This window comes from Canis lupus, chromosome 11 (genome assembly GCF_011100685.1).
Source record: "Canis lupus familiaris isolate Mischka breed German Shepherd chromosome 11, alternate assembly UU_Cfam_GSD_1.0, whole genome shotgun sequence".
Taxonomy (NCBI): Eukaryota; Metazoa; Chordata; class Mammalia; order Carnivora; family Canidae; genus Canis; species Canis lupus.
In genome coordinates this window covers 22,551,753-22,613,427 of record NC_049232.1, presented here as the reverse complement: position 1 = coordinate 22,613,427, position 61,675 = coordinate 22,551,753, and the positions used below count along the sequence as shown (strand labels likewise).

Sequence of the window (61,675 nt, the reverse complement as noted above, 5' to 3'; positions counted from 1 at the left end):
CTGGAGGGCCCCAAGCCTTGCACACCCTGTTTTCCTGTCGGAATCATATCCTAGCCTGCGGCATCCCCTGTTCAAAGCCCTGTATCGTAGACCTCCTGGCTGTCATGGAAAACCTTTGTCCAGTGGTTCTGAGCCCCAAATGGGTCCCCTGCCTTTAGCTAGAAGAGCCTCCTCCTTGTCTTCTCACCTCCATTCCCAGTGAACTCTTCATCTTCCCTTGGAAACAAATCGCTCCCAACTTCAAAGCATCATTATCCCCCCCAAAGAGCAATCTTGAGAATGTCAAGGGGAAATTATTGAATTATCCTGGTTGGCAGAAAAATCTAATTTATAGCAAAGCGTTTCTCCTGAAGTTTTAATAGATTTTTTTTCCTCCGATGGATTTTAATGCGCAATTGTTTCCCGGGCTTGGAAATGCAGTTTGAAGCACTGACATTCTTGATTTATTGCCAGCTCTCTGCTCTTGAGCCTGATAGCAAACCTAACATTCTATTTTTCCTTAAACTGGGGGACTGTGCTCTCTGGTTAGCCTGCTGGACTAGACATCTGATGGCACTGCCATCTCCTTAAAAGTGCGAGGGGGCCTGGCAACCTGGCTGAATCTTCCATGCCCTCCATACCTGACAAGTCCCCTCCTTGAGGATTTTGTTAGATTGAACCTCAGCACTATGTCTATGAGGATACCCTTGTGTGTGACTGAGGGCAGGGGCATGGCTAATCTTCCTCTCTGCCCAATCCCTGACTCTCAGTCTCTGAATGTGCTGGCACAAAATAAGGGCTCAGCCAATAGGTGTCGGTTCAAAGAGGGTGGGGAAAGAGGGTGGCTTGGCTGAGTGTCAAAGTCCTGTTTGGGCCAATGACAGCTTAGGCCCCATTAGCAATCTTGTGTTGACATCTTTGCCCAAGCTCCAGTCCATTGGATTGGGATCATCTGGGCAGAGCACAGGGCCAGCAGACAAGGGTGTGGTCTAGAGATTTTAATTTATGGGGGCATGGCCAGCCAGGGAGAAAGGGGCTGGAGAGCACAATGGTATCAAGAAAAATGCATTCCCTCCAAAGATGAGAAGTTTAGTGTGCCTCACTTTTCAACAGTCTCTAACTAGGGCAACACTTAACCAAAACTCACTAAGGAGAGTGGGCTTTTGGAATGAACAACAGGCAGAGGGGGCACCTGGGTGGCTCAGTGGTTGAACGTCTGCCTTTGGCTCAGGTCGTGATCCCGGGGTCCTGGGATTGAGTCCCTGACTGGGCTCCCTGTGGGGAGTCTGCTTCTCCCCTCTGCCTATGTCTCTGCCTCCCTCTGTGTCTCTCATGAATAAATAAATAAAATCTGTAAAAAACAAACAAAAAACAGGCAGAGAAGGGAGATATTTAGGAATAAAATAGACTTCTTTTGAGCCCTTGGAATGACACCCATTTTACAGATGCAGAAAGTGAGGCTCAGAGCAGGGGAGGGGTGGGGGTGGGGGTGGGGGTGGGGGTGGGGGGTGGGGCAGAAACTCTCAAAGCTTTAGCAAATGGCCAAAGTGACATTGAGACCCAGAAGGAGCAGATTCCCTGAGGGCTCTTTTTGCAGCAGTGTGGGAGGCTGTACTAGGCTCTTGCTAGCCTGACCCTGTGGGACTCAGCAAAGATCAGGCTCCTTTGGAGAGTGGGAGGGAGGGGTCTGTCAAAGCCCCAAGGGAGGTTGCCCACCATCTAGTTTTAGCATAGGCTGACAGGTTCAAGGGGATTCCTCCCTATGTCACTACTGTTTTCTGAGGGTTTCTTCTGGCAATCCTGCCATCCTTGACCCCACATACCCAAATACCAAGGGTCCCCAGAGATTTCAGTCTCTTTCTTTCTTTCTTTTTTTTTTTTTTTCAGTCTCTTTCTTCCCCGAGATCCCTGCTGTGATACCAAGTGAGAGGATCATTTGGCCAGAGAGGGCTGTGAACAAGGGGCAAGGGATAAGGATCTTCCCTTCCACTCACTCCTTCTCTGTATATTGTATCGTCTCCCATCTTTCCCTGACCATCTGATCTTCTGTGTTCAGGAAATTTGGGCCTTCTATCACAGACAGGGCAGCACACCAGGAACAGAGTCAAATGGCCTGACCCCCCTGGGAAGCCCTGAGGAGCTCTCTGGGGGTGGCGGGTGCACCCTGGCCAGAGTCCCTCTCTGGACGTGGCATTTGGGGGGCACTACACTCCCAGGGGACTGAAGTGGACCCTGTATTCTTTGTGAGGCCACTCCCACCCCATCCAGGAGCAAAATCCAGGAGCCTGGCCAGGAGAGGGTGGTTTGGGGGACCTCACAGAACTGTGAGGAGGGGTATGGTGGAAGGTGTTTCTGTTTGACTGCAGGGCAGAACCAGGCCTGGGTCTGAGAATCCTAGAGACTCCACTCCTGTGAGGGAGGGGTTCCCACCACTAAAGCTACAAAAGCACAAGGAAGAGGTGTTATGGGGACAGAGGACACTGTCACCATGCTATTTCCCTAGAGACCTGCCTCTCAAACTTCCACCAGACAAGCTTCTGCTTAGGAGTGAGGGAGAACTACTACCCCAACTAATCCACCCCTCCCTTCCAGATTTAATGACTTCCAAAATGCTACCTTTGCTGGGATAATTCCTTGGCTCTGTTCCAGCCAGCTGGAACCCAGGTCTCCTGACTCCCTTCCTGGTGCTCATCTCTTTCCCACTGGCAGGCCTGTGGCTGCACCAGGCATGCATGTAAGCCAGGCCCAGGAAAGCTGAGTGGCAGGTAGGAAGGACGGGAGAAAGACTGTGGGCAAGCTGGTCGTGCAATCTCAGCTCCTGGGGATGAGGAGCTCATGAGAGGCCAAAACTGGGGGCGCCTGGGTGGCTCAGCGGTTTGGTGGCTGCCTTCGGCCCAGGGCGTGATCCTGGGGACCCAGGATAGGGTCCCGCGTCGGGCTCCCTGCATGGAGCCTGCTTCTCCCTCTGCCTGTGTCTCTGCCTCTCTCTGTCTCTCATGAATGAATAAATAAAATCTTAAAAAAAAAAAAAAAAAAAAAAGACTGGGACACTTGCCTGAGGGTGTTGGGAAGCAGCTTCCAGAAGGACAAAATGGAGATCAAGGATGAGGAAGCTGCTGCTGGGTGGAACCCCAAATACATGCCAAGTCAGTCTTCAGTAGGTCTGGGGGCTTTGAGGGTCCCAATTGGTCAGGTAGAGGGGCAGAACCAAGGTGCGCTCAGCACGTGGTCCCCTAGTCCAATACCTGTGGTTTGGTAAGATGAAGTGTAGGGCAGTCCAGCTCTGTAGGGGCTCTGGCCCCACCCCTGAAAGCTCCCCAGTGCCATAGCTCCTGCCGATCAGCAGCCATTCTGATCCAACCATGGGGCAGGGCCCTTTGCCTGGGTTTCTGAAACTTTGCCCTCTGGTGAGTAATTTCTTAGAGTTTGTGTCTGGCATCAAGATCAGAGGTTTTGCTCTCCACCTCCAACCTCTGAAGGAATCACGAAGAAGGGCCTTCTTGAGGGCCCTGGGGGTTGCTTCTGATCTGAGAGGGCTCCAGAGGCAGGATGAGGGGGGCATGTGTGGACCTGAAATGGCTTGGGGCAGGAGGCTTCTGTACCAGGTCCTCTGGCCCACGCACCCTGGCACGAGCTTTCTGGGTCTGAATCTGACAGGCATCAGAGGTTGGCATGCTTGATGGTGGTCATGCAAGAGGCATGTCCGCCACCCAAGCCCTTGGACCCTAGCCCATGCCTCAGTCCCACTGCCTTTTGGCACCAAGCCAACTCACCAGGGGCAGAATAGAATGGCCTGAGCTCAGATTGCAGCTGGAAGGTCAGGGCTAGACTCAAAGAACTTCCTGAATATAAAAACTATGATGCATAACCAGCAGAGGGGAGAGAAGATGTACTAATCACTCAGCTCTGAATAATCATGTGCCAGCCTTGTCCCTTCAACCTGTTTTTCCACCGGTCAGATGTCAGGAAATGGAATTATCATCCACCTATCCACCTAAGCCCCTTGGGCAGTGAGCCCTTCAGTCCCATGGTCAATCCGGAATCTCTTTCTCTGAAACACCTCCAGAAATTGTCCCTAGCCCTCCACCTCCACTGTTATCACCCAGGCCAAGCCACCACCACTTCTCTTGTAGATGCCTATAGCAGTCTCTCTCCATCTGCTGGTTCTATCCATGCCCCCTGCTGTCCATTCTCCAAGCAACAGCCAGAGTGAGCTCAGAATTTAAGCCAAATGGGTCTGTTTCCTGCTGCAAACCCTCCAGGGGGCCATGATCCCCTTGGGTAAAAGTCCTGCCCAATCTGGCTCCAGGCCATCTCTTGCTGCCTAGACATTCAGCTACATTGACCTCATTCTGCATGCCCCTAGCTTCATTATGACTCTCCTATCTTCCTGCCTCTAGACTCACTTACTCATCTTTTAAGACCAGGAAGACTTTCTGATCTGCCAACTGCATCCAAAGCTCTGAGAATTTCTGCCGAACCTGAATCCATCTCCCCAACATCTATCATCTCTTACTGTCATCTTTCTTTACTCTCCAGTCTACCTACTTAAGAGTGGCAGTCACAATCAAGACAACACACAGAACATATGCCGATCATAAATGGCATCATCGCCGTCACTGCTCTTACTGAGCACATTTTATGTGCTTGGCACCATTGTAAGCATTTTACATAGATCAAGTCATTTAATCTTCATAACAATACTATGAAGTCAGGTTGTTCTTCAATTCTGAGATGCTCCTGGGGAGTCAGGGGGAACTTGATAGGAAGACTTTGTGGTGGAAGCAGGAGTGGGTTGAGTCTCAAGGGATGAGGAGCAACTAATAGGCACAGGGCAAGTACTCCAGGCCAATATGAAAAATATTCCCAGCAATAATAATATATTGGACCCTCTGCTGTGCCTGAGAGCTTTATATTTATCATCTTGTTGGACATTTCCAACCTTGAGAGGTTGATACCAAGAGACTTATTTTGCAGAGGACACTGAGCCACTACTGCGGGCCTCCCCCAGTCTGGGAGGGAGAGAAGCTGTCCCAGCCACCGAGAGGCTTCTGGCCCCTGAGGAAAGAGCCCAGGACAAGGAGAGCAGGACTGTTGGGGCAGGAGGGAGTGGACGCTCAGTACCTGCTCTGACAGGGAGCAAGGAGGGCTGGAGGTCCCATCCTAGTGGAAGTGGGAGAGCACCAGAACTGGGCTTTGAAGGACAGGCAGGAATTAGGGAAGCAGAAACAACGGAGATGGATGATGGGGGTGGGGGCCACAGGGCCTCTTCCTGTGCCCCTGCTGCTACTGTCTGCCCCAATATCTCCCAGCGTCCTGAGTAAGCTCCCAGAGGAGAACACTTAAACATTTAAGTGCCTCATCCCCGTGTGACTTTTTCTTTTTTTCCCACTTTCGTAAAATACACATAACATAAAGTTTCACTTTCACTAGTTTTAAATGTACAGTTTGGTGGCATTAAGTACAATCACATTGTTGTACCACCATCACCGCCATCCATCTTCAGAACTTTTTCATCATCCCTAAACTGAAATTCCATACCCATTAACAACGATTTCCCATTCCTCCCTCCCCCTGGCCCACAATCACCATTCTACTTTCTGTCTTTATGACTTTGACTTCTCTAGGTACTTCGTACAAGTGGAATCCCAAAGTATTTGTCTTTTTTGTGTCTAGGTTATTTCACGTAGCATAATGTCTCCGAGCTTCATTCTGTTGTAGCATGTGACAGAGTTGCCTACCTTTTCAAGGCCAAATAATATTCCATTGTGTGTATATACCACATTTTGCCTAGCCATTCATCCACTGATGAGCATTTGAATGGTTATCACTTTTTGCTTATTGTGAATAATGCTGCTGATAACTCAGAGTCTACAAACATCTGTTCAAGTCCCTGCTTTCAGTTGGTGTAGGCATATGCTCAGAAGTGGAATTGCTGGATCATATGGTATTTCTGTGTTTATTGGTTTTTGAGGCATTGTTTTCCACAGCACCTGCACCATTTTACATTCATACTGGCAATGCGTGTTATTCTCTGTGTAGTTGGTGTTTTGTTTTTTATTAATAGTAGTCCAGACGGGTGTGAAGTGGTATCTCCTAGTGGTTTTGATTTTCATATTCCTATTTTTTAAAAGATTTTATTTACTTATTAATGAGAAACAGAGATAGAGGCAGAGACATAGGTAGAAGGAGAAGCAGGATCTCTGCAGAAGCCCGATGTGGGACTCGATCTCGGACCCCAGGATGACGTCCTGAGTCAAAGACAGACGCTCAACCACTGAGCCACCCAAGTGTCCTTGATTTTTATATTCCTAATAATTAGTCATGTCCAGCACCTTTTTATGTGTTTATTGGCCATCTGTATATCTTCTTTGAAGGTCTATTCAAGTCCTTTGCCCACTTTTAAATGTTTTTGTTTTTCTTTTTTGTCATTGAGCTATAGGAGTTTTTTAATATATTCTGTACATTAACCCATTATTAGATTATGATTTGCAAATTTTCCTCCTATTTCATGGATTTCTTTTCTACTCTGCTGATAGTGTCCGCTGATGCACAAAGGTTTTTCATTTTGATGAAGCCATTTTATCTATTTTTTTCTTTTGTTGCCTGTGCTTTTGGTGTTATATTCATTTAATCATTGCCAAATCCAATGTCATGAAGATTTTCCTTTATGTTTTCTTCTATGACTTTTATAGTTTAGCTCTCACCTTTAGGTCTTTGATCCATTTTGCCATAATATTTATTTATGCTATGAGGTGAGGATCCGACTTTATCCTTCATGTGTACATGCCCAGTATTCCCAGTACCGCTTGCTGAAAAGACTATCTTTTCCTCAGGGGATAGTCTTGGCACCTTTGTCAAAGATCATTGGACTAGGGCACCTGGGTGGCTCACTTGGTTAAGTGTCTGACTTTGGTTTAGGTCATGATCTCAGGGTCCTGAGATCAAGCCCTGTGTCAGGTTCCCTGCTGAACAGAGTCTGCTTCTCCTTCTCCCTCTCCCTCTGTGTGTTCTCTCTCTCTCTCTCAAATAAATAAATCAATCTGAACATCTTAAAAAAAAACTCCCCCGCAGAACAAAGATCACTGGACCATATATGTGAAGATCTGCTTCTGGCCAATTTGTTCTGTTTTATTTTTCTGTATGTGTTTTTCTTTTGTATTTGTATTTGTATTTTTTAAAAAGATTTGATTTATTGAGACAGACAGACAGAGAGAGAGAGAGGCAGAGACACAGGCAGAGGGAGAAGCAGGCTCCATGCAGGGAACCCGATGTGGGACTCGATCCTGGATCTCCAGGGTCACACCCTGGGCTGCAGGCAGTGCTAAACCGCTGTGCCACCAGGGATGCCTGTGTGTTTTTCCTTTTTAAAAGATTTATTTATTTGAGAGAGAAAGAGACGAAAAGATAGCAAGTAGGGGGAGGTGCAGAGAGAGAGGGAGAGAGAATCCTCAAGCCGACTCCCTGCTGAGTGTGGAGCCCTACACAGGGCTTGATCCCAGGACCCTGAGATCATGGCCTGAGCAAAAATCAAGTTAGTGGTTTAATCAACTAAGCCACCCAGACACTCTTATATGTCTGTCTTTATGTCTGTCTTTATGGCAGTACCACACCATTTTGAGTACTGGAGACTTGAAGTAAGTTTTTAATTTAGGAGGTATGAAACATCTAACTTTTTTTTTTTTTAAGATTTTATTTATTTATTTGAAATAGAAAAAATATGAGTTGGGGGGGTGGCAGAGGGAGAGGGAGAAACAGACCACTGAGCAGGGAGCCCAACATGGGGCTCAATCTCAGGACCCTGAGATCATGGCCTGAGCTGAAGGCAGGTACTTAACCAACTGAACCACACAGATGCCCCTAACTTTGTTCTTTTGACTCTTTGGGATTCTATGAGATTCCATTTGATTTTTGTTTGCTTGTTTTAAGTAATCTCTACTCCCAATGTGTGGCTTGAACTCACAACCCAAATATCAAAAGTTGCATACTTTACCAACTGAGCCAGTCAGGTGTCTCTGTGAGATGCCATTTGAATTTTAGGATGGATTTTTTTCTATATCTAAACAACAAAAACAAGACATTGTTTGGATTTGATAATGATTGTATGGACTCTTGTGACTTTCAGGAGGGCCTGAGCCAGCTAGGGTGTTCCTGGTGATCAGGAACCAGCAGTGCAGTTATGATAAATGAAGATCAGAACCAAAGGAGATGGCACAGATTGGCACATCAAAGAGTGAGGTCAAGGGGCTACTCTTCTTTAGAATATTGAATACTTTGGCTCTTTCCAGGCCTCCATCAAGGACGGGTCCCTCTGTGAAGGAGTTTACCCATCTGTATAATGGGCACTGCATTCCTAAGCCACTGAAAAGGCTCCTCCAGAATCAAAAGCCTCCTCCCTTCTCCCACTGAGGTTTCTCAGCTTTTCCATGTTCTTGTTGACTTGCTAGAAGTTGGTACTCCCTATCCTGGCTCTTAGAAGCATTAACGGTATTTTCTATGTGGTGCGGACTCTGTCTCACTTCAGCCCATGGATAGGTCATGGATAGATCCTTCCAGTACAGCCCAGCTATCCATTCCAGGAGGAGCATGTTTCCTCCAGACTGGGGGCGATTAGGAGTGAGCAGTTCCTGGCCCTTTGGGAGAGAATGGATGGGCAGAGTCCCTCGGTGAAGATTATAGATATGGTCTCCTCATCCTAGTGCATCTTACACACAGACCCAGACCTCAGTAGGTGAGGTCCACCTACAGCAGCAAAAACAAAAGAAGGCAAAGGCAGCGTTCTTGTGTAGCCTAGACTCTTGAGAGATGACTCATTGGGCCTTATGCCAGACCTCTGGCTCTGCCTTAGAAAAACTCCTTCACTGCATCCATCATTGGAGACAGATGGACAGACAAGCAGAGTAAGCACTCTGGGCTCCTTGTGGGACATAATTCCTAATTCTAAGCTGTGGCATTCACCTACCTCTCCTGCGCAGCCATGGAGATGTGCAAGAGCCTTTATTCCTCTAACTCTAGGAGGCACGACTGGGGCTTCTAGAAATTCATCCTGCTCTGGAAGATGCCATTTAACTCCAGCTCTGACAGTGGGGCCTGGGATTTCAGGCACGGCCTGAATTTCTGTCTTGAGGCTCACATATATGTGATTGGGTGTCAGAAAATGGGAGCACAAATGGGAGCTTTTATTCAAGTTGTTTTTGTTTTGTTTTGTTTTGTTTTTTAAAGATTTCGTTTTTATTTATTCATGATAGACATAGAGAGAGAGAGAGGCAGAGACACAGGCAGAGGGAGATGCAGGCTCCACGCAGGGAGCCCGACATGGGACTGGATCCCTGGACCCCAGGACTGCGCCTTGGGCCAAAGGCACCCTGTGCCCAGGGAACCCTCAAATTGTTTTTAAAGTATCCCAAATTGTGGGGATACCTGGGTGGTTCAGCGGTTTAGCACCTGTCTTTGGCCCAGGGCGTGATCCTGGAGTCCCGGGATTGAGTCTCGCATTGGGCTCCCTGCATGGAGCCTGATTCTTCCTCTGCCTGTGTCTCTGCTTCTCTCTCTGTGTGAATCTCTCATGAATAAGTAAATAAAATATTCAAAAAAATAATAAAGTATACCGAATTGGGACGCCTGGGTGGCTCAGTGGTTGAGTGTCTGCCCTTGGCTCAGGGCATGATCCCAGTCTGGGGATCGAGTCCTGCATTGGGCTCCTTGCAGGGAGCCTGCTTCTCCCTCTGCTTATGTCTCTGCCTCTCTCTGTGTCTGTCATGAATAATTAAATAAAATCTTAAAAAAAAAAAAAAGAAGTATCCCAAATTGTATCAGGCTTACTGGGGTCACTTTAGATACAGAAGTAAAGCAGTAAGGAGGAACATTCTTTCCATTTCATAGATAAAACAATAGAGGCTTAGAAAATTATATCAGTGCTAGAGAGGATCTCATCCAATTGAGCCTTTTGTGTAAAACAAAAGGTGAAAAATTATCCATCTGTCCATCTGTTGGTTCGTTCATTCATTCATTCATTCATTCACTCATTGCCTACTCCTGGACAGGTCTCTTGCTGGAGGCTAGGGATACAGCAGTGAGTCAAACAGACAGAACCTCTCTCTCATGGAAGGCACAGTCTGCTGGGGAAGGCCAATGGTAGCTAGCCAGCAAACAAACAAACAAACAAACAAACAAACACCACTAATGAAGGGAAAGAAGTAATGGAGCAGGGGTCTATGGGAATATTTAACTAATGAATCTGACCTGAACCAATAAATCAATGAGGCTTCCCTTAGAGAGCAGAGGGATGAGCCAAATGGACAAAGAAGGGGAAGAGTACTCTAGGTAGAAAGAGTAGCATGTACAAATGCCTGAGGGCTAGAGGAGGGATAGGCTCAGAGAAGAAACATCACCCAGTGTGTTGGAGACCAGAACTGAGGCTTTGGAATTCCTACCTATATTCTTCCCCCAAAACCCCAGCCCAATGCTCCCCACTCTGTAACTTTCATGGCCTCAAACAACACCCCTGACTCCTCTTTGGCCATTCAGTGCACCCTCAGGTACCCAAGAGAGCTCAAAGAACTAAAGAGTACAAAATATCAGAATTGTGCAAAGAACGTGTAGGGTATGTTCAACTTTGTGGGAGCTGGTGGGAGCCTCTGGCTTGAGTTAGGATGAGACTAAAGATTGAGTGCTGAGTGGAAAAGCTTTACAGACAAACAGAGAAATTATCCCAGCAGAGAATCTAGGCTTGGCATTGGGGAAGGTGGAGAAATGGATTTGGTAATGAATCATCTGTGTTCTGTATTCAAAAAGCAAAGTTCGTGAGTGTTGTTAATTGACTGGGGGTATTGGGTTTGTAGGTCAAGTGAGCAATGGGTTGGGTGGAAGTGGTCAGCTGTGTACCTGGAACATCTGCTTCAAGATCATGGTGTCTAGGAGCCTCTGTGTGTCTCTATATGTCTATATCAAGATCTGGGTACCCAGTCAGGTCTGCACTGATTGACTAGTCCTCTCCAGTCATCTAGATTACCAGAATGGGTTTTGTCATTGCCTTCAACTATTTACCTATGAAAAGGTGTGGGAATGCTCAGGTCCTCACACTCTGAATCCAATCCAATCCAATCCAATCCAATCCAATCCAATCCAATCCAATCCAATCAGCAACTGTTTGCTAAATGCAACTGTTGATCTGGAACCCATATCCACAACACCTGAGCTAGAGTCTCCTTCCTGTCGCTCACCCTCATCTGCCTCTTCCATATTCCACAGTGTCTGCCTGAGTCCAGGCCAACTTTATTGTTCACTCAAAGGCATTCGCTTCTTCCAAACTTATCATCTCCAGCTCATGATCTGTGTCTAAAATGCTACTCTCCTTCTGAAAACTTTTCCTTTATTCCCTGTGGCCATTGGGACAAAGCCATAGCCAGACTTCCAGTTCAGGGATTATAGTGGGAGTAGTGCTGGGCGAAGATGCCTTTTGAACTTGAGTTTCTAGTTCTTGGGGGAATAGAATAGATATTTCTGTATGAATCAGAAATGCCTCCCTGAGCCTCTGTTCTTTGGAAGAAATCAAGGGGTCCCACAGAATGACCTTGAAGATTTTCTTTCAAAGTCAACCCAAATCACCACCTCTGAAACCCTTGGTCAGAGTGTCAAGTGGTTATGGAAGGCCCCCCAAGGGCTCCTTACCTGCTGGATAAAATGGGTACCCAAGTGTCTGCCTGACTGTTAACTAGGTCCAGTTCTAGGGAAAGAAAGTTGGGATGACACACTCTCATTTTACAGTGTACACGTCTATAATGTGGGAATGTTTTTACAAGTATGTATCACTCTGTAATTAAAGATGCAAATCTAGTAAAAAGCTCCATCCCTTAGGCCATAGGTTCAGAGGGCAGCGGGTGACAAGGAAGACTTGATAGGTAATACAGCACTGGAGCTGGACCAGGACGTTAGCAGCAACAAGGGAGCATCTGGACCAGATAAAGACAAGATCCAGCATGAGGGGTGAGTTAGTACTGTAGTAGGTGGGGCTTTGAATACCAGACCAAGGAGTTTGTAATTAAGGCATTTCTGAGCCAGAGGGAATGTGATCTGAGCTAGGTCTTGGTGTTATAGCTGGCAAAGGGGAGAGAAAGACCAAGGCTTCCAGGAGAGTATTTGCACATCCCAGTGAGAAGAGCAATAATCGGGGGAAAGGGGTACATGAATGAATGAGCTGGGCTGGCCAAGACCTTGATACTTAGGGCAGGGCCCACCCTCTACCTGCACTGCAAATCCTCCCATAGCCTCACTGGGCACTTGTAGCTCTGTGCCTGAGGTTCCTGGTCTACCTGGAGCTGGAGACAGGGTAGCATCCCAGCATGGCTCTGTTTCAGTTCCACTTTCCCAGTTTCACCAAGAAGGAGGTGGGCTTGGACCTCTTGGGGCCCCTACTTCTTTCTGTCTTCATAGAAGAACTGCAGAGCAGCTGTTGGGTTTTGGGTCGCCTGGTGATTTGTTTGCATATCACATTTTCCTGGGTCCTGGAGGAAAAGCTACCTTGTATACCACAAAATAAGCGATGAGGATATGTCAGCCTGAGCTAGATGAAACTTCTCACACTTCCAGGCCATCTGTAAGAGGCAGAATGTGTGCTTTAACAATGCTGAGGGCTCCAAAGGATCCCAGAGAGACCCAGACACCTTGAGAGATTGAGTCTTACACCAAGGAGGGGAGATCAGATTCCCCCACCCAGTGCACCTCCTAGCCCTGCCTCCTACCGCATCAGAGGCTACTGGGGACAGTCATGCCTAAGGGGCCTTCCAAGGTCATTTGGGGACTTAACATAGAGAAGGACTGGGTTTGGGGTAGATTCTTCAAGATCAGAAAAGCATCCTCTCCTTTGTTAAGGTACTTCCACAGTCATAACCAGGTACTGAGGACTAAAAGATAAAAGAAAATCCAACAAACCCTGAAGAGAGGGAGTATCGTGTCTCTGATTCCTTTCAGTGGCTTAGTAGAAGAGATCAAGTCCACACTGCACCCTGAAAGGGCTCAGAAACTTCAGAGTACAGTAAACATATCAGGAAAGGAAATTCTCTACCTCTACCACAGGCGGTTTCAAAGAAAGACCTTTGGGATCTGCTGTTGCCTCTTTCTGGATGCCCTTCTTCACCTGGCTCCACTCTTAGCTGAGGAACTTCCATTCTTTCTTGCAGGTATCACTTCTTCTGTGAGGCTTTCCTTTACCACTCTCCCAGCACACTCCCCTTCACCATTATTTCTGTATCTTGTACTTGTACCCATCACTGCACATTGCACCCTCCACGGTTTTGCTTTCTTTCTATGTCTGGAGTGATGTCATATGAAGTTTCCCCTGCTCTGTGTCCCCAGGTGGGTAGTCTATCATCTGTCCCATTAATCAGTGGTACAACAGAGCCATGATGAAGAGTCCTAGATTCCCCAAGCCAATTCAAGTCTGCTGCAAGATGCTTTGGCTCCCCTTGCCAGCCCACCCTTAGCCTCCAGGGACTTGCTTCTCCACCCATGGCTGGAGCCTGATATTGGCCATTCCTGGAAGCATCTCTCTTGAAAGGGTCTTCAAACTATGAGCCTGTAGAGGTCCCCCAAGTTCTTGGTGAACTTGGGACTCAGGCCAAAGTGAAGAAGACTGGGAGCTTTGATGACCCCCTCCCTGCTCTGGAAAGTGACCCTTGTACAGCAGCAATATGGTGATGATTGGCAACCCATAGGCAATAAGGAGCATGGGTTGTGGCCCGAGTATGTCCTAGGTGTCCTGCCATCTTCATATGGAGATGGCCAGGTAGCAGGACTCAGGACCCAGGTATGTTCTCCAGCTTGGGGCATGGGCAGGGCATGTGAGACCAGGCGGTCAGGTAAGAAACTCCCAGCCAACCCTCACAAAGCAAGTACCTCAGAGTCCTCAGTTTAACTCTTCTACCCTCAAGATAAGGATCTGTTGCCCAGGCAGGCTGTGTAGCAAGGAGAAAGCCAGCCCCTGTCAGAAGGGCCTTAGCAGTACCAATTGTCCTCTTGGGTGCTTCAGCCCCAGGCTTCTTGCTTCAGACTTTGCTTTCCTCTAGGCCAGCAGTGCCTCCTGTCACTGGTCACTCAGCCAAGTCAGAGCCCTGCCCTACTTCTGCCAGGTAAGCTTGTCTGTGGACCTCTTAAGCCTCAGAATTCTCTGGCTGTCTGATGGCTCATCACCATCCCTACTCCCTCACCCCATCTTGAGTCAGCACCCAGCTGGTTGTTCAAGCTTGGCTCTGATCTCTAAGAGGTCTCTGAGCAAATCTGCAGCTCAGCTTTAAACACGTCTGCATTTGTCTCTTCGGTTAATTGATCAGGAATCATATGATCTTTTAAAAACACAGCTGGTAGAGTTGCCCATCTGTGCTTCTGCATTTGGATCAGTAAATCGGGCTGCCTAGAATTTATTTAAACCTGCAGGTCTGAGTGCAGAATGAGGCTGCCCTCACGGTGCCTCCTGTGATGATCTTCTCATTTTCTGGATCATCTTCATTCTTGGGGCCACCTTTGACTGGGCTTTTAGAATTAAGTCTGTTTTTATTGCTCATTTGTCTCCTGAGCTCTTCTAAGGACTATTTTCTAAGATTATTTTACATTGAGATTCACTAATTATAGGGTAAAGCACTAATCTGCACTCCTCCCCCATGGCTGAAACATATACACACACATGCACACACACAATTATTTACCAGACAAGATGGGTCATGAGTCCTTAGACAGGTCAGTAACCCAAGATAGTGATGGTCTATATTCTCCCCTCCCCATCTTTTGAAATATACACAGGAACATTGCTAATGTGGCAGAGACTGCTAACTACCCCCCCATATCTGAGCATATAACCATCACAAATAAATACCAGGAGCATCTGGCTGGTTCAGTTGGTACAGCATGAGACTCTTGGTCTTGGGTTCATGAGTTTAAGCCCCAAATTGGGGATGGGGCCTATTTAATAAATAAATAAATAGACAGGTAGATAGATAGACTGCTAAATTTCCTAGCCTCCTTTCCAGCTATGCAGCTAAGTTTTGGTCAATGAGATATAAGTACAATGGTATATCCAACTTCTAGAAAGTATCCTTAAAGGGAAAAGGTATGCCTTCTTCTTTTCTCCCTTATTTGTGCTAGCTACAAAGCACTTTTGGGGATGTGATAATTAGAGTTAGAGCAGCCATCTTAAGACATGAGAGGGGGAAGCCACACTGAGGATGGCAGATGAAGTGGCCCAACTTCCAAGATGGCCTCCAGTGACTCTTAAATTCTGGTATTCATGTCCTTGCTTAGTTTTGTCCATGCTAAATAGGGCTGACTTGTGTAACCAGTAGAATGTTGCAGAAATGACAGTGTGACTTCTTCTTCTTTTTTTTTTTAAAGATTTTATTTATTCATTAGAGACAGAGAGAGAGAGAGAGAGAGAGAGACAGAGACACAGGCAGAGGGAGAAGCAGGCTCCATGCCAGGAGCCTGATGTGGGACTCGATCCTGGGACTCCAGGACCACGCCCTAGGCCAAAGGCAGGCGCTAAACCGCTGAGCCACCCAGGGATCCCCAACAGTGTGACTTCTGAAACTACATCATAAAAGACATTGCAGCTTCTGTCATCTTCTTCTTCTTCTTCTTTCTTCTTCTTCTTCTTCTTCTTTTTAAAGATTTATTTATTTATTTGAGAGAGAGAGAGAGAGGGTAAGTAGGGTGGAGGATAGGAACGGCAAAGGGAGAGGGAGAGAGAAGCTTTAGTAGGCTCTGAGGTCAGTGCTGAGTCCAACTTGGAGCTCTATCCCACAACCCCCAGATCACGACCTGAGCCAAAACCAAGAGTTGGACACTTAACTCACTATACCACACAGGCACCCCTGTCTCACTTCTTTTTGAATCACTTGCTCTACATGTGTAGAAGCCAGCTGCCAGGTTGTAAGCACACTCAAGTAACTCTATGGAGGATGACTGGTGGTGAGAAATGGGAGCCTTATTGTCACCAGCTGGAACCAACTTGTAAGCAGTATTGCAGTCCCGGTTAAGGCTTCAAATGACCAGGGCTCCATCTGACACCCTGACTGCAATCTCATGAGATAGCTCAATCCAGAAGCACCCAGATAAGTCACTCCTGAATTCCTGATGCACAGAAAGTGTGAAATAATGAATGTTTATTGTTGTTTTAAGCCAATGAGTTTTGAAGTGATTTGTTATGGAACAATAGAGGAGAGCAATAAAAGAGAAGGAGCCTTAGCCTCTGAAATTGTGGAGGGTCACAGCAACCTTGACCCTTGATCTACCTCAGACTTTTTTTTTTTTTTTAAGATTTATTTATTTGAGGGATCCCTGGGTGGTGCAGCGGTTTAGCACCTGCCTTTGGCCCAGGGCGCGATCCTGGAGACCCGGGATCAAGTCCCACGTCGGGCTCCTGGTGCATGGAGCCTGCTTCTCCCTCTGCCTGTGTCTCTGCCTGTATCTCTCTCTCTCTCACTGTGACTATCATAAATTAAAAAAAAAAAAAAAAAAAAAAAGATTTATTTATTTGAGAGAGAGAGAGTGCACAAGGTGGAGGAGGGGCAAAGGGAGGGGGACAAGCAGACTTTCCACTGAGCCAGGAGCTGGACATAGGGCTCGATCCCAGAACCCTGGGATAATGACTGAGCCAAAACCCAGAATCAAACACTTGACCCATTGAGCCACTCCAGTGTCTCTCTCTCTTTTTAAAATTTTTTAAAATTTATTTTATATTTTTTAAAGATTTTATTTATTTACTCATGACAGACAGGGGGGAGAGAGAGAGAGAGAGAGAGAGAAAGAAAGAGAGAGAGACAGGCAGAGGGAGAAGCAGGCTCCATGCAGGGAGCCCTACGTGGGACTTGATCCTGGGCTGAAGGCAGGTGCTAAACCGCTGAGTCACCCGGGCTGCCCTCTCTTTTTTAAAAAGAAAAATAAGGGATCCCTGGGTGGCGCAGCGGTTTAGCGCCTGCCTTTGGCCCAGGGCGCGATCCTGGAGATCCGGGATCGAATCCCACGTCAGGCTCCGGTGCATGGAGCCTGCTTCTCCCTCTGCCTGTGTCTCTGCCTCTCTCTCTCTCTCACTGTGTGCCTATCATAAATAAATAAAAAATTAAAAAAAAAAAAAGAAAAAGAAAAATAAACTTCTCTTATTTTTACAACTATTATCTTGAGTATTCTGCTGCTCCTACTCTTGTTTTGGCACCTTTCAGGAGATCCAGGCTCTACCCCATCTTGAGGAATCTCACTTAACATTTTGGTTGACTCTACCTGGCACAGAGAGATACCGTCTTCATATGGGTGTCCCTGAGATATCTAGGAGGTTCAAAAGGATAGGTAAATAAGCACTTTGGAGAGTTCCAAGCTGCTCTACCAACTGAAGATAGCACTCTTGCTAGGTCAGGCTGATTCTGGTTGGAGTGAGCCTACCTCAGCATTTATAGGTGTTCCTTTCATAGTCCAGCTTTCAGGTGTGCATCTCAGGTGGGCTAGTGGGAAAATCCTAAGCAGCGACAAGATGTACTGCTCAGGTCCAGTCAGCCATGGCACAGGACTGAGGGATGGCAGTCCTGCTAGTCTTTTCTTTTTTACTAAAGCACTCCTTCTTGGTGCCCTGGTTGCAAGAGGAGAGCCAGTCCTCTGAGGCTTACTCTCTACCCGACATCCTGCTTCATCACAGACTATGACATCCAAGTGGACTAACCAGCCAACACAATTCCTGACTTCCAGCATCACGATTCCTGAACCTGCTTACTGTTCCTCGCCTTCTTCTACTTGGCTCTTGCCACACAGTGGGATAGATTCTCTCTGAAATCTTAGCCTCCTGAATTCTACCAGAGGCTTTGATCCCCTACTTGTTAGATATTTCCAGTCTTCTCTCCACTTCTGCTCTTATATTTTCTTTTTTTTTTAATTTTTTATTATTTTTTTATGACAGTCACACACAGAGAGCGAGAGAGAGGCAGAGACACAGGCAGAGGGAGAAGCAGGCTCCATGCACCGGGAGCCCAACATGGGACTCAATCCCGGGTCTCCAGGATCGCGCCCTGGGCCAAAGGCAGGCGCCAAACCGCTGCGCCACCCAGGGATCCCCACTTCTGCTCTTAGACTTTAACAAAAACCTTCTGTCCCTGGAAGCCTCAATTGTTTCCCCAGCCTAGCCCCATCAGAACCATCTGAACAATGAAGAATCTTCTTAAGCTCTGTAATAATTAGGGAAATGTTAGATGATGTAACAAAGAAATCCCAAACTGTATACTGACTCAGACAATATAGTTGGTTTCTTGCTTACATTAAACCCAAACAGGAGTTCCTGTTTGGTTAGTGTCTCTCCTCTAAGTGATGAGTCAGGGACAAGGAACCTTCTACCTTGTGGCTCTGCCATCTCCAACATGTGGTTTCCAAGAGGATCTTAATTTGGAAGCAGGAGAAAGGAAAGGTGGAGATGGTATATCTGCTACTTAAATATCTTGGGCTGCAAAGGACACATGTCTTCCCTGATCAACATTCTATTGGCAAGAATAAGTCACTTGACTCTTCTGAGATGCAACAGATGTGAGGGGAGGGTGTGTGTTGAAAAATGTCATCTCTGCCAGGAGACTCCTTCCTACCCTCAATTTTATTCTATAGAAAGACAGAGGGTGACAGTTTTTTGGCAAATAGCTAGCTGTCTCTGCTCCATACCTCTTACTTTCTTCTGCCTCAACCTTCTAGCAAGACCACCAGCCCAGGCAATAGAGGCCAGCCTAGCCTTCTTGGCTTTTAGGTCCTATAGAAAATCCTGAGGGGGACAGATCTGTGCCAATGCAGATGTATCACCTCCAAGCCAGCAGGGCCCCTGTGTTGCTAGGCCTGGATCAGATTCTCTCCTATTTCCCATAAGGAGGCTTTGCCCTGTCCCCTCCTCTCACCTTCCTTCTCATCAGGGGAGGATTTCGGGCCAAAGGTGGCCCCTCCACTTCTTTTCCTGCTCTCTCCTCCCTGCCACAGTCTTATAAATCTGTGTGTATCCATGGTCATTCTAGCTTCACAGCCCGAACTACTCCCTAGGTTTCAGACTTACATATCCACCTTCCCCCTGGATGCTTCCACTCGGATGCACATATATATATATATATATTTTAAGATTTCATTTATTCATTCATGAGAGACACAGAGAGAGAGGCAGAGACCCAGGCAGAGGGAGAAGCAGGCTCCACACAGGGAGCCCAATGTGGGACTCGATCCTGGATCTCCAGGATCAGGCCCTGGGCCAAAGGCGGCGCTAAACCGCCGAGCCACCAGAGCTGCCCTTTTTCTAGGGTTTATTTATTTATTTTTTAAAGATTTTATCGGATGCACATAGATCTTTCATATTCAACATGTCTCAGACTGAATCATTTCACCCAGCCACTCCCCCACTACTTGCTTCTCTTCCTGTGGTTTCTCTCTCCTAGGGTGGTACCACTCTCCCCACACAGTCACCATTGCTAATAACCTGAGGATCGTTGTTGTCTCACTTCTCAGGTTAAATCTTGGCCCAACTATTTCCTGAATCAGTTCCGTATACTCCTTTCCTCAGGTCATTGCTTCTTGTTTGGATGCATATAACTATCTCCTGAAGGGTCCTTAGGCCTCTACTCTGTTCCCTTCAAATCTGTGCTCCATGGGCAGAGTAACTGATCTACAGTACAAATCTGACCGTAACACTCACTTTCTTTTTTTTTTTTTTTAAGATTTTATTTATTTATTCATGAGAGACACAAAGAGAGAAGCAGAGACACAGGCGGAGGAAGAAGCAGGCTCCCTGTGGGGAGCCCGATGTGGGACTCTATCCCAGGACTCTGGGATTACAACCTGAGCCAAAGGCAGATGCTCAACCACTGAGTCACCCAGGTGCCCCAACAGTCACTTTCTTAAGCATAGAATTCCCTCTGAGGCCCCCAAGTCCCCACATGACTGGCCCAACTGCCCACTTCAGCCAGTCCCATGCTTCCCTCAATACTACAGCAACACCCAACTTTACTCTTTACATGCTCTGAAGATCCTTGAAGCCACTGGGGTCATAGGTGGGTGCTCTGCCTGGATGCTGCTGGAATATCCTCTGTCTGTGCTTATTACACCCTTCATAAAGCTTTTTGTATGTCTGCCTCCCAGTACCATAAGGGCAAGAGCTAACTCTTTATCTCAGAATCTCAGTGCCTAGGACAGTGCTTATCATACAGCAGGTACTCAATTCATGCTCATGAATGAAGATTCTGAGAAGGTACCTGTTGAAGGTATGGAAAACACTCATTTAGATATGCTTGCCTTGCTCTGAATGAACATTTCCTTCTCAGGAGAGCCAAAGTGTGTGTGTGTGTGTGTGTGTGTGTGTGTATTTATCTGTGAAATCTGATCCTTTGCCTGAGAGCCTCTCCATCAATTAATCATGATTGGCCATTTGCACAAAACCTCTTCTCCCAAAGCACTTTGCACAGAGGGGGCGAGCTCTCCATCCTGCCAGAGCTGTGGGCTCATTTCCCACCACATGACTGGCCTTGGCAGTAGACTCATACCCATGCCTCTCACTGGAACCCCATAGCATCCCTAGGAGGCAAGCCAGAAAGGAGCATTGCCCCCCCCCCCCCCAATTTTTAAAATAAGAAAACTTGTTCATGGGCACTTGGCTGGCTCAGTCAGAAGAGTATGTGACTCTTGGTCTCAGGGTCATGAGCTCAAGCCCCACATTAGGTGTAGAGATTACTAAAAAAATAAACAGGGAAAAAAAGAAAAAGAAAACTTGTTCATAGGAGGTGAGGTGATGGTCCAAGGGTGCAAAGTGAGTCAGGTATTTGTTCTTTCCTACTGTATCGTGGACAATTCTGCCCTTTGCCCTTTGGGGCTGCTGAAATACTCTGTAGTGCCACAGACCATGAGCTCTGTGGGAAATTGCCTCAGACAGGGAGGATTGAGATATTACCCCTGCCCATCAGTCATAATACATCTTACATGTCAGCTGTTCTCTTAGGTAGGGAACAGGCACCCACCCAAGCTGACTCAAACAATAAAGGAGGACTCAGAATCCAAATGCACAAAGTCATCCTAGGAACTAGACAAGCACTTTGTCTCTTGTGCTGGACCACAAGTCTTTCCTCTCTGTATTTCTTTCTTTTTTTTTTAAGATTTTATTTATTTATTCATGATAGACATAGAGAAAGAGAGAGGCAGAGACAGAGGCAGAGGGAGAAGCAGGCTCCACGCCAGGAGCACGACGCGGGACTTGATCCCGGGACTCCAGGACCACGCCCCAGGCCAAAGGCAGGCGCTGAACCGCTGAGCCACCCAGGGATTCCCCGCTCTCTGTATTTCTAATCTGATCCCTTTTCATAAAACCTTAAGCATTGTTTTTACAAGGCCCCAAGTGACTGTCAGCCCTGAGTTGGCCTGGCTCACAACTGCAGGACCCACCACCACAAAAGCAGAGTCAGAGCCTTAGGAGCACTTGGCTGGCTCAGCCCAGGCAATAGTTGTTTCTCCCAGGTTGGCCTTCCAGCTTCCAGCTTCATCACCTGGAACATGGGCGAAGGAGTTGGGCAATCTGGTAGTGGGTAGCAGAGGTAGTGGGTAGAGGAAATCCTAGGAGGGATATAGGTAGGGAGCCAATTACAAGTGGAGGGAACAATTGTGAGATGTTGAGATTGAGTGGGTGTCCTGAGTAACCAACCCACTTAGGTTCTCTCTGCCTTCTGCTGTCTTTGACTAGATACCTCTCAACTCTAAAGATGGAAGTTAAGTTGTAGAAGCTTGACAGGAATGCAAGCAATTCCCGTTCACTGAAACACAGACTGCTTGGTGGAGTACAACTGACTATTGCCTTGTGGGTATTGACCAGTTTCGAATCCATTTCTAAAATCACATCAGCATTCCTTATCTGACTATCTATGGGTAATACTTTGAGTTCTCTTTTGAATTGGTTGTAATATTTTAGTGCTTCTCTCATTAATTGATGAATTAAAATAAATCTTCAACACGTTAATTTTATATCTGAGGAGAATCATGATTGTATCCACTTTTAAAATGTATCATGGGGGACGCCTGGGTGGCTCAGCGGTTGAGCGTCTGCCTTTGGCTCAGGGCATGATCCTAGGGTTCTGGGATCAAGTCCCACATTGGGTTCCCTGCATGGAGCCTACTTCTCCCTCTGCCTATGTCTCTGCCTCTCTCTCTCTCTCTGTGTCTCTATGAATAAATAAATAAAATCTTAAAAAAAAAAAGTATCATGAAGGGGCAGAGTCTGGCTGGCTTGGTGAGGTAGAGTGTGTGGCTCTTGATTTTAAGGTCCTGAGTTTCAGTCCCATGTTAAAAGAATTTCAGTGGAAGTTGTCCTGGCAAAAATTTAAGGGCCATTTTTTCCTTTTTCTTTTTTTATTATTATCTTTATTCTTCTTATTTCTTTATATTTTTTAAAAGATTTTTAAATTTATTTACTTAGAGATTGAGAGAGATTGAGCATGAGTAGAAGCAGATTCCTCACTGATCAGGGAGCACAATGTGGGGCTCAATCCCAGGACCCCAAGATCATGATCTGAGGTGGAGTCAGACACCTAACCGACTCTACTGAGCCGCCTAGGCACCTCTCTATTGTTTGGACTTTTCAGACAATAAAAAAAAATTGCAAACCTAATATATGTTAAATTCTAAAGGAAAAAGCAAACTAAATAGTGCAAAATTACATTTTGGCATACTACTACAAGCCAGCCATGGGTAGGCAGAGGTAGTTGTTAGGACATGCTGCCTGCCCCTCAGGGAAGAGCATGAGGTTCAGGCTCCATCCATAGGCCAAAGTGTTCCAGGCACCCACAACAGTCACCTTGTGTCAGGAGCTGCCCAGGTGAGCAGACTTCCTCATTGTTCAATACATGCTGCATCTCCTCCCTCCTGCCCCTTGGCAGCCCAACCCTGGAACACTGATGGAAGCTCATGCCAGAATGGGATTTCTTCCTCCTGCCTTTCCTCCCCTAACAACCTGAGAGGTATCCTGCCCTCCCTAGCTTACAGCTGAAAGGGAGAATCACTGCCAAATCTCTGCTTCCACAACAATGCACTTCTGAGAAGAGGACATAGAATTTCTGTCAACTGAATCCTGTTTTCCTCCTGACTTACATGATGGTCTAGATATGCTCTGGCTTCCATTGCTGTGGGTGGTTCATCCACTGTCAATGGTCCCAACACTTCATATTTTTCTATCTTCATGAAACCAACCTATAAACTGGGATTTATTTAAGTACAATCTCTGGGATGTCTGAGTGGCTCAGCGGTTTAGTGTCTGTCTTCGGCCCAGGGAGTGATGCTGGAGTCCTGGGATGGAGTCCCACATCAGGCTCCCTGCATGGAGCCTGCTTCTCCCTCTGCCTGTGTCTCTGCCCCCCTCTCTGTGTGTCTCTCATGAATAAATAAATAAAATCTTTTTTTTTTTAAGTACAATCTCTTATAAAAGCAAAACCTTCCTTCTAGGAATCCTTCTGTCAATCAAACCTGGACATTTGTCTCTGCTGTTTTCTAAGCATATATGTATGGTAGGGGAGACAATATCCACAGGCAGTGGGACCATGTCTCAACCCCAGGAGGCCCCCTGACCTTTGGCATAAGTACCTGTAGTCCCTTGCATTTATCACATCAGCACAGGAGTGCTTCCTTAATGAACTCTGGCCTAGAAGGACCAAGGACAAAGGAAGGCATGAGCCCTGTGCCTCCCATTACTTGCTGGACACTCAACTGGCCTGACAAGGGCTGGCCTTTCTCACTTTTACCCACTAAGCATGAAGCCACAGCCACCCCTGAATCCAGGGTAGTATGCTCCAGGTGCTCCAGAAAGCTTCCCAAGGAGCTTACCACTGTTGTACAGAGGGAGTCTTACCTTTATTGCCTCTACTTGAGAATGTTTGAGCCTGGACTCCCAGTGTTGTCTGACTACATCCCTTTCTCCCTTAAGTCCTTCAGTGGCTCCCTATTGCTTGCATGATCAAGTCTAAGCTTGGCTTTTTTTTTTTTTTTTAAGATTTATTTATTTATTCATCACACACACACACACACACACAGAGGCAGAGACATAGGCAGAGGGAGAAGCAGGCTTCCTGCAAGGAGCCTGATGTGGGACTCGATCCCAGGACTCTGGGAACACGACCTGAGCCAAAGGCAGATGCTCAACCACTGTGCCACCCAGGCATCCCTAAGCTTGGCCTTCAAGTCCCTTGCTTCCCAATATGGCTCCAACTATATTTCTGGCATCCTCTCCCTATACCATGTACTTAAATGTCCAACCCCTCATTCACTTCATGCATACTAGAGTCCAACTTTCATTTAAGTCTAAAGGTAGTTTCCAAGTTCTCTTAGCTGCTCAGAATGCCTCATTTCCATGACAGCCTCTCTCTTATTAATTGATGTCATCAGAATTGCATTACTATAGCTGCAGACGAAAGCATGCTAGTGCCTGTTCTAATGCAGTGCCTTATTCTGGTGTTCACATCACCTCCATGGCTGCACCTGGGTGAACATCACATAGACCACTTTTCAGAATGGCTCTCTCCACAGGAGCAGCTGCAGATTCCTCCCATCTCCTAAAAGCTCACTGCTGTGGAGCTGAGGCAGTTGTATTAGGACACATCACAGCATCTCGCTGCCAAAGTGACAGCTACAATTATGTTTTGGCTGACAGCTGGAGATGAGAGAATGTACAAACAGCCAAAACCACATGAGCCTTCATGAGTCAGCAGTTTGTAATGCATGTCCAGCTGGTAGGTGAGGTGGGGAACCTGCTGGCTACAGACCTCACATTATTGCCAGGAACCCTCAGGAGAGATCCTCTACTAGATGGTGATAGTTAATGCCTTCAAGGGCTACCCCAGGACCCAGAAGGGCAAGAGAGTAGGGTGATCAAGCACAGGTATAGTCTAACCTCAAGGGATAGGCACCTGATTCCCAGGCAAGGGAGGGAGCAGGCAGTGCAAGGGGACAAACTTCCCAGTGGTGAAATCATTCTTGCTAAGCTGGCTGATGAGAGGTATATTCATAATGGGTAGAGGGTTCCTGTCGAGACATCAAGGGTACCACCTCCATAAAGGAGCCTCAGTGCCTTATAGGAGTGGGGTCAGGAGAGGGGCCAAGACACCATAGCAAAACCCAACACGGCAGCAGGGGCTGCAGCTTCCACATGCTGGGCACTCTGCTGACCCCTCTGCATACATTTCTTCTTTTCATCTTCCTCACAATCCAGTGAGGTAGGTTCTGTTACTATCTCCATCTTCCCAGTGAGGAAACTGAGTCTTGGTGGAATGTGATGGAGGCCAAGTAGCCAGCAATTATGGAGATGGAATTTGAGCTCAAACCGTCTGGCTCCAGAGATTGCCTGGTTTATGCCTCATTATCCTGGTTGGGTCCTTTCAATTCTGTCTTGGTTGCAGGAAGCTGAGATCCCTGGTGCATTCCACGCATAGGGTGAGTTGAGTTAGGGCCTCCAAGTAGACTTTGGCCTGAAAGCCAAGACATTACCAAAGGAAAATAACAACAGCTATTTCAGGCAACAGGTGCTGGGCTATGAAATTGGGGGAAAAAATAAAAAAGCTACCAGGATTTCCTCATTGTACCTTTTTGTACGTCCTGCGGAACAAGCATCATCAGGAAGCTGCTCCATGAGAGTGCTGCCTCTAGAGACAGAGGGCAGGAGCAGGAAGTGTCCTTTCTTTCTGCCCCCACAAGCCCTCTGGGGCAGCACCACAGGTGGCCTCCAGAGGCCAGGGCTTGGCTCTGACTCAGCCTGACCTGGGTTCTGGCCAAGGCCTCTGGGAAGGGTGGGCTCAGGCTCTTGGTGTCCTCCAGGGAGTGCTGCTGCCCTTCTCAGGCCCCTGGTTGGAGCAGAACCCACCTATCCTCACTTTCTGTCCACACACATGCAGACAGGGAGGCCGCAGGCTAGCAACTCTGTTCAACAAGCTTCCAAATGGGGCGTCTGAAAGGCGAGTGGGGCTGGGGCACAGAAATGTTTGTATTTCATGTGGCTGCTGCCCATGAATCACCAATTGCATTTTGTGCTCTCAGCTCTGCGAAGGCATCATTTCCAGCAGCCTCACACCGAGCTGGCGAGCTGGCGGCCAGAGCCTCTTAGTGTGGCTATAAATAGCAGATCATCAACTCACCTCTTCTGAGCTCAGCACAGGCTCCTCAGTTCACCGTGTGTCTTCCTGCTGCCTGCATGTCAACGTCACTCAGATTTCCCAGGTGAGGCCTGGCTGAGAGACTCAGGGTATGCTCTGGGGGTGGGGAGTGGGGGTGCAGGGTTTGGGTTTCCAGAGCTGATTGGGGTGACAGTGAGGGCAATGGCAGGCTTTTGAAGAGCTTGACATTTCGGGCGTCATAATTATAATCTCCCGTCTCTGAGCTCCTCTCCAATTAAATACAGCACCAAGGGACTGTCATTTCTTTAGGAGTCCTAGAAATAAAAAGCAAAGGACTCATCAAAAACACACCCAGAGAATGCCACCTGAAATGGGTAACAACAAACTAAAGGTTTCATGCCTTCCTGAGGACTTGTTCCCTAACACTGAATGAAATACTTTATGGCTCTCTGGCTGCTGGAGTGAGACACACTGAATGAAAGGCTTGATGACTCCCTGGCTTGAGAAGTGAGCTTACATATTTTAGTATTACTCCCAGCTTCACAGAATGCTCCCTGTGTGCCAGGCTCTGTGCCCAGCCTCTGCAGGCAGCATCTCATCAAGTCATCCCAATAGCCATACTGCTAGCATCTCGCCTTTCTGCCGCTGAAGAGGCTGGGGCTTCTGCAGTCAAGTGAACGGGGCTGCTGGCTTCCAGAACCCAATCTCTGAACCACCATGCTTTCTGACTTCTGCAGGAGAGGACTGTCGGGGTATCTAAATGTACCCATGTGTGTGTCCACATACTTGGGTGACCAGCAGGATGTGAACTGTAGTCTCCTTTCCCCAACTCCGTGCATTCCATGACTTTAAGTAGGAGCCAGATGCTCAAGTCCCAGGCTCCTTTGGCACTTGAATGTCCCCTAGCACCATCTTCTTCTAAATCTGATCTTCTTCTAGCTCTCTTGTAGGGAAGGCACCAGCCTCCACTTGGCTCTCCAAGCCCAGTTCGATGGTCTTCCTCATGTCTCCTTCCCCTTAAGCCCTGAAACAGGCAGGGCTCAGGTGGGACTCCCTCCTCACCTTCCCCTCCCTAGGGGGAAGCCTCCCTCCAAACTGTTTCCTCCTCTGCCTCCCCACTTTGAGGCCGGTCTCCTTTATTGGTTTGTCACAATAGCTCAGGGCTCCACCCAGGGAATGTCTTAAGAACACAGATTCTTATTCCCTCCCTCCCTTGGTTCAGACCACCTGAAACCAAATCTCAGGGTAGAGGCCCAGATCTGAATTTTTTTAAAAAGCTCTTCCAGTGATTATGCAGCCAGGGTTAAGAACCACTTTGTCTAACTGGCCGCCTAGATGCTAGCCTCTTCCTGTTCTGAATCCTCCCAACCACAGCTATCAGTTTAATTTTTTTTTAATGAAATCATGGATATGACAGCATTTATTCACTATAAAGAGTGATATCAGGCCACAGTATTATTACAACTTAAGGGTTTTCTTTTCTCTTTTTGCTGCACAAAACAAACTAAATGTTACTTTAATTTTCTTTTCTTTTTTCACTTAAATTTTTTTAAAGCATAGTTTATCTCATGTTACTCTCCTGCTAAAGATCCTTGAGTAGCTCATCCTGCCTACAGGAAAGTATGAAGTCCTTAGTGTGGTATTCAAGGTCCTCTCCATCCTGGTCCTTTCATTCTCCTGTAAACCCTATACTCCACCTACAGAGCTACCTCCCCCTGTGACAGCCTCCTGGCTCTGCTCTCTCCCCTTTGCTTATCTGGACTTAGTGTCAGCTGGGCACAGCAGAACACACCGAAACAACAGTGATCCCTCCTTAAGACTTTGAGCCCTCCAGTAAAAGGAATAAGGAATTATTGCTAAAATGCCCCTCTCAATTCAAGAGCCACGTGTGCGGCTCTCAATGAAGAGAGTTTTGTGTGGCCTGTAGATGAAAGGAGATCCGCCAGCAGATACAACACAATAGCAGTCATGTGTAAACACAGAGAGCAGGGAGCGGTGGGGCTCGTGATTAATTCCAAGGAGAAGGTATTCAGCTTTCTTGCTTTTACTCAAGCTCGGGAGACAGAACAGGTCTGGTAAAGCACTGGGGCCAGGGTCATGTCTCAAAATACCTCTCATGCTTTTTGTCCCCTAGTCCTAGACATAAGCAGAGGGCCACATTTGGATCTTGTTCAAAAGGTCAAGAGTGTTTTACTAATATGATTAGTGTATGTGTGTGTGTGTGTGTGTGTGTGTGTGTGTTTGGACTTTGAAATCCTTTTCCTATAAAGAATGACCTACCTCCAAGTAAAATAAAAAGTGATTGTGTTGACTGACAGCAAGTGTTATTTCAGAACGGGGTCTGGAAATTGTTCTCCTCAAGTACTTCAGAGTGAAAATGAACCTGAAAGAACTTCTGGGTAAATGAGGCAAAAGAGCCTCTTAGGAATCTCCATCTGCTCCCTCCCAAAACTCTGCTGAAAACACCTACAAAGGAGTAAAAAGAGTTGCAAATGCACAAGGTCCATGAGAACAGGCGAGGAGACAGCAGCAGACAAAGGATGGTGCACATTTTTGGAAGGTGGGAAGCAGAGGAAGGAGTAGTGAGTCACACAGCAGCAGGGGGAGGCTGAAGGCCTGATTCTTGCACATTGGCTCTGGGGGACCGCCAGGGCAGAGCTGCAGGTGGGAGGGTTGCTGAAGGCTGTGAGAGAGCACAGTTCCGGGGGCATTGGGGTCCCACACCTTGCCCATTCCTATAGGTCATCTGAGGTGCTCACTGGGGAGGGTGGGCATAAAGTGCAGAAACTGTAAAGAACAGACAAAAAATCTAGATGCTAAAAGGTCAAATCCCAGCTCCTTTTCCTCACCTTGTTTTCAGAAAACCTGTGGGTCCAGGACAACCCTTATCCCCAGGACAGAGACTACAGAATGCTTTTCTGTAGCAGCTGAGCAAAGTCAAGGGAGAGACCTACACATAAAGACACGATATGGATACAAACTGTCAATGGAAGAGCCAGGTCATGACCATCTATCCTCTACAGGGAAGTCCACTGTTCAACAAGTTCCACCCAAACATGCAGACTAGCAAATCATTGCTTCAAAGCATAAATCTTTATTTATTTATTTATTTTTTATTTATTTATTTATTTATTTATGATAGTCACACAGAGAGAGAGAGAGAGAGAGAGAGAGAGAGAGAGAGGCGCAGAGACACAGGCAGAGGGAGAAGCAGGCTCCACGCACCAGGAGCCCGATATGGGATTCGATCCCGGGTCTCCAGGATCGCGCCCTGGGCCAAAGGCAGGCGCTAAACCGCTGTGCCACCCAGGGATCCCTCAAAGCATAAATCTTAGATATTATCAGACAGCCAAGATCCCCAGACATTTAAGGAAAGTGTCAGACATGAGAAACAGGTATGTGGGGTGGTGAGGAAAGGAAGAATGTCTAGGTTGAGGGAGAAGAAAGCTTTAAAAATGCTATAAAATCATCAGGGACAAAAAAATAAGATTTCTATTTCAAGATTTATTATCCATGAAATGTCAGAATACCAAGGATAAAGAAAAGACCCTAAAAGGACCTAGAGAGGGAAAACAGGTCAATTGAGAGGATCCGGAATCAGAATGGCACCAGACTTCTCAACAGCAACACTGGCAGCCGGGAGATAATGGAGTGAGGCCTTTAGAACTCTAAGTGAGACTTATTTATAGCTTAGAAATCTAAACCCAAACCATTAATTAAGGGAAATGGTAGAAAAAGAGATGCTTTCAGACACAAAAGCTCACAAATAATGGGCCTCTCATGCTCCCTTTCTCAGGAAGCTCTCTACCCAAGCAAAAGAATAATTCAAGGAGAAGGGGTGCCTGGGTGGCTCAGTCAGTTGAGCATCTGTCTGATTCTTGATTTTGGCTCAGGTCATGATCTTAGAGTCATGGGGTCAAGCCCTGCTTTAGGCTCTGTGCTCAGCGGGGAGTCTGCTTGTCTTCTCCCTCTGCTCCTTCCTCTGCTTGTGCCGCACACACACTCTATCTCTAAAATTAAACAAACAAACAAAACTTAAAAAAAAGGGGAGGAATCCAAGGATGAGGACAACATGCCCAGAAGAGACCAAAGGGATGCCCAGGGTGATGCTGAGGAAAGCCTTGATGACAGTGGGATGGAAGACCCGGGGGCAAGAGCTCCCCTCTGAGCCAGAGGATAGAGAGCTTCAGGTGAGAGATGGCCAGATCACCTGATAGGTATCCCCAGGTAGAAAATTATGTTGAGGGGCTATCAGACAGTTGTAAGAATTAGTAATAAGTTTATATATTAAAAAAAAACTGAGTAGGGACGCCTGCGTGGCTCAATGGTGAGTGCCTTCGATTCAGGTCATGATCCTGGGGTCCTGGGATTGAGTTCCGCATCAGGCTCCCTGCAGGGAGTCTGCTTCTTCCTCTGTCTCTCTTTATGTGTCGCTCATGAATAAATAATAAATAAATAAAATCTTTTAAAAAAACGAGTAAATAAAAAACATGAAGCAATTACTACCTACAAAAAAAAAAAATCCATGACACATAAACTATAAAAATAAATGCAATACTACAAAAATTTACACAGCATAGTAACATAAATACAGATTATTGATTTAGCCAAAGACTGTAATAAACAGTGTTGGGAAGCTGGAGGAACAAGAAGGAGGATGCAGGTGCCAATGGATAAAAGAAGCAAATCCACATCTCCCATAATTGCAAGAAAACAGATAATGTCTAAAATTGACAAATCCACAAAATAGCACCTTAAGCGTATTATCTAGAGAAATGGAGGAGGAAGTTAAAACTGGGAGAAACAGCTGAAAGAGTTTATTTAACTGGGTAACTTTGGGTTATCAGTCTGGGGTAGGAGTTGCTATTTTTCACATATGTCTTTGAGAACTATTTCAATTTTCATGTGTATACATTATTTTCATAAAAATAAAAAATAATTTTAAGTGAAAAATCAAAAGAAAATATTATAAATTGACAAAAACGTGTTTGATATTCATTAATTACATCTCTGCAATTTCTTTCTGTCTTGTGGATCATTCTCTTCATCCATCCACTCACCCATTTTTTTCTTTCGAAGTCTAAATATGGATTAGAAAATGTTGTAGGGGGACACCTGGGTGGCTCAGTGGTTGAGCATCTGCCTTCAGCTCAGGGCATGATCCTCTTCTGGGGATCCAGTCCACACCGGGCTCCCTATGGGGGGCCTGCTTCTCCTTCTGTCTATGTCTCTGCCTCTCTCTCTGTCTCCCGTGAATAAATAAATAAAAACTTAAAAAAAAAAGAAAAAGAAAACGTGGTAGGGTTGCCAGAGAAAACACATTTGGGATATACTTACAACAAAAAAATGACTTGTTGTTTATCTGAAATTCAAATTTAACCGGATGTCTAGAACTTTTATTTTGCTAAATCTGGTGCTCTAAAATGTGAGATCCCCTGCTTACTCCACAGGCCAGGCAGGCCTATGGCTAAATAGATAATGGAACCAGAAAGTTTACCTACAATTTATATTCACAGCACAAGGGACATGTATATAGAAACTGTCAAAAAACTGCGTGGTCAGATGCTGAGCAGTGATTTGTGATGTAGTCAAGATGAGAACGGTGTGGTGCCAACCAGTCCCTGGCCAGCTTCTGTGAGTGTATTAAAGAGGTGCAGTTCTTGCTCTGTGACTGGCAGCTAGGTCCCCCAAGGGCCCAACACCTGGAACTCATCCCTCCATTTGTTCCTCAGAGCTCAGGAGCTGAGCCCAGGGTTCCTACTCATCATCATCATCCCTCCTGCAACATTTTCTCCCCTAAGAGGGTCAAGGGTAGGATGACAAGTGACCTTAAATTTAGCTAAATTGGGGATCCCTGGGTCGCTCAGCAGTTTGGCGCCTGCCTTTGGCCTAGGGCGTGGTCCTGGAGTCCTGGGATGGAGTCTCACATGGGGCTCCCCCACATGGAGCCTGCTTCTCCCTCTGCCTGTGTCTCTCTCTCTCTCTCTCTCTCTGTTTTTTTAAAATTTTTTTAAAAAATTTATTTATGATAGTCATACAGAGAGAGAGAGAGCTTGCTCTCAGGGATCCCCCTGTTTAACAAATTCTTATAGATATGCCTTATCTGGTCTACAGTGTCCGAACTGAAGAGTTTCATTCTCAAAAGAGGTTTTTTTTTAAGATTTTATTTATTTATCCATGAGAGACACACTGAGAGGCAGAGACATAGGAAGAGGGAGAAGAAGCAGGCTCCATGGAGAGAGACTGATGTGGGACTCGATCCAGGGACCCTGGAATCACGCCCTGAGCCAAAGGCAGACGCTCAACCGCTGCACCACCCAGGCGTCCCAAGAGGATTTTTTTCTTGAACTGTCGGGAGATTGTCTACCACCACTGGCTAATTAATGGTAGGAATGATGTAATCATTTTCTTCTTTTTGTGCTGGGGAAAGTGGTCTTTGGAGTTAACAGAAGTAACGCTGAGGATATGAGTCCTCCAGAAGCAAAAATCATCTCTGGGATATGCAAATATATAATTTGGAAATACATAGATGTATATAGAGAATCAGCTACAATCCAGATATTTTAAAATGAGGAAGAACACAAATATGAAGTATTTCTGTTGTTTTGCTATTATTTCTTATGTGAGTAGATGTCAAGGGTGGCCAGGCAGGCAAGAGTTTTCCAAAATCTGATTGGGATCAAGGTGATTACTTACAGGGTCCTTTTCCACAAAACTAGTGTGAGAATAACTAAAGAGTTTGCTTTGCTAAGGCATTTTTAAGATTTTCTAAAAACAAATAGCTTTGGCCATGTGTTTTTAAACCGTAAAATCATTAATTATGTATCTCATTCAAAATTAATTTATTATAGATGTGAGATGACTGAAAGCTCAGTTCAACCCAAGGAAGTTATTTTGTATTTTTCAGACAACTATAATTGTTTAAAGTTTTTCTATTTAAAGATAACGTCTGACTTCATATAGCTCTAAATCTTTGGCCCTATGCCTTCCTTGAACAGCAAAGAATGAGCTATCTTCTACAAAATAGCCCTTCAAAGATCTGAAGACAGTCCTAGGGCCTATCCAATTATGTCCTCTGCTGCCCTGCCACCTGGTCTCCAGCTCCCCTCTGCCATCTCCTCCCTCAAGAGCACAAAGTTCATCAATGTGTGCTTGCAAAAAGGCCCTCAAACTGAACTCCTGGTATGGCCTGAGGCGTACAAAATAGGAAGAGCTGTAACTTTCTGTGATCTGAATGCTGAACATTCATTTGGTTAGGTAAAAGCAGCCACTAGATTGCTGTTTTAAGAACATCAACTTCATGGTTTCTGGCAGGGAGACTTGTCTAATTCAATAGAAAAAAACCTTAAGCTTACATTTACAACAGATTAAAATATTCATGCATTTGGATACAGAAACACCAACTTTTATGAATAATGGATTAACAGAAAAACTTTTGCACAACAGAAGCTAACCTGATTTTTATGTCCCTACCTTGCAGTTACCTTTGCACAGTAACTTCCTGCACTAGGAAGCCTTTGGGGAATGTAATTTCCACTGCCTTGTGATGTTAATTTGAGGCAATTATCATAAGTAGACTAAAAAAAGTTTTGCATATTATTTGTTCTTGTGGGGGCCCAGGGCTGTTGGCGAGTCAGGATACAGGAGAGACCATGGGAGAGGAATATTCAGAATTTAGAAATTTCTTTAATAGCAGTGGATCATAAGGTTTCAAAGCTTTTAATGTTTCCCAAGCTTTGGCTGGTAAAACCTTCCTCTGCAGATGCTGGAAAGCCAGCTTGAAGGGTTCTGAGAACTCTCTGCACTTGATATTTTTAATGCACTTGCATTTTCAGGTTTTCCAAGGCAGGATGGGCAAGAATAAAACTGCTTCTCTAGTCCATTTAGCTGTTTTAGAATAGTTCTGTCAGGTATAGAGGGGAAAATATTACCTATTTTCCAGGTAGGAGTGCTTCCAGGATCACTATGAATTTGGGTTACTTGCTGAGCTTATCAGTGATGGGAAGAAATAGGAAACCCTGGCATCCATGGTTCAGTGCACTCATCTGACCACCCTCTAGGAGACTTCCTTGAGCCATTTCCAGGGGCATTTCCACCTGTTGGACTGGCCCACCTTTTCAAGACCAAAATCCGAAGAGCTTATTGTGCTCTTACTATTAAGTGACTTTCTGTTTTTCCAGACACCTGTCCCTATATTAGGGCATCTAGGCCGGGGGCTTCTGTGTATCAGTCTCAAAGCAGGAGGCTGCAAAGAGAAGGAATATTTTGCTCAGGAGAGTCTAGGAACTCAAGAAATGTGAGAGCAGTGATTGCACTAACTATTCACTAGCTTTATTTATTTATTTACTTTTAAAGATTTTACCTATCCATTTATTTGAGAGGGTGGGGAAAGAAGCAGAAGGAGAGGGAGAAGCAGACTTCCCGCTGAGCCTGTTGTGAGGCTCTGATCCTCAACCTGGAGATAAATGACCTGAGCTGAAATGAAGAGTTGATGCTCAACCAACTGAGCCGCCCAGCCATCTCTACCCACTAGCTTTAAAAAGGAAGTCCACAACTGGTACAAACGTTCTACAGGGTACTTTGGCAAAACACAGTAAAAGCTTCAGACGTGTGCCTGCTCTTTTAAATCAGGAATGTCACTTCTACAAGTTTATCAGAAGGATATGCAGACAAATAAATCTAATGTCCTTAAAAGTTCAGTTGAGGGATGCCTGGGTGGCTCAGCGGTTGAGCATCTGACTTTGGCTCAGGGTGTATTCCTGTGGTCTCAGGATAGAGTCCCACCCACGTTGGGCTCCCTGCATGGAGCCTGCTTCTCCCTCTGCCTCTGTCTCTGCCTCTCCCTCTCTCTCTGTGTCTCTCCTGAATAAATAAATAAAATCTTAAAAAAAGAAAAAGGAGAAGGTCCCATTTCAGAAGGAACACGGAAGTGTCTTGGCTCTGAACTGTCACACTCAATCAACAAGGATAACAACACTCAATAAGGATAATAACAAACCCACCAACTGCTTATTTGGTGAAATCAGGACGCAACTTTCAAAGTGTTAAGAGTTGTTGGAGATGAAAAAAAAAAGGGTTGTTGGAGATGAAAAAAGGCAGAATAGCTGGTGAAAAACCTTGAGGGAGGAGGGGATCTAGGGCCTTAGAGAGTTCAGAAATCTCCAGCAATTATTCCCTTTCAGAAAGAGAGGATCCTACCCGAAGGGAACTACAAGAACCAGGCCCAAACTGAACAAAGTGAGATTGCTGGGGATGGTGGGAAGTCTTGGAAAGCAGTGAAGGGGGTTATAAAAAAAACTTTAAAAAGGGCTCTTAGAAACAAAGGCTGTAAAAAATTCTGAGAGAAAGACGAACAGAGAAGCTCTCCTCAACCAAACTCTGAAATCACAGAAGCCTTTGTGAGGTCCATCATCATGCTAACAGTGAGGGCTCCCCTGATCCCACCTCTCCACTCCTCTAGCACTTTCTTAGGACAAAAATCACTACAACAAACAGTGGAATAACACCTGCAAGATACTCAAAGTCAGAAAACTATGGGGCAAGAATTTTATCCACCAAACTGATCTTCAAATAAAAAGCTTAAAGACAAACAGTTAAGAAATTAGAGAATATTATTTTCATGAGTTCTTTCTGAAGAACCTCCTAGAATCATAAATCAGCAGTCAGAGCACCACTTGGCAAGGCTGATGAAATTGGGGTAAAGAGATCTTCCTTGAGTGTTGAATGTATTTAACTGTAGAAGAGTAAAACAAACATAGATCAGGGTGCCAGATCAGAAGGCAAATGTTACACGCCTAAATAATGTAGAAATTTCTAATAATCAATAAAATACTGCAGAGAGAGAAGATAGGGATAAAAATGAGCTTGCTAATTGCCTCAAATCAATAGATTCAAGGGATAGTATTTAAAATTTCCAAATCGGGGCAGCCCGGGTGGCTCAGCGGTTTAGCACTGCCTTCAGCCCAGGGTGTGATCCTGGAGAACCGGGATTGAGTCCCATGTCAGGCTCCCAGCATGGAGCCTGCTTCTCCCTCTGCCTGTGTCTCTGCCTCTCTCTCTGTGTCTCTCATGAATAAATAAATAAAATCTTTAAAAAAAAATAAAATTTCCAAATCAAGTAGAATCTTAAGCATATTTAATATAAATACTAAGATTGATAATACTATTGACTGTATGATAAGGGGGGAAATGGATTAGATTACAAGATAATTTCATTGTGCTCATGGTAAGAAATCAAAAGATACCGTGCCAAAAGAGAGTAAATTAAGGGTATTTTTACATAGGAAACTTCTAGAACAAAATTACAAACCTTCCTAAATATCAAAACTATGTTTAGAAGAAGGAGAAATACAAAACTACATTATCAAGGGTGCCTGGGTGACTCAGTTGGTTAACTTTTGATTTCAGCTCAGGTCACGATCTCATGGATCCTGGGATCAGCCCCACTTCTGGCTTCTCAGTCAGCAGGGAGTACGCTTGAAAGACTCCTGCTTCTCCTCTCTCCAAAGATAAATAAATAAATCTTTAAAAAATACATTATGAAAAGACAATGTAACATAATGACAGAATTGTGAACAAATAGATGTCATCTCAATAAAAATAAATGAGTTTAACTCATTTTTTAAAATGGTTTTCTTTTTTTTTTTTTTAATTAATTTATTTATTTATGATAGTCACAGAGAGAGAGAGAGAGAGGCAGAGGGAGAAGCAGGCTCCATGCACCGGGAGCCCGACGTGGGATTCGATCCCGGGTCTCCAAGATCGCGCCCTAGGCCAAAGGCAGGCGCCAAACCGCTGCGCCACCCAGGGATCCCTTAAAATGGTTTTCAAAATGGAATTCAAAGTACAACCCAACTTTACACTGTACACATCTAAGACAAAATGATTTAGAAAGGTTAATGATGAAAGGATGGGCAAAGAAAGGCATACCAAAAGACTGCAAATATTAAAAAGCTTAGGATCTGACAACATAAAATTCAGGACCAAAAGCTTTAACCAAGATAAAGATAAGTACCTCTTAGGGACACCTGGGTGGCTTAGAGGTTGAGTGTCTGCCTTTGGCTCAGGGCATGATCCTGGAGTTCCGGGATTGAGTCCCACATTGGGCTCCCTGCATGGAGTCTGCTTCTCCCTCTGCCTATGTCTCTGCCTTCTCTCTGTCTCTCATGAATAAATAAATAAAATCTTTTAAAAAAAGAGAGAGATAACTACTTTTTAATGCTAAAGACTACAATTCAATGTGAAAATTTAAGTATAAATATCTATGTACCAAATAATAGAACAGGAACTTTCATATAATAAAAACTGTAGAGATTCAAGGAGATTTAGACAGAGAGACACTAATAATAGAGGACTTTGATTTATGTTTTCCAATCCAAAACAGATCAAGTGGTCAAAATTAAATAATGATCTAGAAGTCCAAACAATATAACCCAAATGGTAGGTGTTATTGATATGTATCAAACACTGTGCCCTGAGAATAGAGAATATACTTTCTTTTCAAGTGCTCTGGAATATTCATACACACACACTTACACACACAGAAAAGATAATGTATTAGGCCACAAACCAAACCTCATTAAATTCCTACAGTAAAAAAATACATCTAGATAGCATTTTAACAAACATGGACATTTATAACATGTTCAGAAAACAAAAATTGTCCTTCTCTTTGGATATGTATGGGGGGAGGTGTCTATATTATGTAATTCCATGATCAAAAGGAAAATATAAATTAAAAATGCAGAATTTCTAGAAAATAACAATAATGAATATACCATATAGAAAGATCTATGAGTTCAGCTAAAGTAGTACTCAAAGAAAAATTCATTATCTTGAATAATTATATCAACATAAATGAAAGAAAAATAAATGGATTAAACTGGCTCAAAAAGCTAGGAAAGGGGGCACCTGAGTGGTACAGTGGTTGAGTGTCTGCCTTCAGCTCAGGGCATGATTCTGGAGACCTGGGATTGAGTCCTGAGTTGGGCTCCCTGCATGGAGCCTGCCTCTCCCTCTACCTATGTCTCTGCCTCTCTCTGTGTGTCCCCCATGAATAAATAAATAAAATCTTAAAAAAAAAAAAGCTGGAAAAAGAGTTTTAAAATAAGCCAAAGGAAAGCAAAAGGAAAAATTAATAAATACTGAAATTAATCAGTTAATATAACAAAACTATAGAGGAACCTATTAATAAATAAGCTTGTTCTTAGAAATATTCAATTATGTTAACCAATTGGAATTTAAATAAAAACTTGAAAAAAGAGGGATGCCTGGGTGGCCCAGCCGTTGAGCATCTGCCTTTGGCTCCGGTATGACCCCAGGGTTCTGGGATCGAGTTCTGCATTGGGCTCCTTGCAGGGAGCCTTTTTCTCCCTCTGCCTATGTCTCTGCCTCTCAATCTGTGTCTCTTATTAATAAATAAAATCTTAAAAAAAAAAACTTGAAAAAAGAAAAATTTAATTCAATGAATTAGGTAAGCCACAATCTAAATTAACTTGTTAAAAAACAGAAAATGTACACTCAAAATAAAAAATTACAAGCAGGAGGGAAATAGTCACACAAACATTAGGAAATAAAAAACAAAAAAGCAAAACAAAAAACTGTAAGAGAGGGACTCCTGGGTGGCACAGTTGGTTAAGCATCCAACTCTTGGTTTCAGCTCAGTCATGACTCCGATCTCAGGGTTTTGAGATGGATCCCTGAGTCAGGCTCTGAGCTCAGCACAGAATCTGCTTAAGAATGTCTCCTCAGGCAGCCTGGGTGGCTCAGTGGTTTAGTGCTGCCTTCAGCCCAGGGCGTGATCCTGGGGACCCAGGATTGAGTCCTACGTTGGGCTCCCTACATGTAGCTTGCTGTGTCTCTGCCTGTGTCTCTGCCTCTCTCTCTGTCTCTCATGAATAAATAAAATCTTTTTAAAAAAGAATGTCTCTCCCTGCGCACCTGGGTGGCTCAGTGGTTGAGCATCTGCCTTTGGCTCAGGTCATGATCCCGGAGTCCTGGGATGAACTCGCACATCAGGCTCCCCAGAGGGAGTCACTTCTCCCTCTGCCTATGTCCCTGCCTTTCTCTCTGTGTCTCTCATGAATAAATCAATAAAATAGCTAAAAAGAAAAAAAAAGAATGTTTCTCCCTCTCTCTTTGCCTCTCACCGTCTCTGTTTGTGTTCTCTCTCCCTCTCTCAAACACATAAATGAATCTTAACAAACAAGAAAAAATTAAAAACTATAAGAGACTACCTTATACAATTTTTAAAAAAAGATTGTATTTATTTGAAAGTGAGAGAGTGGGGGGGGGGGAAGAGCAGAGGGAGAAGGAAAAGCAGACTCTCCACTGAGCAGGGAGCCCCACTTAGGCTCTATCTCAGACCCTGAGATCATAACTCGAGCCAAAGGCAGATGCCCTACCAACTGAGGCACTCAGGCACCCCAACCGTATACAATTTAATGCAAATAAATTTTAAAACCTGTAAAAAATGTACAATTTTATCAGAAAACTAAAAATAGAAAACCAAAACTGACATCTGCATAAAATAGTCTGTTAAAATAATTTGAATAAAACATTATGCATAGATACATGCAGATATAATATTGTATAAAATATAATAAATAATTTTAATAAACAATGTCAAAATAATTGCTTACCCCCTCCCTCTCAGAAAACCCTCAAACACCAGGACCATTGTTTTATAGGTAAACTCTACAAGTCTACTAACCTTTAAAGAACAGATGATTCAATGATTTTTAAAATGCTCCATAATCTAGGAAAGAATAAAGACTTAACAGTTTCTTTTCATAAAGCAAATAGAAGTATATCCAAACCAAAATTAATAAGAATAAAGACAAAAATAAGATAATATCATTTATAAATATCAGTGCAAAAATTCTACATAGAATTTTAGCAAGTAGAATCCAAAAGCACATTGGAAGAAAAAAATTGTGGCCAAATGGAGTTTATTCTAGAAATGGAAATGAAGTTCAATATTAGAAAATCTACCAATGTAAATCATCATAAATCATCATATTAATAGTTCTAAATATAAAATTATATGATTGTGTTTGTAGGTGCTGACAATGCTTTTGATAAAATTAAATATTCTCGATTAAAAACAAGACATTCAGTGAAATGGAAACCAATGGGTACTCCCTCAAAACGAAGCAGTATGTTTTTTTCATACGAGAAAAGCAACAATTTACTTAACAGGGATATACTAGAGACTCAAATATTTAGGATATGTTGGACATAAAAACCAATGCAATGTAGACACAAGAAATAAATTTGTGGTAAAAGAAACAGAAGAGAAACATTCTAGATCTTTTTCTACAGTATCTTCTAGAATTCTCTTAAGATTTTCAGGGTCACAATCAAAAGAACTGATGAGAAACTTTCTAGAAGATAAACTGAGGAGATGGAAGAAAAGATGAACAGAAGAGGGCAGGGGAGAGGGAGAGAGAAACTTGCAGACTCCTTGCCAAAGGCAGAGCTGGTTATGGGCTTTGATTCCACACTCCTGAGATCACAATCTGAGCTGAAACCAAGAGTCTGACACTTAAGCAAGTACACCATCCGAGTGCCCCCTGAATTACTGTTTTATGCAGATTGTGAAATAATAAATGTTTATTTTTCTTAACTCATTAGGTTTGGGGGAAACTTATGTAGGCATATAAGTAATAGAGGACAAAATAATGTCATTTTCAGATTGGCAAAGTGAGCTTGTCTCCAGCAGATCTGTACTAAAGGAAATACTAACAAAATTTTTCAGATGGAAGAAAAACGATACCATATGGAAGGTAAGAGATAGGGGAAAAATGAAGGACAAATAAAGTAGTAAATATGTGTATTAATCAAGTGTTTCATCAGATTTCATTTTTAATTTTTATTATTTTTTAAAGATTTTATTTATTTATGAGAGACACACAGAGAGAGAGGCAAAGACACAGGCAGAGGGAGAAGCAGGCTCCATGCCAGGAACCTGATGTGGGACTCGATCCAGGGACCCCTGGATCATGCCCTGGGCTGGAGGCAGGCGCTAAACCGCTGAGCCACCAGGGCTGCCCCTCATCAGGTTTTAAAATACACAACAAGGGATCCCTGGGTGGCTCAGTGGTTTAGCGCCTGCTTTCAGCCCAGGGCGTGATCCTGGAGTCCCAGGATCGAGTCCCACATCAGGCTCCTGGCATGGACCCTGCTTCTCCCTCTGCCTGTGTCTTTGCCTCTCTCTCTCTCTCGGTCTCTAATGAATAAATAAAATATTAAAAAAAATACACAACAAGAGACCTAAATAAATGGAGAGATCTACCATATTTATGGATTACAAGATTCGATATTATTAAGTGTTAATTTTCTCTAAATTGATCTATAGATTCAATACATCCTCAATTAAAAACCTAGCAGCCAGGGATGCCTGGTTGGCTCAGCGGCTTGGCGCCTGCCTTTGGCCTGGGGTGCGATCCTGGAGCCCCGGGATTGAGTCCCGTGTGGGGCTCCCGGTGTGGAGCCTGCTTTTCTCTCTGTCTGGGTCTCTGCCTCTCTCTCTATGTCTATCATGAATAAATAAGTAAAATCTAAAACAACAACAACAAAAAACAATAGAGGGATGGCTGGGTGGCTCAGTGGTTGAGCATCTGCCTTCAGTTCAGGGCATGATCCTGGAGTTATGGAATTGAGTCCTGCATCGGGTTCCCTGAATGGAGTCTGCTTCTTCCTCTGCCTATGTCTCTAACTCTCTCTTTCTGTGTGTCTTATGAATAAATAAATAAAATATTTTTTAAAAATTAAAAAATTAAAAAAAAACAAACATTAGAAAAGGTTTCCTAACTTCTGAGTCACAATAATCAAGACAGTATAGTATTGGTAAAAAGATAGACACATAGATCAATGACACAGAATAGAGAGTCCATAAATAGACATACACAAATATGGTCAATTGATTCTTGACAAGGATATCAAGGTAATTGAATGGAAAAAAGATAGTCTTTTCAACAAATTCTACTGGACCAATTACCTGACCATATGAAAAAAAAAAAAAGAGAGAGAGAGAAGGAAGAGGAGGAGAAGGAGAAGAATCTCAACCTCTGTTGGGAGACAATTCTTACAATTCTCAGTGGGTCTCATGTATCTGCACATCTTTAGATTTAGATACTAATTGCTCTTTTGTTGCAGACTGTCTTCTTAAGGATGTTTGTCCATTAAACAGGTCAGAGATAGTGTCCACCTTCAGAGTAAAAGGCAAGTTTGTTTACTGTCCAGATTAAAAAGGTAATGTATTGTTCTGGGCCAAAGGTTGGACAGGTTAGCTTGTAGTGCTTTATAAAAAGACTGCTGTTTCCTAAGTTTAGGGTTTCTCAGCTGTGATGCAAACCTACTGTGTGTACCTCCTGTACTTCATCCACCTGACCCTTCAGCATAGCTTCTCTGGGACTTGTGGACAAGGGGAACCAACATAAGCCTGAGGCCCTATGCTGCTCCCTATGCTGTGAGTCATAAAATTCTTTGTCTCTATCTAGGAGGCTTTCGTCTTTTGCTAGCAGCCATTGAAACTGTGGCATGGATCTTATTAACTTGCCAGTAGAGTAAAATCTTATATCCTTTACCCCTCCTGACAACCCATACCTTGCATCATATACAAAAATTAACTTGAAATGAATCATACAACTAAATGTAAAATCTAAAACTTCCAGAAGAAAACAGAAAATCTTCACATCATTGGGTTAGGCAAAGGTTTCTTAGACCAAAAATCATGATTCAGGGGCACCTGGGTGATTCAGTTGGTTAAGCATGTGCCTTTGGCTCAGGTCATGATCTTGGGGTCCTGGGATCAAGCCCCACATTGGGCTCCCTATTCTGTGGAAAGTCTGTTTCTCCCTCTCCCTCTGCCTACTGCTCTCCCCACTTGTGCTCTCTCTCTTTCTGTGTCAAATAAATAAAATCTTAAAAAAAAAAAAAAAAAAGCATGACTTGGAAAAAATAAGTTGTATTTCATCAAAATTTAAAACCTTTGCTCTTTTGGGATGCCTGTATCGCTCAATGGTTGAGCTTCTGCCTTTGGCTCAGAGCGTGATCCTGGAGTCCCGGAATTGAGTCCCACATTGGGTTCCCTGCATAGAGCCTGCTTCTCCCTCTGCCTATGTCTCTGCTTCTCTCTCTCTCTGTGTCTCTCATGAATAAATAAATAAAATCTTTTTTTTTTAATTTTTATTTATTTATTTATTTATTTATGATAGTCACAGAGAGAGAAAGAGAGAGGGGCAGAGACACAGGCAGAGGGAGAAGCAGGCTCCATGCACCGGGAGCCTGATGTGGGATTTGATCCCGGGTCTCCAGGATCACGCCCTGGGCCAAAGGCAGGCGCCAAACCGCTGCGCCACCCAGGGATCCCTAAATAAATAAAATCTTAAAAAAATAAAAATAAAACGTTTGCTCTTCAAAAGACAGGATTTTTAGGGCAGCAAAACTATTGTGTATGTTACTATAATGGTGGAAGCATGTCATTATACATTCATCAAAATGCATAGAATGTACAACTCCAAGAGTGAACTCTAATGTAAACTATATGGACTTCAGATGATAATGATGTTCCAATGTAACAAACGTACCACTCTGGTGCTAGCTATTGACAGCTGTGGGGGTCTAGAGAGAGAGGAGGGAAGGGGGAGATGGAACTGCATTTTCTGCTCAATTTTGCTATAAACTTATAACTGCTCTAAAAAATAACATCTGGGTCTTTTTTATTTTTAATGGCAAGAAATCTAAATAGACATTTCTCCAAAGAAGATATACAAATGGCCAATAACCACATGAAAGATGCTCAACATCATTAGTTCTTAGGGAGATACAAAACCACAATGAAATACAACTCTGTACCCACTAAAATGACTATAATCAAAAAAAGGGAAAATAGTAATCGATGGCAAGGATGTGAAGAAATTGGAACCCTTATACAGTGCTGGTGAGTATGTAGAATGGTGCAGACACTGTGGCAAACAATCTGTTAGCTCTTCAAAAGATTAAACATAGACCAAGCAATTCACTATATATCCAAGAAAATTGAAAACGTATGTCCACACAAAAATGTATACATGAATGTTCATAGAAGCATTATTCATAATAGCCACAATGTAGAAACAAACCCAGATGTCCATCAAATGATGAATGGATAAACAGAATGAGGCTTATACATATAATGGAGTGTTTTTCAACCATAAAAAGGAATGAAGAACTGACACACACTACAACATGGATGAACATTGGAAACATGTAAGTGAAAGAGCTAGTCACAAAAGACCACATACTACATGATTTCATTTATGTTACACATCTACGATAGGAAAACCATAGAGACAAAAAGTAGGTTAGTGGTTGCCAGGTGTTGATGGGAATGGGGAGTAATTTCTAATGGTATGGCGTTTCTCTTGGGTTTTATATTCAGCTTGTTTTGATAGTTGCACAAATCTGTGAATATACTAAAACCATTGAATTAAATACTTTAAATGGGTGAGGTTTATTGGATGTGGATTATATTCCAATAACAATTAAGAAAAAAAAAGATGAAGTAGGCGGGTGGGTGTCTGGGTGGCTCAGTTGGCTAAGTGTCTGACTCTTGATTTTGGCTCAGGTCATGATTTCCGGGTCATGAAACTGAGGCCCATGTGGAGGCTCTGTGTTTAGAGGGGAGTCGGCTCAAGATTCTCTCTCTATCCCTCTGCCCTTCCCCCTCCCCTACTCTTACATGCTCTCTCTCTAAAATAAATAAATAAATCTTAAAAACAAAAAGATGAGGTAGGAAAATTGATCCTTGTCTATGTAAGTACTCCATTTTGAGGAAATTTGAATCATAAACAAGTTAGAAATAATTACCCGTGGGGCACCTGAGTGCCTCAGTCAGTTAAGCATCTGCCTTTGGCTCAGGTCATAATTTCAGGGTCCTGGGATCAAGCTCCATATTGGGCTCCCTCCTCAGCAGGCCCCTGGTACTGGGCCTGCTTCTCTTTCTCTTGCTCTGCCTGCCTGTATGTGAGTTCTCTCTCTGTGTCAAAAAAAATATATATTTTTAAAGAAATAATAACCTGGGCAGTAATTGGACTTGCGACAGGGTCATATAAAATGTTAATACTAACATTTTTAGACAACTTCAGATTTTGAAAGAATAATGTAACAATATATTATTTTTTATTTTTAAAAAATATTTCATTTATTTATTCATGAGAGTGAGGGAGGCAGAGGCAGAGGGAGAAGCAGGTTCCCCGCAGAGCAGGGAGCCCCAAGCAGGACTCAAGCCCTGGACCATGGAATCATGATCTGAGCTGAAGGCAGATGTTTGACTGAGTCACCTAGGTGCCCAATATATTATTTTTAATAATACCTATTTGTGCACTTTTGGGTTCTTATAACTTGCATGCATGTTTGAATATATTAGTATGTAGGTATATAGACATATATGCATATGTTCCATCATTATCAAAATGATGCTAAATAAGTTATTTGCTGGGTGACCCCTTAGCTTTTCCCACCTCAGTGGCCAAGTTAGCTGTGTAGCTATAGTTGTTGATAACAAAGCCTAGGTTCCTATTTTAGGGCCAGCTTCTCAACTGTACATCAGATGATTAAGAATTTGGTTCACAAAAGCCTGATCAATGTTTTTCTTTTCTTTTCTTTTCTTTTTTTTTTCTTTTCTTTTCTTTTCCTTTTTTTTTTTTTTTTTTTTTTTTTTTTTTTTAAGATTTTACTTATTTATTCATGACAGACAGAGAGAGAGAGAGAGAGGCAGAGACACCGGCAGAGGAAGAAGCAGGCTCCATGCAAGGAGTCTGATGTGGGACTTGATCCTGGGTCTCCAGGATCACACTCCGGGCCAAAGGCGGTGCTAAACCGCTGGGCCACCAGGGCTGCCCTCTTTTTCTTTCTTTCTTATTTTTTTTTTTTTTAAGATTTTATTTATTTATTCAGGAGAGACACAGAGAGAGAGGCAGAGACATAGGCAGAGGGAGAAGCAAGCTCCTCTTAGGGAGCCCGATGCAGGACTCTATCCCAGGACCCTGGGATGACACCCTGAGCCGAAGCCAGATGCTCAACCACTGAGCTGCTCAGGCGTCCCAATCAATGTTTTTCAAAGTCTGGTCAGTGGCAGATGGAATCAGTTACCTGGAACCTTGATTCTGAGCATCCAGTGATAGGCTTGAGAATCTGCTATTTCAACAAGTCCCTTAGGGAATGTGATCTGCACTCAGTTTTTAGAGCCCTAGCTGTGGGCACCTATTCCTGATTGCTGTGGAGAAGCTAAGATTGTCTTTGGTTTCAAGGTCCTGTTCACATTCTTCCTGTTTGCCAGGGTGAGAGTGGTATGCCTCCCTATTGTTAACCATAATGGGACTTTGCTGAGCCTGGTACTGGGCCTGCAGGCACAGTCTCCTCATTACACCACCTGGTATTTCCATTTTGGATGGGGTTTCTGCCTGCTGGGGTCCTGACATCCTATCAGGAGGTGCAGAAGCAGCAGACAGCACAGTTGGCTCTGCCCCTGACCCCTACTCACAATATATTACACTGGAGCCCTGGATTGTGGACTCTAGGCCTAGCTCTATAACTTTTTAAAAAATATTTATTTATTTATTCATGAGAGACACAGAGAGATAGGCAGAGGGGAGGAGCAGGCTCCATCCATTGGAGGATCGAGCCCAACAGGGAAGTCGATCCCAGGTCTCCAGGATCACGCCCTGGGCGTGAAGGCAGGTGCTAAACCATGGAGCCACCGGGGCTGCTCCTCCAGCTCTATATCTTGCCCCACAAGTGATGAGGGATGAATGGGCATCCTCTTACTTTAATCTCTCAACAATCTCTCAATGGGGGATCAAATGATTTCCCAAATATTGTACTTGAATGCTTCCAGGGATGGGAAATTCACCATTTATAAGTAAGCTCTTTAGTCCATAGATCTGCTACCTGACCCTTGAACAGGCAGCAGAATTATGCTAGTTCACCTGCTCATCTCTTGTGAACATATCTATTCTGACTCTTTCCAACATCTTTTGGAAACAGAGGTGTCATTGCTCTGGTTAACGTCCTTCAGAGGCTCCCATTCCTCTTAGGATCTAGACTACAGCCCCTACCATGGCCTAGTATCCTTGCTGATCTTTGCAGCCTCATCTCCTCCACTGTCCTCCACTCTAGGACCCTGTCATACAGATTCTGGCATTCTCTTCCTAGGCCAGTCTGTGTCTTCCCATGGCCCAAGTCTCTTTAGTGGTTAACTTCTATTTTTTTTTTTAATTTATTTATTCATGAGAGACACACAGACAGAGGCAGAGACAGAGGCAGAGGGAGAGCTTCCTAGCCCGAAGCAGCACTCGATCCCAGAACCCTGGGATCACGACCCGAGCCAAAGGCAGATGCTCAACCACTGAGCCACCCCAGTGCCCCTACGTGGTTAACTTTTGTTCATCCCTCCACCCCCCAGCATCATTTCCCTGATCCCCAAGTCTGAATCAGGTCCCTTGCTTATTCATGCCAACACTCTGGGCCTCCCCTTACTAACATCTGCCAACGCTGAAGTTCTTCACTCAAGCAATTCACTGTCTCCCCCAGTAGAAGCAAAGTTCATTAGGGTAGGGATCTGAGCTTGCTCTCTTGCATTCCCAGCATCTAGCAAAGAGGCCTGGCAGGTATTCAGTTGGAAGGATGGCTCGCTCCAGCGGGGCGGGCCACCACCTGAAAGGGTGTTAGACCTCTGGGACTTCATCAAAGGCAGACCCCCGAGCAAGCAAGCTACACGGCTAAGCCCTCCGAGCTGAGGGCATCCGTATGCGGGCCGGGTGCCCGGGGAGCCACCAGGGCAAGGACACCGCACAACTCTGGCTGGCACCCAGCTGCCACGTGGGAGAGGGGCACTCCGTCTTTGCGCCGCGGGACCTCAGTTTCCCTACCGGTTCCCCGCAGGGTCGACTGAGAACCGGCCTGCCTCTACCGCAGAAGATGCACGCCAGGCGCCGCAGGCTGGGGAGGTCTGAGCGGGCAGGAGCCGGCGAGGCCGCCGGTCCCGCGGAGGGCGCTCCAGGCCGGTCCTCCGGAGCAGTCGCGCGCCGCCGGGGTCCCTCTAGCGGCGCGGAGGCGGCGCGGTGCGAGTCGGGAAGGCGGCGGGCGGGCGCGGCCCTCGGCGGCGGCGGGCGCCATGGTGGGTGGCGAGGCAGCCGCCGCGGTAGAGGAGCTCGTTTCGGGGGTGCGGCAGGCTGCGGACTTCGCCGAGCAGTTCCGCTCCTACTCGGAGAGCGAGAAGCAATGGAAGGCCCGCATGGAATTCATCCTGCGCCACTTGCCCGACTACCGCGACCCTCCCGATGGCGGAGGCCGCCTGGACCAGCTGCTGTCCCTCTCCATGGTGTGGGCCAACCACCTCTTCCTGGGTTGCAGGTGCGAACCCCTGCGGGAGGGCTGACCCCGTCCTCCGCCTGCAGACCCGCAGCCCTCCCCTAGGGCTGCCTGCTGCCCAGGGCTGACCCCGCCCCCAGCCTCCAGCCGCACCGGCCCGGCCGATGGCAGATCCGCGCGCTCTTTGGAAAGACGATTAACCTCTCCGAGCCTCAGTTTCCGCCTTTGGAAAATGAGTTGTGATGGCTACAATATTAAAGAGTTAAAAAAAAAAAAAAAAAGAAAAGGCACCTAGTACAGGCTGCTGTTTAGCAAGAGCTCAATTTATGGTGGGCACCTAAATGCCAGTTATTTGTAGTATTTTTAGCTTAAAACATCACCTTTGTGAACTCCATTGTGTCTTTGCTCCTTCCTCCCATGTGGCAAACGTGCAGAGACAGAAACCGAGATTCCTTCCATGTCCATACGAAGAAGCTGAGAGAGGAGGTCTTCTGGCAGGATTGTGGATTTTACCGTTTATGGCAGCATGTAATATGTGGCCTTTGGCTTTTTCTCCCCACTCCCCAGTCTGCTGGACTCTTAGTAAGAGCCAGCCTTTGCCTCTCTGCTTTTCCTGTTGTGAAAATAACAGATGCCTTCAAAGTACTGTTTCTGAAAGTGCCCCCTCAAATGAAGGTGTCAAATCTTGAGGCTCCCACAATCTTCTGTTTGAGTGTCCCGGAATTGTGTTAGGACAGTAAGATGATTTGTCTTCGTCCTGATTTCTCTGCCCCTTATGACTGGCTGACTCTATCACGTGCTCCCTCCAACTCTTAGCCACTTGGTTTTGTTGTCAGATGTTGGCATTAATAGAACAGGATTTGGAGAAGCAGTGCCAAAGGCTTTTTCTCTATTTTTCTGGGTGCCCCTGGGAAATCCTAGTTAATGGGTTCCAAGATTAGGAAGGTGTCCGAAATTGGACAAAATGAAGAAATGATGTTGTTTACATTAGACCAAAATTCCGTGTTTAAAAAATAAAAAATTTTGGCCTTCATACCGTATCCACTAATATGTACTGCCAGATGTATAGTTGCCTCTATTTTTGCAGATCTTTTTTGTTTTGTAAATCTTGAAACACCTGCTCTATTGGCATTCCTACAGTCACTTCTGAATCCACAAGCCAGAAAAACGGTTTCCAACCTGCTGCTGAACATGTGGCCATTTCCCCTGTAGTATCGCATCAGAACTCTGAGAGTTGGAATAGCTGCAATTTCTTGTTAGCCCACAGAGACAAGTAATTCCTCCAGGGTTTTTGATTTTTTTTAAAAAAGATTTTATTTATTCATGAGAGACACACACACAGAGAGGGAGAGACACACAGGCAGAGGGAGAAGCAGGCTCCATGCAGGGAGCCCGATGTGAGACTCGATCCTGGAATTCCGAGATCATGCCCTGAGCCAAAGGCATATGCTCGACCACTGAGCCACCCAGGCATCCCTCCTCCAAGGTTTTTATCTAACTACTTTTTATTGTGCAGTTACAACAAAGACCTTTTAGACAAAGTGATGGAAATGGCTGATGGGATTGAAGTAGAAGACCTGCCACAGTTTACTACCCGAAGTGAATTAATGAAAAAGGTAAACAGGATTTCTAAGTGCATTTGAAATGATATAGAGTTAATGGCCTCTGCTTTTATGTTGATGTGTTAGAGCATATGTTTACTGCTCAAGGATCTAAGTCCTTTTATTAAATTTAAAAAAAAAATTTCCTGAAGTATAATTGATATACAATATTCTATTCATTTCAGATGTACATTATAGCGTTTTTATACATTACAAAATAATCTCTACTTATTGTCTAGTTACCCATCTGTCACCATACAAAGCTGTTACAGTATTACTGACTGGATCCTCTGCTATACATCATTTCCTCATGACTTGATTTATTTTATGATTGGAAGTTTGTAGGTCTTAATCTCCTTCACCTCTGTGCCCCGCCCCCCCCAATCTAGTAATCAACAGTTTCCTGTATCTATGAATTTGTTTTGTTTGTTCATTTGGGGTGTTTTTTGTTTTTTTATTTTTTAGATTCCACATGTAAGTGAAATCATACAGTATTTGTCTTCATTGGTCTTCATTTAGCATAATGCACTCTAGACCCACCCATGTTGTTGTAAATATCAAGATCTTTCATTGCCAAGTTGTATTCCATTATATATACATATGTATAACAGCACATTTTCTTTATCCGTTCATTTATCTGTGGACACTTAGGTGCCTTTTCACTTTTCTTTCTCTGTAAATGGTATAAACCTTTTCATAGCTAGATAACTAAATTATACATTGTTAGTGGAGTAATAGATAAATTCAGCCTCTAAGTTTCCTTTATGAACATTGTTTTGAGCTTTTTGCTTAATTTTTTTTTTTTTTTTTTTTTTTGCTTAATTTTTAATTTGTGGTGAGAGTGCTACAGTTTCCACTTACTAAAAAATCTTGTTGGTAACATTAATTCATCTTTACCCCAATGGGTAAGGACCTAATAAGACTTGTTTGGCCCATCTGACTTGCTGATGGGAATGTAGATGGAATAATGCCCACATACAGCTGTTCCCTGTTCTGTAGGACTTAGTCTGATCTGAGATTGAGGACTTTACATGGTGAGTTTATTGCCTGTGGAGCCTTGTATCTGGGTTCTGGTGCTAGAGCATTGGAGAGTGTGGTAGAAAGCAGCTCAGATGATGGTAGAAAGCTGGGCATCCCAATGGCTTTTCAAGATCCCCTAAGACCTGCTTTTTTTTTTTTTTAAGATTTTTATTTTAGAGCAAGCATGAGCAGTAGGGGGGCGGGGAGGGCAGAGAAAGAGGGAGATGAGTCTCCAACAGACTCCCTATTCAGTGCAGAGCCAGATGGAGGGCTCCGACCCAGGACCCTGAGATCAAGACCTGAGCCAAAGTCTGACACTTAACCGACTGAGCCACCCAGGTATCCCTAGACATGTTTTTTCTCATTTGCCTGGGCCTTTTCAGGCAGAATTAATTGCTTCCTCTCCCCCAAAGTTTGTTTCTTTTGCACTCTACCTAGGCCTCTAGGTTGTAAGCTTCTCGAGGGAAGAGATGGTGCCTAAAGTTTTAATCATGTCTCCAAAACCTAGTGTAGACTTATCTAAGAGCAGCTCAGAAAATGCTTACAAAATTGACCAGAACAAGAGAGTGAAAGGCTGCAGGCCCCTGTTTTATTTCTGTCCTCAGAAACATAGGTAAATCCTTTCCTCACTCCTGTTGGGTCTTGTTTAGGTAGGGTGTATAAAGAGGTTCCCTTCTGTATGGATATCAAGGAACTAATCAAAGCCTTAGCTTCCCAGAAAGTACTTCAGTCTCAAATAGTACACCCCACTTGATTTCAGATAGTTTTGCTAAAGAAAGTACTATTTAAAATCTGGATTTGGGGGATGCCTGGGTAGCTCAGTGGTTGAGTGTCTGCCTTTGGCTCAGGGCGTGATCCCGGAGTCCTGGGATTGAGTCCCACATCAGGCTCCTCCTGGGGAGCCTGCTTCTCCCTCTGCCTATGTCTTTGCCTCTCTCTCTGTATCTCTCATGAATAAGTAAAATCTTAAAAAAAAAAAAAAAAAATCTGGATTTGGGGTCAGGAATTGGAAGTTTGTGACTCTTTGGGTTGTCTCATGTAATACTTTAAAAAAATATCAGGGCAGTCCATCAGTGTCCCATAGTGGTGAGGTTCCTTAGGGCTCCGTCACAACTAGATAGTTGCTGGCTACCTGAGTGCACTCCACCAGGAGGGATAGGCAGGAGAAGAATGAGCTTTTACTTCCTAACTGCTTGTGGCAGATTCTTTCTTTGCTTTTTACTCCCAAGAGGTATTTTGACCTCCTTAAAACTTTTCTTTTTTTTTTTTTTTTTAAAGATTTTATTTATTTATTCATGAGAGACATAGAGATAGAGGCAGAGACATAGGCAAAGGGAGGAGAAGCAGGCTCCATGTAGGAAGCCCGATGCAGGACTCCATCCCCAGGACTCCGGGATCATACCCTGAGCTAAAGGCAGATGCTCAACCGCTGAGCCACCCAGGCATTCCCAAAACTTTTTTCAAATCAATTTTTTTGTTGTACTTCTCTTTTTTAAAGATTTTATTTGAGAGAGAGAATGACTGGGAGGGAGGGCCAGAGGGAGAGAGAGACAGATTCCCCCCTGAGCAAGGAGCCCAATGTGGGGCTTGATCCAAAGACCCTGGGATCATGACCTGAGCCAAAGGCAGACACCTAATCGACTGAGCCACCCAGGCACCCCTGTACTTCTGTCTTGTAAATAGCTGTAGTCTTTCTAGTTATGCTGGAATATTAGAGATATTAGAGATAAACCCTTCATGGTGTTTGAATCGCAGACCAGGGGAGACTAAGACTTTGTAATTGATAGGTATGTCCATAGACCAATGTGAAGAAAATATATGTATGTATGTTGGGCCAGGGTGTTTCTCTAATCTGTTAATTGTAAATTAATTTTGTAACTTTGCCAGTTTTTAAGACTCTTCTAGATTTCTAGATACTTCAATCCTGAGAAGGAATCTTCTGACGCATGTGCCATGACAGACTTGTGTGGTGTGGAAGGCTGTCCCTTCTCCATTGAAGGCCACCCTGGGAGGCCACTGGAAAGATTCATGGGAACTTCCCAGCAGTTCTTTTGTTTCTTGCCTGAAGTTTTTGCATGTAATAGAGGCTGGCGAACATTAAGCAACATTGCCAGCCCTCATACCAAGAAAAAAAAAAAGAAAAAAAAAACCTTGATAGTGAGCCATGCACCTGAAAGTGTCTGTCGTAGTTCTGCCTGGAATAGATCTCTAGCTCTAAAATTAGAGTTTAGGTGGGTCTTAATGCTAGCTAGCAAGTAGAAATGAGTCATCTGGTATCGTTAGCATCTTGAGACTGGACAGTGAAGGTAACTTAGGACATAATTTCTTTAAAAAAAAGTATAAATATATTTAAAAAAAAGTATATATATATTTTTCTGTAGTTTTGAGGCAAATAAATCTTTGTAGTCTATCCAACTCTTTATTTTTTTTGATCTAAGAAATGAGCATTGTTCTCTGACAGGTGGTATTTATCAAGCAGTTGCAGTGTATGATTTTTCTATGGATTCAAATTCATTGAGCAAACAATCTCAGTTATCTATCTCAGTCATCCCTAGACACCTACGAGGAGCCTTTGTGGTGGACCAGCTTTACCCACTAGCAAACAGTAACAGCAGCAGCTCACTCAGGAAGGGTGTCATTACTACGACTGTCAGAGTTAATATTTCCAAGCCATTGTCTTAAGGAGAAAAAGAGGAATGATTAACTAGAAAGCTATCATTATTGGCTCACAGAAAGAATTTGTTAACTTACTTTCTTGGCCCATTTTTCCTGAGAACATTTTTATCCAACAAGAAAAATGGCAGTATGGAAAGTGACTGAATATGAAATGTGAATGAGAAGGTAGGAAAACAAGCATACTTGCATTTCAATAAGTTCTTTTCTGTGCACTGTGTCCAGTCTTGGCAAGGTCTAAGGTAATGGAATAGCCACTCCCTTGGTCAAAGATTTTAAGGCAGCAGTATTTGTATTAAAACAAATACAGCCTGTCAGATTAGTGGAGCTACCTTTTCCCTTTATCCACTAGAAAGAGAAAAAGCTAGAAAATGTATCTGACCCCATATGCAGTCTGTTACCTGGTGCCCAGGATGAGTAAGTCACATGCCAACACCTTGTGTCAAAGACCATACTTGGAGCAGCCAAAGCTGTGGCAGCTTCTGTGCTGCTGTAGTCTTGGTCTGTCCTGTGGGAAATCTGAAAGATGTCTTAGGGGATTTTCTTTTCCTTTGGAGTAATGATGGTTTCCTTAGGTGATACTGCATTCTCCTAAAAGGGGAAAGACATTTTACATTTTCTTTTTCCTGAGGAATTTTGCTTTTTCATTGCTCAAAAAGACTGGAGTGACAGGCTTAGCTAGGAAATAGGTCATACCTTGAAAACTCTGATTACTAAAAAGACTCTCAGATTGATTCACTTCCACTGCTAAATGTTAAGGAAATCCATTCAAATACAAGGTGACAGCCAACCATGATTTCTTCACACCCAGCTTAGAAGTTGTCTAAAGCCAAGTTTAAATTTACCAAAGGTGCTAGAGAGCACCCAGAAAGAATAGATCTGTTTCAGTTCGCCACTATTTGAAGACATGCGTTTACAGTTTCTAATAGTGTGAAATCCAGAAATACATAACCTTCACATCTCCTAAATATCCTGAGTCAGTGTGAAATCTTGTGAATTACTACCTGGATTCAACTGATTTTAATTTAGAACAGTAAGTGTTTGTGTGATTCTGCTTTTAGAACCCTTCACTGAAGAGCATGCCATGAAGAAAGTTATATTTTAGGTATTTCTGTTATCACTTTAAATTGTGAACATTTATAGATCACAGGTGTCAAGACAAAAATTAGGCTTTAGCTTCCAAATGGATAGTATGTTAAAATGTTTTGTTGAATTTTCTGTATGTAATAAAATAAGTTCTGAGTTTACTTTCCATCTGAGTAGTACATAAATATTATATCACTGCTGTGTTTTAATTTATAAATTTGATTTGCTGGACTACATGGCAAAATAACCTTTTCTCTTTTTTCCCCAGCATCAAAGTTAAGGCAGAAGATTCATCACATTTTTCAACATCAGCTACAGGCTCAGGAAGGAGGTGGGGATGAATGTGACATTGACCACAGGAGCTCTCATAAGATCCCTGATATTTCCAGCATGTAGGAACAAGGCAGTTGGAATGACAATCTTGTCTAGATTGTAGTTTTAAAAGGTCTCATGCTTCTAGTAGCTATCATTGTAAAAGTGTGCATGGATATTTATGTATTTATAAATCATGCCCTTTTTAAAAAATTTTTTGAATGTCGAACTTTTTGTTAAAAATGCCTATTTTTTTATGTTGTAATAACTGCAGGTAATGAATTTTATAATTTGAATTTTTTTAATAATGTATCTTCAAGTCTGATTCTGTTTTATGGTCTTTTTCTCCTTGCACTGAGGCAAACCGGCTCTTATTATATTCCTTTCTGAAGTTTATCCCATCTTTTTTTCAAGAATCAAGTCATAGGCCTCAGGTACCTACCAGCTCATGGGGAGAGGCAGTTTTGGAAAGGCATCTGGCCATATTTTAAAATGGACACCAGAGGGCAGCCCAGATGGCTCAGTGGTTTAGCACTGCTTGTAGCCCAGGGCATGATCCTGGAGACTGAGTCCCACATCAGGCTCCCTGCATGGAGCCTGCTTCTCCCTCTGCCTGTGTCTCTGTGTGTCTCTCATGAATAAATAAATAAAATCTTAAAAAAATGGACACCAGAAGCCACAGCTTAGTCCAGGCAGCCAGCTGATTTATAGAATCTCTAGAGGTCTCCCAGGCAGCTGAGTAAAGCCCACATTCTCTTTTTATGGAGGGAGCCTGAAGATTTGGTCTTCTAGACTTGAGGAGTTTGCCTTGCATATAGCCCCTGAAGAAATACCTGTTTAGTACAATGTTATTTTGCTCTGAAATTCTCACAGTAATTTTCCCCTTTTAGTTAATTTTCTCTTTATCCCTCCTCTTCCACTCACATTCATTATTTTTTAAGATTTTTAAGTAATCTCTTCACTCAAGTTGGGGCTCAGACTTACAACCTTGAGATCAAGAGTTGCCATGCTTTACCAACTGAGCTAGCCAGGAGCCCTCTATTTCTTACTTAATACTCACCATTAAGAACTTACCTCCAGGAGGAAAAAAAAAAAAAAAAGAAAAAAGAAATTACCTCCAGGCATAATTACTGAGGGAAGGACTTCATTTGGGGTCAGCAATATAACAATCACAGCAGGATTCACTCATCACTGAGCTTGGTATTGGGGATAATAGTGAATAAGACAGTGCCCCAGTCTTAGCTTAACCAACAGTAAACCGAGATAATTAAAAAACCAGAAATGCTGACGAGGAGAGCTGGCTGTGGGAGCATGTTGCCTGAGAACAGACGAGTGGCATGACTCACCCATCGCTCAAGCCTAAGGCCAGGCATCACACCTTGGATGGGTCACATCTCTGCAGTTTCTGGCTCTAATCTGTAGTGATCACTGGAGTGGACCAAGTGAGGTCAAGGTCTCTGATATAACCTTGGACAAGTGACTTCTTTCCCTAGCTTTACCTGGGAAATGGAGATCATAAAAATACCTAGCACAAAGAGCTGTGGCAAAGACAATGATGTTGCAGGGCTATGCCAGTGCTCAGTGAGCCTGAGACTCTTCCTCACATGCACCCTAGCCTCTTTCTCTTTTGGTCACCTATACAAATTTGTGAGGCTTAAAAACCGTATTACAAGTTGGGAAATACAAGAGAGGCGGTGTGAGAGCATCTTTTCTGTTCAAGACTTAAGTCTCAAGACCTTGTAAGAAGCAAGTACTAACAGTACAGTTTAGGGTGCTCAGTTAACCATGATACCCTTTTATGTTACCCAGAATTTTAAAATTTTTTTTTTTTTTTTTACAATATTCATTAGAGTCTATAGCCCACCTGATGAGTTCTGTACCTTTGCAGAGGCACGGATTTTCCCCTGCCCATCCTGAGGCTTTGCTATTTGTAGTAAACGGCACTGAAAATACATTGTCACATCTGAAATGAGATTTATATTATTCTAAATGTCAGGTAATTCTGTGTTTCTCTGTTCTTCGCTCTAAAGTCTCTGCTGGGTATTCTTGTCTGGAAAGAGCCTGTCAACTTCTGGAGTCTGAAGACTACGGTCTAAGTATATCATCTAGTCATGGCTCTCATCGTTGACTAGTTCAGGGACACCTTTTGGTTCTGTAGGACTAAACACAGATCTTTAAGAGGCAAGAGTTTTAGAACTTAAACAGTCATGGAAATTGCTTCCTTTAATGAATGCTGAATGCACAACAAGAAAACTGCCTTCATGGAGATTATAGATGTGTGTGTGTGTGTATATACACGCATATTTATATAAATAAATGTTACAAAATATATATTACATATACATAATATATATTATGTAAAAATTATATGTTACATAAACTCTGGGGGAAGAAAAAAATCTCTCTGGGCTTTTCATTAAAATAAATACGTAGCAAGCACGTTAAAGAGCCTATTTATTGATTAAGTGAAAAGCAAGCCAGACAAGATTCTGTTTCTTCCCCAAAGTTTACTCTGTCCCTTCCAAATTAGGACTTCCAGGTCTAGGGGTGGCAGTGTGTGTTGGCTACCCTTTCTCATTTTGGTTGTTTTTCTCACGATGCCAGCAGTAGGGACAGAGTTCTTTGCATATGTGCTCTTGTCAGGGAGGTCGGTCGGCCTGAAGCCTTGCCCACAGACAGGAGGACCAGCTGAAGAAGTGGGGGTAACAAAATATATCATCTGAAGGACACCTGGGTGGCTCAGTGGTTGAGTGTCTGGCTTCGGCTCAGGTCATGGTCCCAGGGTCCTGGGATCGAGTCCCACATTGGGTTTCCTGCATGGAGCCTGCTTCTCCCTCTGCCTCTATCTCTGCCTCTCTCTGTCTCTCATGAATAAATAAAATCTTAAAACACACACACACACACACACACATCATCTGAACAGACTCCCTTAGGAATCAAGAAAGAAAGATTGATACTATGAAGTTCCCTTTAGAAGGAACTATAAATTAGCTTAACATATCCTAGTCACAGGCATGTGAACCAGAACTTTCTTCCTTGACAGTACTGTCAAGCAAGGATGGGTGGCTCTTTAGAAATAATCCAAGTGGAAGCAGGCTCCATGCGGGGAGCCTCACGTGGGACTGGAATACTGGGTCTCCAGGATCACGCCCTGGACTGAAGGCGGTGCTAAACCGCTGAGCCACTCGGGCTGCCCTGTTAGGGCATCTTGAGGCAGGTCTTGGTCGTCCTGGCTTAGTGAAAGGGCAATTAACAGTTCAACCTTGAACTCTTAGGCCTGTTGATTACTAAAGCCTTTGCTTTGCTGTGAATCCTAGGACCAGAATCTCACTGCTTAGGCTGCATTTCCTTTCTCTTTGACATCTTCTCATATTAAGAATATCTAACTGAACCTAGATGTGAACTGGCAGAGAATTTCTTCCTGATTTACTTCACCTCAGTGTAAGGATCTTCAAAGTGTGTGTGTGGGGGATGATCCTTTTAACTTTTTTTTTTTTAAGATTTTATTTATTCATGAGAGACACACAGAGAGAGAGAGAGGCAGAGACACAGGCAGAGGGAGAAGCAGGCTCCATGCAGGGAGCCCGACATGGGACTCGATCCCGGGACTCCAGGATCACACCCTGGGCTAGGCGCTAAACCGCTGAGCCACCAGGGCTGCCCTCATCCTTTTAACTTTGATCTTTATTGGAGGATTCAGTGGAAAATTTCCTTTTTAAGTACCTGGCATTTAGTGAGCTGTCCCTGCTTCATTCCAACCCTTCTCTCCCTTTGAGGCCAAGTGGGGAAAACACAACATGTTTTAAATAACAAACTTACACAGAAGAAAAATGAGCAGCCACAATAAGCCCCACAAGACCAGGCTCCATCCCCAGGGCTGCAGAAGGGCAGATCACTTCAGTTCCAGTTGTGGAGTAGGGCTGAACATGAATTGGCACCCATTAAGTACTATGTAGTTACGCTGACAAAATGAATGCCAGCAGGCCCTGAACGATGTAGACTCAATCAAATGCCTGGCAGTCCTGGAGAGGGAGGTAGAAGCAGAACCTCTGGGATGAGGAGAGAGGGTCAGCAGATGGCCAGAGCTTACAGGTCCACCGCAGTTCTCCTCTAACACTAGGCACCTTGGAACCCCTGTACCACCTGGATCTAGGGTCTGGGGCTTGCAAAGGCAGAGGATATGCTCCTTTCTCCATGAACATGGCCTTTGCCCTATAACCGGCTGCACTGCAGATTGCCCAAGTCTCACCGTGTAAATCGATGAGACTGTACCACTTGGTGTGAGTTGTGGGCCCCAGATGACTGGGAACACTTGGGCTTGGACTATCACCTACAGTCCCACTTCCCCTTAAACCAGTTGTTTTCAACTTCTCAGGTGGCAAGACAATGACTCATGCTTCCTTCTACTTTTGCGTTTACCAAATTATTTTTTATGACTACTTTTCTTTTATAACAAAACCCAGAAACCTGCTAATCAGTGTCTCCAGAGGATTTGGAGCTAGGATCCTGGATGTTCTCTGCTGTCCTACTGGCCTCCTGCCCAGGCCTGTGCACGTATTTCCAGAGGCTACCTGAAAAGGAGGTTCCTTTTATTTGGATTTATATTCCGATCTTTGGAACTGTACTTGTATTGTTGCTCTTATAACCTGATCTGTCACACTTGGTCTTGAGAGAGTGCCCTGAGGACTGTGCTATTCTCGAGCTGCTCTGTGCAAAGGAATATGTAGCCCATCAAAGAACCAACGTGTAAGGGCTAATAAAAGCCAGGGAGGGGAACTGTCTCCCTGGACAGATGGGTTCATCAATCTCTTGCTGGCTTGCAAAAGATCCCTTGTACTCATCCCTGGGATCGACACTGTCTTCCTTCTAAAGGCAACCTTCCAACTGTTCTGAGGAGTCTCGACCTGAAACCAGATTCAGGTGCTTGTGCCGGTACAGGCTTATAACCACAGCCCACTAAAACAGCAAGATTACTAATCCAGCTTTTATTTGGAGGTGATATTCCAAGCCTTTGGCCTTAGCTGACATGGGCTGGAATCTGATTTCTTTTCTTATTCTCTGCCCAGGATATTACCAGGACAAGAAGCTTCCAGTTTCTTGTGGTCTTTATACTCACAACTACCACAGTAACATAAAATCTCCCAACTCAGTTTTGTAAAATGACTATACAGAGGCCAAAGAGGTATAAACCTCTCTGCATTTGGCATTCTCTTATTCAGGAGTGCAGCCAGTCCAATTCAGTTGGTGGGCGGTGCTATTCTTGGCCAAAGGCCTGGTTCGTAAAGGGGGAAGGGAAAGGGCAACTTACACCTTCGGCTGTAGACAGGAAGCAGCATTAAGAGGTCTGCCTTAAGTGCTCTTAATGTTTGCATTTTGGCAGCCTTCAAGACACCACAGAAACCCTCCTGCATCCCAGAAGACTGACAACTAAATGGTAAAGGTTGATGGACCCTGAGGAGATCCTTTTAGAGATAAGCTCTGATCCTCTCTAGAAAAGTACCCAACCCAGCAGCTTTAAGGATCCCAGTCTTCCAGGTAAGACTTTATTTAGATGGCTAAAAACATCTTTCCGCAAAACACTGCAGAAGCATCATACTTGTAAACCAAGACTGTCACCATATAAAGACTTCTCTAACCAGCTAAAAAGTTATTTGCTTTGTCAGCAGAGTACATTCTCTCTAGTCTTTTCAAACATATTATTCTACAAGTGACTGATAAAAGCATCATGTGGCCAAGCTTTACCACTCAACTCAGTGGCAGTTCCTGAAAGCCCACACAGGCTTTTCACCCAGCCTGAATCCTCCATATGCCAACGAGGAAGCTTGGAGCCCTTCTTTCCAGGGTTCTTGATTTCAACTGGCAAGGAGCTCACGTTGCTGAGCTTGAGGTGGTCATATACTCAAAAAGGTTTATGCAAGGCACAGCTCATTTGGTCTTCCTGGCCCAACTAAAAAAAAGTCCTAGCCCATGCTATGAATAGGAGATGTAAAAACCTCAAGACATTATTAAAACCGTTTTAAACCAATGCAGCTGGGGGAAGGGAGAGGTAGGAAAATTACTGAAAGAGGAATGGCACACACACTTCTATCTTCTTTTTCAAAGATAGAGAAGTAAACAATAAAACTTTGTTTCTAATCTCTCTTCTCTGTCATACACTTGAACTAAAGATAACTAATCTTTTTACTCCTATCGGACAGATGCTGTTTTTTTCCTAACTAGATGGGAACTGAAGTAACAGGGCTACCCTTGGCACAAGGCCCTTGCTCTTTGGACAATTTCATTTACCTTTAAAGCTTTCCAACTACTGACTTTTCTATTTACATAATAATCCCCACATAACTGAGATTCCCTTGGGACTCTGCATTATACTAAATGCAAGAAGAAAGGAATTGTAATAAATACCATGGAGACCTAAAAAGTTGATCCCTATCTCTTAAAACCTGGGAGAACTTAGAGCTCAAAATATCTTAGACATCACTCTAAATTGTACTTTATGAGTCCCAGGGTTCTTTCTTAGGAGTA

At 44.2% G+C, this 61,675-nt stretch overlaps 1 protein-coding gene and 1 long non-coding RNA gene across 4 annotated transcripts; one reads left to right on the top strand and one right to left on the bottom strand.

Annotated features, from left to right (window-relative positions):
- Positions 1-22,132: 22,132 nt before the first annotated feature.
- On the bottom strand, positions 22,133-57,990 carry LOC102156670. 2 transcript variants are annotated; one of them, XR_005366685.1, is made up of 4 exons: positions 57,034-57,990; positions 54,157-54,346; positions 26,127-26,419; positions 22,133-25,463 (listed from the first exon to the last, which is right to left on the bottom strand). It is a non-coding gene; the product is annotated as an uncharacterized LOC102156670 (long non-coding RNA). The 2 variants fall into 2 exon arrangements; XR_005366684.1 differs by having other exon boundaries at positions 57,018-57,989.
- Positions 48,217-56,253, top strand: CDKN2AIPNL (CDKN2A interacting protein N-terminal like). 2 transcript variants are annotated; one of them, XM_038552183.1, is made up of 3 exons: positions 48,218-48,503; positions 49,978-50,077; positions 55,110-56,253. In XM_038552183.1, exons 1-3 carry the CDS (start codon positions 48,265-48,267, stop codon positions 55,119-55,121), a joined length of 351 nt encoding a protein of 116 aa, XP_038408111.1. In that variant the 5' UTR covers positions 48,218-48,264; the 3' UTR covers positions 55,122-56,253. The 2 variants fall into 2 exon arrangements, with proteins under 2 accessions (XP_038408112.1, XP_038408111.1); XM_038552184.1 differs by lacking the exon at positions 49,978-50,077 and having other exon boundaries at positions 48,217-48,503.
- Positions 57,991-61,675: the final 3,685 nt, after the last annotated feature.

Coding starts and splice junctions, on each gene's coding strand:
- CDKN2AIPNL (XM_038552183.1), top strand. CDS start 48,265: ATGGTGGGTGGCGAGGCAGCCGCCGCGGTAGAGGAGCTCGTTTCGGGG. Junction 48,504..49,977: donor CACCTCTTCCTGGGTTGCAG/GTGCGAACCCCT, acceptor TTTATTGTGCAG/TTACAACAAAGACCTTTTAG.